The sequence below is a fragment of the Parasteatoda tepidariorum genome, chromosome X1 (assembly GCF_043381705.1).
Source record: "Parasteatoda tepidariorum isolate YZ-2023 chromosome X1, CAS_Ptep_4.0, whole genome shotgun sequence".
In the NCBI taxonomy this organism is placed as follows: Eukaryota; Metazoa; Arthropoda; class Arachnida; order Araneae; family Theridiidae; genus Parasteatoda; species Parasteatoda tepidariorum.
Window position 1 is genome coordinate 49557180 of NC_092214.1, and position 72089 is coordinate 49629268.

Here is a 72089-nt window from a genome sequence, read left to right on the forward strand (position 1 = left end):
TCCGATATATTTTAATTATAANATTTCAAATTTGGATTTCTACTGGACGTAGAAAATTTATTAAACAAGGATAATGCTGATAACGACCTTGAAAAAAATTTTTAAAAATTTGGGTGAATTTTATAATACAGATTTCAATGTAATAGAACTTTTTATCAAAATATGTGTCAGCAAAATGTTACTCCTTAGTAGAAAAGAAATTGAACCCAAAACTCCATTAGAATTTCTAACTTTTATAATCAATCTCGAATGGAAAAGATGTTCTTCCAAATCTGAGAGCGGCATTTCAAATACTCCTGACTATCTCAGTATCAATAGCTAGCTGCGAACGTTCATTCGGCAAGTTAAAAATAATTTTGACAGATCGCCTAAGTGACCTAGCATTTTTAAGTGTAGAAAGAGAACATTTTTAAATGATCAATTTTGATGATATTATTGATATATTTGCTTCATCAAAAGCATGGAAAATTTAGACATAGTAATTAGTTTTATTAATGTATTATAATCATATGATTATTAAATATATGTATCTCCTTAGAGATAATAAATATTTACTTTTTTATTGTTCCAAAACTGCATGTTTTTAAAACATTTCTTTATAAATATGTAAATTAAATAATAGGTATCTTTTGAACTAATTCTAGATGATCATATACATTTCAAAATCTAGTCTTGTTCTCTCAACTACATTTTTTGTCTCAAATTTAAAGCCCAGCTTGAGTCTATGACTTTATTTGTTTTACTTTATTTATTTATTAATTTGCGAGTATCTTTTACATATAATATTATATGGTTTTCGAATGGGGGGGGGGGCGNCTCAACAGCAACACTACCACATGCACAAAAGCCTGGTCATTCTAGAAAGAAAAAAGATCCTAAGTACAACCAATATATCAATGAATCTGCCTCTTCTGCTTTGAAGACGATGGGCATTGGCTATGAGTTGATTTTGCATCATTCCGTTGAAGATGAAGAATACATACTTCACTGCCCAACTACTGATAACGTTCCAATGCAATCATCTCCGTCTACTTCATAATGTTCCTCTATTTTATTTCATAGAACTGTCGTGGGTTACGAACTAAACTATCAAATTTAAAATATATTATTTCTAAATATCAACCTGCATGTGTTGCTTTGCAGGAAACCCATTTAAAATCATCTGCTGCTTTAAAATTACGAAATTATTCCTGCTCCTGACATGACTTTGATGATGGAAATCATCCTCATGACGGTGTTGCAATTTTAATTCGTCACACATTCGCCCATTTCATACTCGCATGCGCTCACTTATTTGTGCGCTCGCACATTCGATATTTGTGAATTACCTTTGCAATCAGTGGATCACTTTCTCATACCACCATGAACCATTTCACCATATCAATTTATTTACCTTTTCAATTCATACAATCAAACCAACGCTGCACCCTGCATTTTTCATAAACTTTTCACTGCACATCATCACCAATATTCTCAATATGTACCGATTTTTACAGACGGTTCAAAATCTGCCGGATATGTATGCTGCGGTGTCGTCATCGCTGATGATACATTTAGCTATAAAATCCCAGATATTTGTTCCGTCTTCACTGCTGAAGCTGTTGCTATTTTTATGGCAGTATGACCAATTTCCTCGCGCTCTACTCTGAAGTATTGCCTATACTCCGATAGTATGAGCGTTTTGAGCAAACTAGAAAAGTTTTACTATGATACTCATCCAATTTCATGTTTTATTATTCATTTGTCAATGACTCTTCAAAAGAATGGCTTTGAGATTTTATTCTGCTGGGTACCGAGTCATGTTGGTATTCCAGAGAATGAACTAGCTGACACAGCTGCACGATCTGCCTTAACATTGTCTATACCTTTCTCTGACATGAAACTACATGTTCGTAAATTTGTAATATTATTATGGCAACAATAATGGGACCTCTAAGTTTTTAATAAATTGCATAGCATTAAATCAGATTTAGACAATTTGCCAGTGCTGCGCTTGCGTAGTGCTGACGTAAAGCTAACCCGCGTCCGAATCGGTCACACCCGGTTATCACTCCTCCATTTACTGTTTGGGGAGCCTCCTCCTTAATGCAGTACTTGTAGCATTCCTCTCACAATTCATCATATTTTAATAACGTGTCCATGTTTTAACCAACATCGTTTAACGTCTTTTGGGAGTTTTATATTATGAATTTAAGATTTGTTGGATGACGTTCATCCTCCTAACACTTTTGCGTATTTACGTGTCATTGGTATTTTTAACCGTATATAAATGTTGTAACAAATCTACAACTTTATACACTTTTATAGACATCCTATCACCTTCGTACTATTTTACTTCGTGAGTTTTATAACTGTACTCATACTTTTAATCTGGTTTTATTCACTTACTATATAGCAATGCTTTATCAGTTATAACTGTGCCACAATAAAAATTTTGCATGCACTTAGGCTTTGAGCTGTTTTGCCGTATTGTTTGCAGCAGCATGTCCTCAATTGGACCTTGTGCCACTAAACCCCACACTCAATGAATCATAAAGCAGGCATCCATAACTTACTATTGGTCTTAAAATCACATTGTAAATGAGAAGTTTCTTTTTGACACTTAATTTTGATTCTTTTTTTTAAAAAAAGATATAAAACTGTCCTTTGATGGCTTTAAATTTTTTAGTTATGTTTAAAATATGTTTTTTTCTCAAAGTGTTGTCAAAGGAAGAATTTTGCTAATAAGCACCATCTATTGGCCAAGTCGATTGCAAATATCATTAGACATGAAAAGTCAGAACTGTTTCAACAACGCACGTTAAGAAAACAAATATTTGTTAGGATGCACTACTGCACCCGAAAAAAAAAATAAATAAAAAATATTGAAAAAGAACGTATGTGTAAAAAGGCCTTTATTGTATTACCCCACCTCTTTTATTAATTGATTTCAGATACATTGACTTGCCTATTAATTAAAATTTCTTGGGGGATATTTTAAATAGATTTTTAAAGTTTTAACCTCAGAAATTTTTTTTCAAACAAAAAATTGTCATAATGTGTTAAACTTTCAAAAAAATAACCATATTTCTCCTCGGGAGTATATTGGGCCTAAATCACATTTTTTATCTCTTTTAGCGAAATCAGTTAATGACTTTGAAAGTTGTGCTAAATTTCAGTTTCTTGCAACGTTAAGATCACGCCAAAGGTAGAGGGTGGAAAAAAATAATAAAAATTAATAAATAAACTGACCTCCCTGAATAACTAATGATCGGATCTTCATGTTCTAGAACTTAATCTTAATGATTCGAAGGGTGACCTCAAATATCATTAATTAGAGCAGACAATACTTTGATTTACGAAATCATACACAAAAACGCACTTTCTCTGAACAAACATAACTTTTTTTTCAACTGATTCGAATTTCTTACCTCCAAAATATAGAGGTTAGCCGCAATCTGGGAAATATGGTCCCAATAGTTCGGTCAGGAGAGCGGTCACAAGTTTGGACCCCTTAATGTAAATTTTATTTTTTGCGTATTTCGAAATATCTTAAGAATTTCTTTTTAAGCGAATTGAAAAAATTTTCACACAATTATAAAATTCATTTATGCAAAGATAATTGTTTGCTAAAAATAAATTTTATTAAATATTTATTACTTTAATTAATAGTCGAAATTTTTTTTTAATTGTCAGGTATACAATTTTTTTCATCATTTTAAAGAATGTAATTTTACATGACAAATTGAGCGAAATCAGTCAGTTACTGAGAAACCGAAATTCTCAGAAAGGCGTGTTTTTGAAATTTGATTAATTTTTATTAATATTTTTATAAACTAATTTATAAAATTTTATTATATTGATGTATTTGATTAAGAAAATTATGGTATAGGCGGTGGTGAGAGATCTTAGTGATTATCCAAAGAGATAAAAACAGACAATATAAATCATACATTTTTGATTATTTTTTTGTACCATGTAATTGTTATGATATGATGAATACAAGAAGGAACAAATGTTAACAATAAAATCAAATAACATTTGATTTTTATTATTTGTATCCATTTTTCGATATTCCTTAAAAAAAATAATAATTTAGTTTTTATTTAATTCAGCATTTGAACCATATACTTTCTTTAAATAATAATGAAAACAAGTTCATTACCTGTCTCACAAGCAACCAGTGGCCTGTGAGGTGAACCACTGCAGTAAGTAAAGTCATATAATATTTGCAAATGAGATTGTTAATAAGTAAATAAAGAGAGCTGCAATGTAACAATAGAAAAATTTATTAACAACAAAATTTTTCACAATACAAAAAGACTTCAAGAACACAAACCCCAAGTACATTATAAAAATTTAGAGATTCAAAATATTTATGACTTATTATCAAGTTGATTTAACAAAACTAGTTCAAAAATTTTAACATTTTACAAATTTGTCCTCACCTTTTCGATGGGATTTGTAAAGTAATATTTGGCCATATTCTAATTGTGCGCTGACTTGAAATAAATTTCAAGTTTAGGAGACTTTCAAACTTCTAGTGTTTACATCATTAAATATAATAAACCTCATTTAACAACAATATATGACTGAAGTGCAGGCTTAATGATACTTTTTTTAACAGATTCTATAAATATAACCGAAAAACTTTTGAATTTTATTATAAGACTTTTTTTCTAAATATAACAGAAATGAAAAATTCAGAATATAATATAGGTCATCTTAAAAAAAATTATAATCAATGGCTTCAAAAACAATTTATGAAATTAATTAATTGAACTGTATTATGTGTTAGCATTTTGTAAGGAAAAATTTAAAAAAAAAACACAGAAAAAAGTTTATTGTTAGGATGAAATTGTTAAATAAGACTAACTATAACTTCAAAATGCACTTCAGCTTACTAAAATAGTCATATGAATCATAATTTGACAAACTTACAGTAGAAAACTGAACATTTATAAAATGTCTTTCACCTGAATAAAAAATAATGCATAGGTTGTAAAACAAATTTCAATAAATTTTTATTTTTTTAATTAGTCTATAATTGAATAAATACTATATAATTAATGCTGTAATCAAAAGGTTATTCAGCAGTTCAGTTAGTAACCTAGCTATTATAAAACCATTACTGAAATAAATTTCACTACTACAGTCAAACCTTAAAAACTCAAACATTAATGTTACTAATTGCATGATGTCAAAGAACCTTTCATTCTTTCTAATCTATCAAGAAAAAGAAAATTTATTAACTTCTTATCGCTAAAACTTTTAATATTTTCTCGTCTTATCTCAATATAATTTTTAATTGCAGTTTTATTTGCTATCTTTTATCCCCAATTAATTGTCATAAAGATATAAAAAAAAAAATTAAATGTTACAACTTGCTGATAAATTTAAACTTCTATTGCATAATTCCCAACCCCTCAACCCATTTCAACTGTTTTCTTACTATTTCACCTCATGTAGTAATAAAATATAATTCAAAAACTGTATATATAATCATTGGAAATACAAGATACCATAGAAAGAGAATGATACTGTCATGCACAGATTTTTTGACAATAAATTGATTGAATTATGCAAAACATACCAGATGAGAAAATTAGAGCTACATATTTTCATTGAGAAATCAGATTTTAGAATTGGAAAAATAAAAAACTTTTTCTTTAAAATTTTAACGTTTCTCTTTCCTATTGCACAAAATTCAATGAATAACTCCAATTACATAGTAAATCAAAACCTCCCAGCTCCTTTCAAGTTTGAGATATCAAGGTTTGACTGCAAGTATTTTAAAAAAATTCATTGATTCTAATGAATAAAATTTCATTTACTACTTTTATAAATTATTTTTTGAAAGGTTTCTTAATTATTTTAGCACATGTCAAAATGAAGCATTACTGCTGCAATCTTTACACAATTTAAAATTCATTAGTTTTCTAAAAGAGAGTCTTAAATGAAGCTGATATCAAAATACTTTAAAATTATATTTAATTTCTTTCTATGGCAATTTCATAAAAGAGCTTTCCTACTAAAGAGGGTTTGAAAAAAAGAATTTATTAAAACCAGTAAATAAACATATTTCTTATGGTTTTTTTTTTTTTTTGATTAGTCATATTATATTGGAATTTTATCAAGAGAAAACTACAGTAAAAATATTTCACACATAATTAACAATATTTAATATAATAAGGATATTTATATGTAACCAAAAAATATTACTCTCAAAATAAAAATTTTGTAATCACAATAATTTACAATAACACTGAAATAAGTGTTACCAGCTCTGACAACATTTAGATATTCAACATTAAAATCTTCTAAACTACTTGAGACAAAACATACAGAAGCAATAAGCACATTTTAGAGAAAAAAAGTTATAACAAAACATCTAAAACAAAAATTTGAATCTCTGCTTTAAAAGCAAAGCTAAAGATGATAAATAAAAATAGAATTTCTAAATTAAATATTATAAGTGTCTTACATTCAATGACACAGTGAATAAAATTTGAAAAATATTATAAATACAAGTTTTACATAGTAAAACTTTAGAAAACAGTTATAATTATTGATATAAACAAATTGTGAAAAGATATTTTATTAAATCCATTACTCAAATCCATAATATCAATTTTCATATGATGATGTATAAAAACCAAGAATTGACACACAATCACATTAAGATCATTATTTAAAAATCTTTGACAAATTATTTTATCAGAGAAAAGAATTCAGAATTAAATAAATGTTTAACAAAATAACAACTTGTTTAGCAAGAAACTTAAATAAAATGTATTTTCTAAAAAAGAATGTGCATCTGAAATAATGTAAAACATAACCAACCTAGAAAAACTACAGAAAGAAATTTTTCAGATAAAATAGTGACAGTTATCAAAATAATTTCTGAGTATTAAACAATAGAAATTTTTCTACAAAAGTAAATATATGTTTAATAAGCTGCTTTCCCACTATAAAAAATTCCTTTTCATAAAAATCATTTTATGTACAAATTTAATTCCTAATGAAGTTTTAATTTTCCAGTTATATTTAAGATCTCTTACATGTTTGGAGAAGTCAGAAAACGGTAGGTATGCACATAATGCTTAAAAAAAAGTATAATTTTTTTAAGATTAAAAATGTCAACACTTAGAATTTAAATTTAAAGGAAGTTTTTAAAAGTTTCAATGAAATTAAAGAGCATCTTCTAAAATTTCTGAAGAGTAAAATGCAATTTGAAACCATTTTGCATGTTATTTAATTTAAAGAATGACATTTGTTTAATTTGCTACAGTCAAAACATAGAAATAAAGTTACTGTATTGGCATTTTTCCATTGCAGAATTGAGAGGAACACGAATTTATTACAACTATTTAGTCACAATGATTATAAAATGAAGAATATTTGACACACATCCTGATGTTTTCTACAGTTAATAATTCATTTGTAAGGATATTTTAATTCAATGAAACATTATAGAAAAATAAACCTGTAAACATTCTTGAAATATTTGAAAATGAATTTAACTATCAATACATGAAAAAAAGCCATTATATGACCATTAAATAGCACCAACAAATACAAAGATTAATAGAAAGCAACAGTTTCATGGCACACATTAAAAAGTCAAGAAACTCTTCCAAGAATGAAATAACTTTCTAGTGACTAGACAAATTTTACACATTTTGTACCACAGATAAATGTAAAATTGAGACTAAAAAGTTGTAATAATTAAAATTTTAAGTAAAAAAATAGGCTTATTAATACTTTAAAAGTTACACCTGGAACAGATGACCTAAACATATTATAAAAGCTTCATCTAAACACTTATCTATCATTCAATTAGTCCACAAATTTTATCAGTTGTTAATAAGCTCAAACTTTTCTATCACAATCCAAACGATTTTCATTTACCAACGCATTTACTTTTTTTTATACGAACAATTCATACATTGTTCACTTATCTCACAGTTTAATTCATTCAAATTGAGTTCAGAAACATCAGTTAAAAGAATTAGTTCATAGGAATAAAAAAAAACTTTAAAACAAATCTGAAAAATTATACAAAAATTTATCTGAGCATTTTTTTCCTCTTTGACTCAAATAAATAACTAAAATTTATATTAAAATAGCAAATTTCATATTACAATAAGTGCTTTTGAACAGAAAAGTAAATAAGTGCCTTGATAGTTTAAAATAAAAATAACTAATTGCAAGTCGTATTCCAAATTTGGAAAACATTTTACAATTAGGCTTATACTTCATAGGTACTTCAATTATAACATGAAATGCTTAAAGTTAAAATTTTTTATAATTCAAATTAATTAAACAGACTCTCCCTTAAGAGACGTTTTTGGCAAAACTGCAATTCAAGAAATATTACTAGATTAATTGGAAGGTGATTTTTTAAAGGAAAAAAAAATTATGGCAATTTTTGAGAGCGTGTAAAAAAATATCAATCCCAAAATAAAATTTTCTAATGTTTACAGCAGTTTAAACATGAAAAATATAGTGAATTCACTCAAAATGTAATCCCAAAAACAAAACATTCAATAATGTGTGCTGTATTTGATGTAACACATAAATATTTAACATGAAAAAATTACCAGGTTTTATCTAAAGATCTTTTAACATTTTTTAACAATAATTACTTCAATTAAACTTAATTTCAACAAAGCATACGCATTACATTATTTTTCAACATTCAACAATGAAAATCTACTTATCTTAATGAAACCATACATATATCAATAAGCCATGCAAATCAAACATTGCTGTGAGGCATGATATACATAAGACGATACAAACGTCCTTAATGGAGTATGAAGATAAATTTTTTCACAATTCTCATCGGTTACAAAAGGTTGCATTTATATGAAGAAGACATCAGGAATGAACGCAGAAGTCACAGAAGATGCAACCCTCGAAAATGGTACACATCCATAGCTCAGTTCCATAGTAAATTACAGCTTTTGTTTTGTACCAGCACCTAAAATTTATGTAAATTATTTGTAACTTATTTCAAGAAAGGGAACTGGAATATAAAAAATTATGCAACAAAATCGCTAAAAAAATACATATTTGAAATGCATTAAGTTTTGATAATTTTAAGACAGATAATTAGTATTGCAGTCTAGATTTAATTAATCCTGAATGATATTATATCCACGTGATTGATGATTTAATTCAAGATAAATTCCTCTTAGAAAAAACAAGATCATTCTAATAAATTACTTCCATGACTCAGGAAAAGATTATTATTTCCATAACTAAGAATGGATTATTTACAGCATTTATTTAATATTTGACTTGATGTCACAGCTATAGATTCAACTATTAAATTACTGTAACATTCAACAAACGCAAACTAAGAAAATTTGAGAAAAAAAAAATTCCATAAAGTAATTTAACATATTTACTATTTTTGAAACAGTAATAAGAATTTGATGCAGAACTAAAAACAATACGGGTTTAACAACAGAGCCTAAACTACATATACATTAACTACATATACATTTTTAAACATGAATGTCTATCATGTGATTCAAAAATAAATTAAGTTTAAGAACTCATTTTTGTACAGAAAAATGTTATTTTGCCATCAAAAGGAAAAATTTTGAACAGAAGATAGAATAGGTGCCAATTTTTAAAGGCCTTAAATCAAATTTGAAAATATTATATTAACTTCTCAGATGTGTAACTAAAAAAAGGTCAAATAAATTTGAAACATGATAAACATTTGCTTAACTATTAATAATGAATGCTATAGTGGTCATCCAAAAATTCATACCCTTAACTATCATTAAGTTCCCAGCCAAAAATATCTTCAAAATGGCCTTGATGACAAAAGTTCCCCAGTATTCAAACGTCTTCTAGGAAGTTCGCCAAACATTTCAGTTCCATCACGCACACTACAAGCCAATGCACGAATGCTAGCTGCTATGTCAATTGGGACTTTTGGTGGGGATTCCTACAATAAAGAGATGAATGAGACAAAGATAACTTATTAGCATAAACAAAAAATTTGGTATTTCTTAATCGGCAGCCTTATTGACGATAGATGGAGTAAAAATATCATCAGTTTGTAACATTAATAAACTTCATAAAAACCTATCAATGATTTAAAATCCGAATCAAAGTTGACCAATTTACTAAAATATCAAGTTTCAATATAAGCTGAAGAAGCTTGAGAACAAAGGTTTAATTACAAATACTGCCTGCGACAAGTATTTTTCCGTTGTAATTTCCAAAAAAACACTTTTTCATTTATATAAACTGGTAGAAAAATAGAAGATATTTTCAATAATTCTCCATGATTAAGGATAATAAAAAGAATAAATATTATCAATACATTTTAATTTTAAATTGACAGATCTTAAACACATAAAAAAAATTCTTCTCCAGGACAAATTTTATTAATCTTTATGATGCAAAAATTTTAAGAAATCGCACAAAATTTAACTTAACTCTGCACTTTTTCAATTTTTTTAAAACTATCAATTTAACAGCAACAATATTTATGATACATCACAACAAATATATAGTTCATAAGCTGAATTGTACATTAGGCAAAAATTAATACCTTTTCTTCCTCATCGTCTATAGGTGGGTGTCGTGTAAGTTTAGTAAATGCTGGAATAGACATGGGAAGAGAATTTCCATAAATGGATCGTTCTTCTCCTTTCTTTTGAAAATCAGATGTACTTTCACTTTCTGAATCTGCTATGGAAAAAAAAAAGCCTATGAGTTTTGAAGTTAATCAGATTAATTAATAACAACTTAAGTGAAGGAAAAATATATAAATTACTAATTTACAAACAAGCAAATTGATAAATCTTGATATATTTTAAAGCTATTTATTATTCAAGAATTAAGTGTTAAGAATTAAGTCTGATAAAAAATCAAAAATAGAGAATTTAAGTTTGGTTTTAAAAGCATTCACTCGAATGCATACGTATTGGGGTGAAATCTCGACGCATCCTGGAAAGCATATGTTCAAATAGAAATAGTAAATGAAAAATAAACATAAAAATTTCATATAAAATTAACTTAAGTGAAAACTACAATAAATGAAACAAGTTTTTCAAGGAGAAACAAATTTGACAGATTTCCTAAAATGACAAATTACTAGAAATACAAATTTTTTTAAATTCTAACATAGAAACAGATGACAAAATAATGTGAAGCATTGGCTACTAAAGAAATTAATGAAAAATAATATATTGATGTGCAATTTATGATTAATCTGTTAACTATCACAGAAACTTGAAATGCCACATTTAATAAAAGCGATACAATTTCATTTCTTCATTATATTTTAAAGTTAAAACTATTAATATAGACTTATTACAATAGTACTAAAGAAAGTTACAGCTAAAGAAAAAGACTAGAAACAAATTTAAAAGTAATAAAACATATAATCTGAATGGATAGCAACAGGTTCATGTTGCAATCAAATAAAAAAATATTTATTTAACCAAAATAATCTAGTTAATTGAAAATAAATTAAGTCTATCTCAACTTTGTACCAAGAGTTAAAATATGTGCCAAACTGAAGCATGTCACAGAAACATAATAAAGTTAAGTTACTAATAACATTAATATATTGATTACCTTCACTGTCTCCATCAGATACACCAGAAAATGATTCCTCCTTTGTTTCAAATTCTTCCATATCAAAAACACCTTTGTATTAAAAAAAAGAAAAGAAATCAAGTGAATCTTTTTTTATGTAAAAAATATAATGAAAAATAATTTTAATTGCAATAAAGGAAAAGCATACATAAAAAGAGCTTGTTGAAACTTTGAGAAATTTAGTCATACTAATATAGCATTAATATATATTAACAATAATATAATTTCGTCATAATAATAACAGTTAAAGCATAAGATTTCTCAGTGAAATTAAAAATCATATCTTTTAAGATATCTGAGAATAATTTAAATCTGAAATATGGTAACTTCAGCCTTTAGAATTTTTATTGAAGATATTTTTCAGTGCTATTAAACTAACTAAAGCATTAATTTTTTTAAGAAATTAAGAATTTTTTAAAATTTTTTATAGCATTTCAAGACATCACTAATCAATTGTCTGACTTCAACATGTTTAAATTGTTTATATGAAAAGTTGGTCAAAATTCTTTCAAATAATTATAATTTCAACAATCAGCTAAAATAAATAAGCATCAGTTTAAACTGATGAAATTGATCTTACATTCAACACATAAATGTTATTGCATATGGAAACATGAAGGCACAACAAAAATAAAAAATAAATTATTTTCATGAATTTTAAACAATAATTTAAACTTAAATTATAAGTTTAGAACAGTTTCATTAAATGATTACATTATCATTGACACTGATTTAATGAATAATGATATTGATTTTTATGTTTCAAAATTTACTCCTTGAAACCTTTATGTTATATCTAAAAAATTTTAAAAGCATAACATAAAAAGAAAAAATAAAGAACAAGATTTTAAAACACTTTATTCTCTACAGATACCCTATTTATTGCAACTATGCTTTATTATTTATAATTCCATGGTCTTCATATCATATTTCAAGTTCTTGCAATAAAAGGCAAATGACATTTTCATGTTAAAATAACAAGTAACAGGAAAATAACAAGTTGAATCTCCTGAATGCTTCCTTCAGTCACTCTGGTTTTATTCCCACATTTTTCAACCAAATAATAATCCTTGGTATAAATTAATAAACTTTGTAAATTATTGAATGTGTAAGTAAAATCAACTGATTTAACCCATATAACATTTTTTTCTAAAAAGTATTAGCTCAAGAGAAGAGAAAATTGATCACTAAAAAGTTTGAAGGATTTACTTAGCAATTATTAAATAAATCTAAAAAAGTAGTGTTTCTAATAAATAATTGTACATGAAAAATGAAAAAAAAATTTTTTTTTTAAACTTAAAATATGAACCAATGAAGAATGTTCACAGAAAAAATATATAACTAAGCAGTAACCTTACCACCAACATCAATACTAGCAGGAGCTCGTTTTAGCTCACGCTTTCCTTTTGTCCTTGAGCGAGATGGATTCTAAAAGAAAGGAAGAAAAACTTACATACTTTTCTAAGATCAAAATACATTTCTTTACATACAAACAAATATGTTCTATTAATTAATTGCAGAAAAACAAACAAATTAAAAAAAATTGAGTAGAAAATCATTCAATTATGAAAGAATATGCTTCATAAATTTTTACTTACAGATACAGTTCTCCTAAGAGATCGGACTCTCTGTTGTTTGACAATTTCCTCAGTAGGAATCTCAGATGTTTCACTTCTGTCAAATGCAGAATCTGTAGAAGCAGATGATTCATTGGCTAATATAAAAATTTAATAGAATTTAATAATATATATTGTTGATGAAATATTTATGATATTCAATATAACAATAACAATGGCAAGAAAAATAATCACCAGAATCTCTGTTTAAAGCAGATGAAGAACCCAATGAATTTTCACCTGAACCTTCGTCATGACTATTTCCACTCTCTTTACATTTAAGCATCAAGTACACCATAGCTTGCTTATGCTTTCTTACTTGTTGTAATAAGTTGTTGTATTTCAATTGTTGTTCATCATTATATTGACTAAAAGATTTCAAATAAAATTGTACTTTAATAATTACATAAGAATCTATAGGCTAAAACTACCATAGATCTAAAAACATAATATTCACCGTATACGAATTTCCATAGCTCTTTGTTCCTCTTTTAAATAATTGGAAACTTGACTCTGAACAACTTCTATGGAACTTCCAATGTTTCCATTATGGAATTCAACACCTGACAAAATGCAAATTAGTATTAAGATATTTTATTCCTTTTCCGCTTTATTTTATATACCGGATAATTGAAGTGATATGACAAAGAAAAACGAAAAAGAAAGAAGTGCTAACAACAGTAATATATAATCTACAATATATAATCTACAATATATAAAATTAACAGAGTAGGAAATTCAAAGGAGAAAGTGTACAAAATAAAAATTCAGGGCAAAAATACAAATTATGTTCATATTTTGAGAGTATAAGTGATGCATCTATAATATATTTTGCATCTATCAATAATTTGGAATAATTTATGCTTCGGTACATAAAAAAATTTAGTTTAAAAACTTTTTGTAAAACTTCTGTCACCACCTTTTGATTACAAATATCCAGGCAGAGTAACATGTCCATGCCCTTTCGCATTGTGAATAAGTCTAAATGCTTTTGTATTTTTCAATTTAGCTTGAGTCTTTCAACAAGTTTTAAAATTTAAGATAATTAAACTCATTTGCGTTGAAAACCAAATTTCAATTTTAAAATCTAAAAATACCACATTCTATATTTAATAATTTAACTAAACAATTAAATAATGACTTAAGTTCTCAAGTTAAAATTAAATTGTAGTAACATGATTTTTAAACACTTTGTGTTCACATTTTTTTTAGTACAGTCATTTTATAAATCTTATAGTTATTTTACACCTATATGAGTGATTTGTCTGGTACCTATAACGATATACCTTCCTAACGATAACTATCTTTAATACTGTAGATTCTAGCTTTCATTGGATATGAAAAGATAATGAGAAAATTCACAATTTTAAATAAGGACAACCTTGTTTAGTCTTGTTAAAACAATATATATATATATATATATATATTTGAAGAACCTACGACCTGAAAAAACATTTAATTTATTTACATAACATTTATTTAGTTCAGTAAATTGAACTTAAATATTTACAATGGTATGTACTATTCTTCAGAATAAAACAATTTTTTGCATTATGTCTTTCAATCATAACCTAAAATGATAACTTAGCATGCATATTTATAACACTTACAGCATATTTTTTAATTATAATTTAAAAAGGTAATCTAAAGAAAAGATCTTGCAGTTTTATAATTGACAAGGAGATAACTTCATAAGAATTAAAGAAAATTTGGAGACAATGGACAATGAAAGGTGGATAGTCTCATAACTTTTATTTTTCTAGAAAATATGTGCCTTGATTTTTGCTGATCTCCAAAGCAAAGAAAATGGCCTAATATGCTTTGTTACCTAAAAAGCTCTGCAAGTTGGTGTTGAAAAAAATATTTAAGATGTTAAGAGAATGCCCTTTCAAAACTCAAAGTGTCCTTTTTCAGAGAGGAAGCACACTGTTCTTATTTATTCCTAGGGAGAACTCTGCTATATTTAAAAAATTTTATAATTGCTACAAATTGATATCTTAATAAAGCTGGGTACAAGTTCAATAGATACAATTACTACTTTTGGTAGTATTTTATCCATTACATAGATTGGTAATAAAGATAAACTAAATGTAAAAATAAAATGCTTACCAATATTTTGAATGAAATTATCATTTATTTCTGGTAAAATCAGTTTGAATAATGAAGAATATTTCACAGACTCCATTAAGGATGATATATGAACAGGATCAGTCTACACAATAAGAATGAACAACAAGAACATAAATTGCTTGAAATTAAAATAACTTAAAAAAAAAAGCATGAGTACAAGTAAACATAGTTTAAATCTAAAAAGTAGCAAATAAATCAAACAGTCTATAAACTAAACAAAAGCTAATAAATATAAGTTATTTTTACCTACAAAAACATGACCAGGCTCAAAAAATAGCTTGGGTTTTTTGAAAGGAAATTTAAGAAATTAGAGGACAAATTAAGAAAATTTAACATAATCAATGCATAGTCATTTCCATACAGATAGGAAATTTATTTTCCTACATCAAATGCATGTTGAATTGCTGCTTTATGCCTCTGACAGTGTTTAACTATTAAATTTTTAGAGTAATAAAATTTTACAAAATTATTAGTTGTATATAAGGCAAACTAGGCTACATGGCAAAATAACCCATGTTATTTACTAGAGTTTTAAATAGAATTTCAAAGTTTATATAATCTTTTAGAATAATTTATTTTTAGTTGGAACTAAACATGCACTATTATATCTAAGTTTTGTGTATTTTTTTCTCAACCAGGTTAATTTGCATTACATTTCTTTTCCTATTAATATATTTTTTATATTGGCATTTTTTTTAACATTAACATATTTTTTTACTATTAATATATTTTTTTTAATATTAATATATTTTTTAAACATAAATCTTTAATATTATTCTATTTTAGTTAATAGTTCTGGTTTAAAGTGACTAGAAATAGAGAAAAATATATACTTTTAGAAGAACGAGAGTTAGACTGGGAGCCTTATGCAAAATTTGCATTTGACTCTAATAAAAACTAGACTTTAAATTTTTTGGTAAAATAGAACATTCAAAAATTCAAATGAAAACAAATACAAAAACAACTGTTTCTTTCAATGTTTTTGGTAAAAATATTTTATAAATTCACTTTACAATTACATAAAAAAAAAATTTATAGCATCATAATTAAACTTTTTAAATACATTTAAATTAACAAATCACACATAATAATAATCAAAACTACCAATAATATAATGCAATCATAATTAGAAATAGCACACTAACTTGTCTAAATGCAATAGATAAATTACACACAAAAGAAATAAATCCCTTAGAAAATATGACAAAGAAAAGTTTGAGTGAAATTAAACAAATTATTTTCTAAAAAAACTGTTTATCTGTCATCTTTGATTTGCTTCAGAAATACAAAGACTCTTGAAACAATAAGTATAAATTAACAAAAAAAAAAAACCCAAGTAATGAAATTCACATAAAAGATAGGATCCTTTATTGAGACACAAATAGTGTAACAGGAAAAAGACTCTTGAAACAATAAGTATAAATTAACAAAAAAAAAAAAAACCCAAGTAATGAAATTCACATAAAAGATAGGATCCTTTATTGAGACACAAATAGTGTAACAGGAAAAATAAGAACATAAACACAGTAAACAAGACTTAAATTTAAAAGTGAGAATGCTTAACACACCTCACTCACATACTGAGAAATAAGAAATTAAGAAGATAACAGTTGGTTATATTGTATTTTAAAGAATGTATAAAATTTTAAAATGTGCATCAAAATATAGATACAATACCTGAGCTTGCATGCTGACATATACTTTATCATTATCATATGCATGCTTGGCAAATACATCCATCATACAACAAACACATGTGGTTATAGACCAATCATCCACAAGCCTTTCCTTGCACAATCGCTGTTGAGACTGAAATCATAAAAGAAAAAAGTTAATTGAAACTCATTTAATTTGTTTAAAAAATGTACCTAGTTTTAATCAAAATACTTTTCATGATTTTTGAGAATCGTGGTATATCTTTAAGGACAAGGGTTTTTGTTCTTTAATAAAACAAAGGTCAACCTCTCGAGACCTCAGCTTTGAATAATCACAGAAAATTTGATTTTTACTAAGTAATATGTAGCTTAGAAGAAATGAAATTCATAAATAAAATAAATATATATTTTTTTTTAAAAAAATTATCAATTTTAAAATTTTACTACTTTTTTTAATTATTTGATTCACTTTTTATTTAAGCATTTTTTGTACATGTTGTAGGATACTTTTATAGTGCATTTCTTCAAATTTTGATCTAGCTAGTAGATCAAAAATTTTCATCTATTAGCTAGACTCAAATAGTGAGATATTTATCTAGCCTAAAACTGTCTTGAAGGTAAATCAAACTTCTCACCTAGGGGTCCAAAACCTTTTTAAGTGAAGGGTACAACAGTTTGACAAATGCCCACGTAATTAGACACGTTGACTGCAATTGTGATAATTTATGCATAAACTTCATTGTTTTGAATACCAAATTCTTTTTATCGGTCTACTTCCTAATATATAAACAAAAAATAAATGCTTTTGAATATTAAAATTCATTCAAACCTAAAGAACATAAAAGTGATACTTTTTCAAAAATAAAAAAAAATTACTTGGAGTCAAATTGAAAAGATATAAAGATGAGGAAAAAGTAATTTTTTTTATTTTATCACATCACACGATGTAAAGGCTTATTTAAAAATAAACTGTGATGTCTGTAGAATAAAAGTAAAACAAATAAATATTTTATTGAGCAATGTTAATGCAAATTAAATATTTTAATTTAAGAAATTTTAGGGTTGTCTAAAATAATTTAAAATAAAACATATTAAGCTCAAAATAAGTTGGGAACAGTTTTAACTTCAAGATATTTATATTTAGTGAATTATTAGAGATATTATGAAAATTAAAACTTCAGTTTTTTAAGCCACAAAAAAATTAGAAAAAATGATAAAGAAACAGTAAAGTTTTTTCCCCCATGTTCAAATTTTATGTGTTGCAATAATATTGTATTAAAAATTATTTAATTATTTTTAATTATTGCAAAAAAAATGATAAATTCTTTACTTAAGCTTTTTTTAAATATTGTAGGATATGATTATAGTGTATTCCATAAAACTGAACAAAGTTCAATCAAACTTCTAACCTTTCTTATAATTTTTCAGAGTAATTAACTAAAAATTCTAACCAACAAAAATAAAATCAATCACTTTGTCAATCAATTATTGCACTAAGAAGAAAAAATTTTTATGTTTTAACTTGCTGAATAAAATTAAATAATTTTTCCAAAATATTATAAATCCTTTAAAAAGTATTTTAGTAAATATAAAAAACTATTTCTTCTTACATATAATTCGATAATTAAACAGGGATGTAACATGCATTTCGCCGAGCCGATGTTTCCTTACTATATTTTAATATTCTTTCTCGCATACTGGTTGGGGTATAAACTTAGAAAAAAAAATTAACGTCTTTTGGAACAACATAAAAATTTAAGGTGCAAAAGAAAGAGAGAAAAGATTCGATACATAACTTAAATTTAATTTTAAGAATCACTCTAACCAAATCAAATGATAAATTAATTAATTTCACAATTTGATTTCTAAAAATATTCATTGTAAATTTTTTTAGAAAGATGGCTTTATTCTTATTTTCATGGACACAGGTGGTAATTTACATTTATAATAAAAGATACAACGAAAATTAATAATAAAAACTCGGTGATTTTTATATCAAAGCCAACTCAATTCAATTTTTAATTTATGTAAAGCCAAAATGTTTTAGATAAAGATAGTTAAAAAATTGTAGCTGGTTTTACTTAAACCTTGACTTTAAAAAAAATACCCATATACTTAGAGCAGAATAATAAATTTGTTAACAGATATTACTAATAACTTATGCAAGATAAAATCTGGTAACAAAATAATGCCTGGTACTTGTGAAGCCTTAATAAAACAAAAACAAAGAAAAATATTGAAACCAGATGATAAAAAAAAGAAGATTCTGAATTTGTTTTATTAGAAAAAAAATTATAAATTAGCTAAGAAAGTTTATTTCCAAGGGGAAAAAAACATAAAAGTACAGTAATTAGAACAGAAATGTAACTAATTAGATAAGTATACATGCAAAAGTTTATTATATTTACCATGGTAACTCCAGCTAAGTCCAAAGTACAGACATAAATCTTTGATGAGAAGAATGAATCAGTTTGAACATTTTTCGGAACACCGGCATCTGAGGGATCTTGTAAATTTAAAGCACTCCCTCTAGTATGCACACGAACATTCAAACAAGAGCAAGTTAACATAATCATGATCACAGATAATCCTAGAAAAGAAGTTCATAATTAAAACAGCTATTTTAAGTTATTGATTAACTCTCTGAGAGTTGAGCCCCTAGATCAGTGTGCAGGGGTATGTTCAGACATTTCGTGAAAGGTCCGGTTTCTGTAAAATTGCGAAAAAATTACTCGCAACTTGTGAATATAAAATAAACGTCAAGTCACATTCTTTCAACCAGGGTCCTGCTTTTATGAATTCGTGCAAATAGGGTCCGGTTATTGCAAAAAAAATTTCAAGGAGTTTTTAAATTTTAAATAGATCATCATTATGCTCAGCACTGCAAAATTATAATTAAAAAAAATTAAATTTTCAAAAATGAACAGCAATTGCTGCTTTTAAATTAGAGATGCAAGATACAAATATTTGGTATTTAGTCTTTACTGCTGAACGCAGAATATTCATTTCAGACGAATAAGGGAAGAAGTGTCCTCCGAAGACAAAACTCAATTTGTTTACATCCATCTTTCTTATCCCCCCCCGGGAAGGGTTTATTCGATAAACAAGTCCGATTAAAAGAAAATTCATTATGTGAAGCGACCGTTTATAAGTTGAAATATATTATTAGGAATTAATACAGTTGAAATATATTATTATAAATATATTATTATAATTACAGTTGAATATATTATTATAAATATATTATTATTAATACAGTTGAAATATATTATTATAAATATATTATAGGGAAGAAGTGTCTGCCGAAGACAAAACTCAATTTGTTTACATCCATCTTTCTTATCCCCCCTCCCCCACGGGAAGGGTTAATTCGATTAACAAAACAATAATGAAGATAAACAAATTTGTGAAGGGTCCGATTAAAAGAAAAATCATTTTGTGAAGTGACCATTTATAAGTTGAAATATATTGTGAAGGGCCCGTTTTTATGAAAAGATATTTTGTGAAAGGTCCGATTTCTTCTAAACAGACCCCTGGTGTGTATTTCATTTTCTCAATAATACACTATTTTCATATATGAAAAATATGTTGCAGTAGAGTGGCCAGCTGAATTGGGGAAAGATTGTGGATCAAACACTCACTGAGTAAACAGAAGAATACCATATTGCAGTAAAACAAAATAATGATTAAATGATCCACTCTTAAAATTTAAAGTAAAACATAACTTAATGACTAATTAATTGAATAGAATATTTTGTAAAACACCTTTGAATGATTTTAATTTTCAAAAATTCACTAGAGGTAACTTAACATTTTATTCCCCAAATGTTAAGTGTGGAACAAAAATGACACTTAACACTTAAATTTTTTTTTAACTGGCATGCTCTAGAATTGTATACAAATTATAGTAAACTGTGACACTGCTTGGAGGGTTAATCAGAGAAATAAAAAATAAAACTCAATTTCAAAACAGAGTCATCCTATTATGTATTTAAAAAAGCTGATTTAAATAAAAAATAAATTGTATACTTTGGAAGGCAATTTAAAGTTCTGATTTTTAAAAAAAGGAACACCTCAATTACACTTTCATTACTTAATTGCTAATATTAATAATAGTACTTTTACTACTTAATAGTAGCAATTTTAAAATGGACATCCTGGAAATTTTAAAAAAAATATATCTTGATTTATAGAAAACTTGAATAGATTTAACAAACAGACCTTTTGGATTCATTGAAGAAATTGTATGCAAAAAATTAGTTTGATTAGAAAATTCTCAAAAACTACCAAATTTAGAATAAAGAAAAATTCATGTGACCTTGTAAAGTATTGTTTGCCACATTTTTTATGGCATTTTTCATGTCACCAATTTAATTTTAACAAAAACATATATTGATATTTTAGAATTATTCCCTCAACCAGCAAAGCTTGTGAAAATGCACAAATCCCTCAGCGCCATCAAAATGAAAAGCAATTTCCAAAATAAACATTCTAAACACATTAAAATTATCAAATAATCATAATAATAAACAGGGTAATTGTGAGCCTAAGTAAAAAATCCTGAAAATTTCTTGAGTAAAATCATTAATGACGCATTTCAAAAATTTAATGTTTTTATAAATTTAAATCATTTATATTTTCAAAACATGAAATTCTAAATAAATTATATGCAACATAATTTAAATAAATAATTATGTATGAGTTTACTTCCATCTTTCACACTTATTATTCAACTAGAAAAAATATTTAAAAATGAAAGAGATGCCAAGTATAAATTCTAGTTCTAATATTTTTAAATAAAATATGCAAGAATTTTTATGATTTGTTTAAACTTCTGAACCTTGAATTTCCGGATCACAATTAGTGAAAAATCCGGAAATCAGGATTTTTTCCGCAGCACAATCCTCTCTGAATAAAATAATAATAACAAAGCAAATTTATATGTAAAAATACCTCATAATAAGTGTAATAAAAAGAATCAAAATAAAGTAAAAACCTCTATTATTTTCTATAATTGCACATTAAATTATTTTTGTATCTAACCATATATATTATTATAAATCATTTCGGCAACCAAATATCCTTGATAGCTTTTAAAGTGCAAACAAGTTCTTATGATTGTGCAAAGTAAAAAAACAAACAGACTATTTCAACATGCTATAGAAAACTAACTCGAATAGTTAAGGATTACACAGTAAACATTGGCACAGAGGCTACCTTTTTGCGATAATATCGGGTTAAACAGGTCAACGGAATAATCCAAGAGTACTGATTTTTTTTATTTCATATTTGCATTATTTATTGTGTGATTCATTTGATTCAACATTTTTTTTATTGCTTTAACTATTGTAAACTAGTTTTTCTCATGAAATTAATCTATCCTAATAATAATAAATGTAATGAAATAAATGAATCTAAATGTATTATCTTAAAATACATAGGTTGGTTTTGAATTTTTGAAAAACATGTTTGTTACCCTGAATGAAAGCACCATCATATTCTCATTAAATCAGTTAAGAAATAAAATAAAATGTACCTTAATTTTGAGCTTTAATTAATTACCCCAACTTTGTTGGTAAGGCATTTCAAAACGCTTTGTCAAATATATTTCTAGTTAGTAAATGATATTGAGTTTAGAACTTATGTACTTATAACTGTTTACTTTCTTTTCATAAAACTTAGAAAAGAATAAGATTTCCATATCAAATATAATATTTGTAACATATATTATTTCAACAGGGGATTCTGGATAAAATAAGTAAAGGTATTATAGACTTAAAAATTTTAAACTGGAATCACTTAGCAGGAAAATTTGAGGATTAAAACTAGGATTATTATTATACATGTAAAACCGTAATATACAGCAAAATCGAATATTTTAATTACATTCATCAAAAAATAGGTTTCATTTTCTTTTAGTAAATATAAACCTTGCATTATACAGTGAATTATTAACTGGCTGGAAATTTTATATATTAAAAACAAAATAAAATTTAGATATGATAGCTCTGCTGAACTTACATCTGATTTCCATCATCACCAATTTTACTCTTCATTCTGAATTATTTAACAATATGTTACTTTTATCTAATGTCATTCATTCGAACAAAATATGCAATTGATCGCCAAGTTATTTTTTAATGAGAGACAAATAAAGCAGCAATAACAATCAGTGATGCAAAAAGCCTGTTTCCTTTGTTTACAAAAAACCCTAATCAATTGGGTTCCTAATTTTACTGGGTATTTAAAGGGTTTTTTCTCTTCTAAACTCTTAGAGTAAGTCTTGCTGCATTAACAAATACCAGTAATTTAATTAATAGCTTAATACATAAGTAAGCCTTTAAAATTATTATACAATTCATTATCAATGTTATTTACATAACAATATAATATATACATGTTATTTACATAACATTATGTAAAATACATTGATAGTTAGAACACTATTTTACAGTTATGAAAAATTACTGAATTTTCAAATGCTCAAATTAAGTAATAATTCATTTTAATTCAAATTAAAGACATCAACTTCAAAGTCAATTTTCAATCTAAGATAAATTTTGTTTTAAAAAGCAAATAAATTAGAAAAAATTCAGATAGCTATAAAAAATTAAAATGTTACAGATCAGTAAAAACAAGCTTATGCAATTACTAATTTAATAATTACAATCAAGAAATTTATGCATAAAAGTATCCTTTAAAAAATAATTATACATGTTTATTATACAGAAACAGTTTTGGAAATATTTAATAAATTAAAATAATTATTTACATATTTATTACATTGAGTAGTGCAACAGTCTATGTTGTATCTTAAAATAGTACAATGTTGTACCTTGTTATAACAGCAAATCAATTGTATTGCGAATCAGTATCTTAAAATAATTTGGAGAGAATTACATAAATGGCATTTTTTAGTTAAAAAGAACCTCAAAAGAATCTTTTTCTGTATAAAGAATGAAAAAGACTTTAATAATGACTATAAATGGGATTTTAGAAGGACTTCATAAAAAAACAAATGTAATGACATTCTTACAAAAATTCATCAACTTAAATATAACTATGTTGATCAAGGAGCAAAAATTAACAAAATCAAATTGCATTTAGAATTTTCCGTAAATTATCCACAATAAAAACAAAAATTTATAAACAAGTTTGATCACATCACATCAGACGGCAAAGTAAACTTTTAAGAAGCAGTTATGTTATTATATTCAGATCTATTATAGGATAAAAATTTGATTAAATCAGTTTGAAAAACAAAAAATACTTACAGAACAATAATTCACTCAAAAAGCTAATGAAGTGTATCAAAGCAGATTGAATGATTGATTATTTAACTAGTAAAATACTAAACTTGACTAGGCAACCTCGAACTTCACGTGTTGCTACAGTATTAGAGACACAATAACATGTATAAGCACAATCATCTCATCTCTGACACTCAAAGCAATGATTTTTGGTCACTGAGATGCAGCTCACTGATTGGAGCGAACCTAGACCAAAGACTGACTGAGAGCTTCTGTGACAATCTAATCATGCCAATTCTGCATGGAAATCGCCAAATAATCGCCAATGTTTTCCTTTGTTTTATTAATTGAAAAGACATTTAGAATCGCCGCGATACAACAGATAAAATTATCTTTCCTTAAATTTTACGAAATTTAAGAAGTATTTTTTTGTTTAATTAATAAACGAAATAAATATGAGGGAAAACAAGCTCGAAACTATTAATTAATTTTTTTNACAAATATTTCTTGTTTTTAATATAAATACCTATAAATATTGTCTAATGAAATAGTTTAATAATTATATACTTTAAATTTCTTTAAAAAAATTAACAAAATATTTAACTAATTTAAAATTAATTTTAAACTAAACTAATTTTAACAGTTACCTGCATTAAAAAAAAGGTAAACAAAGGGGTGTGGTCAAAACTGAAATGGTCATAACTTCATCAATTTTGCTTTTATTCCAGAATTTTTTTTTTTTAAATGTTCAGTTAAATGCCAAGACTTCAGAAATATAAAATGTAAAATATCGATTTTTTGACAAATTTTTGCTTCTTTGAAAGTCCCTTGTCACCTTAATTGAAAAGACATTTAGAATCGCCGCGATACAACATATAAAATTATCTTTCCTTAAATTTTACGAAATTTAAGAAGTATTTTTTTATTTAATTAATAAACGAAACAAATATGAGGGAAAACAAGCTCGAAACTATTAATAATTTTTTTTATTTAAAAAATATATATTTTAAACTTCTGCGCAGAGATTGAAGATATTCTTTCTTATTCCTCTATGACAATTTTTGAGACAACAGTTTTCTGATTTCATACACTTTTGAAATAGCCAGACGGTTTTCGTTTCTTCCCCCCTCCCAAACTTTAACATTTGCTTCAGTTTTTATTCTGAAATGTTACTGAGCGGTTGCTTTTTAAAAATAATTTTATTTCCTATTCACATGGTTTCTATATTTTATCGTTTTATTTATTTATTTTGAATTTTTCATTTTCCTAAAAATTCATCAATGATTCTAGAATATTTTTTTCCCCTTAATTTTTCTCCGGTTTGGTTATTTGTCTCAGCAAGCTTTAAAAATTAATGAATTATAACTGTTTTTAAATGACATTTAAATAATTTATTTATTTTGATTAACAGTTCATAACATTAAAATGAAATACATTATTTTAAAATTAATATTAAATTACGAAAAGGATTAAATTACGTCTGCTCAAATTAATTAGCATATCCCCAGGGTTTAGTCCCTTGAACTATTAAAATATCTTAAGTGAAAATGAGATTAAATGTTGTTACAATTTTCCGATTTCTATTTTGAACACTGTTCATGCAATCGATCAGTTATATCAAATGTCTGGAAAATTTTCTAAACATCAACATGATTTAAGTCATAAGTTAACTCATAAAAAATAACACAATTTCACACCTAATGAGACAATTAAAATTTAAAAAAAATTCAGTTTCAAGACATAAAAAAAAAAAAAACATTTTTTTTCAAAATAAATATCATTTCTCAAACTAAAAGTAGAAAAAAAACGGAGACAATTTGCATAGTTCATTTTTTTACATTAAAAACAAGTATTTACTGTCAGATCACTAATCAAAATTATTTAATTGTATTCAACTTCTGCAAGTTAGTATTAATTTTATTCACCGATTGTCAAAATATACTGATTTAACGGAAGCAACATTGAAACCTTTATGACTTGACTGCAAACTTTCAGAAATTCTTGATTATTTTGGTTTTTTCTTCTTTTTTTTATTAGTTTAAATTAGTCCAGTCCATTTTTCTTTACGGTTCGGTAAATGTAATTACTAACTTCCACGAATTAAACTGCTTAACTTCAACGAACTAATTGTTTGAGTGTAGCGTTATTTGCAGAGGTTGTTAACCATATTAATAAAAGGACATTTTTGATTCCGGTTATGTAATTCCAATGAGTAAAACGATTCTTCTAAGTATGTGAGGCGACCACCATACATAAATCTTCCTAATTCACCCTGGACTGTGGTGTATGTCCTTTTCTATCATGGTTAGCTCATCTGACTACCACCTCAGAGGTTCTTTGTTTGATTCCTGCTGACAGCTAACAAACATTTATTTACACATGCAACGGTCAACTCATGTTACCAATTGCGCTCAGTCAGATCCTAATATTATTATATGGACGAACCTGTGGCGTAATTTATTTTCATGCATTAAATACTCTTGGCTTGACTCCTGAAACTTTTATTTTAGTATCGCTTTTAGTTTTTGTGCTGTTTTTTAAATACTGTCCAGAAAAAATAACAAATAGCAAGTAAATATTAGCTTTTTCTTATAAAAAAAAGGTTATATACTAATGGGTTAAATGCCTTTTAGGAAAGAATTGACTGAGTTAAAAGTAACATAAAAGGTGGCAGAAAAAAAACTCATTCGAAGAATTATCTTATTTTACAAAAAAAAAAATAATTAAAAAATATATTTTTGATTTTGAGGTGCCTAAGTGAGCTTACTTTTTTATTTGCTTAATAGTTCTTTTCCCTTTAATTTTTTTTTTATCTGTCTTAGTTTCTAACGCCATTTGCTTTTGTTATCTTGATTATGCATTTTATTTTTATTTTATAACCGTCGTTGAACAGCCGACCCAATTTCGTGGGTTTACGACTACTTACGTTCAACTCCGTAGCCTTGTAATTTTGAACCAATCCAGAAGACAAGGAAACTCCTGGATCAGTACCCCCAGAGGTTTTGATTTGTTGTGGGAACATGGAGGACTTTGAGACTCGACAGATTTAACGTGCATCAGTCACCATTTACTACACGGGGAGTCTTCGGCCGGCGAGGATCGAACCCACGACCTCTTGGATTTGGGCCCAGCGCCCTACCGACCAGGCTATCCCTGCCCTCTTGATTATGTATTATCAAAAATTTTTATTTTGTGCCTAGCTTAACATAGTCACACCTGGTGGAGATTTCGTCATTAAACTATTCAATTTCTAGCTTACGCAAGCCACACATAAGAACGTGTTAAAACATTTTTCGCCAATTCTGTAAGCATATAGTTTTAATGTCACCATGTTCTTTCACCTATAAATGTTGACAGGTGCAACTCGAACACACCCGTAGCAATTTTAAAGAAAGTAATCATAATTAAAAAGATTTTGAATTGACTATTTTAATATTGTTCATCTTCTTTTAGTTCATTTTTGTAAAGCAGATAAAAGAATATGGAATTCAGAATACTCTAGAATATGAGTAATATATCAAATAAGAATATTAATGGTAAAATATAATATTCGTTAAGAATATAAATAGAAAATAATATTCCATAAGAATAAAAATAATAGAATAGAATAGCCACCGCATTTTTTATTATGTAATCTTATATTATGCAAACGTTCTCTCCTGGAAATCAAGAAAAAGAGTAACCAGTTCAGGCACTGACCATATTGCTAGACTAAAAAGAAGAGAACTTTTGCTGTGACAGGTGACAGCCTTATGAATGTCAGATCTTTTATCAGTTTCAAGAACGACGGGGTATAATTAATTACAAATACCTCAACAATATAAGTTTCATTAGCTCGCATTAGATATTCTAGTCAAAAAAACAAAAAAAAAAAATTCATAAAATGGTTGTTTTACTTAAATTTAACGGAATATTTTTCATTAAATTAATGAAGTATACATTTTTTTGATATGTTTAATAAGATACGTAGTGCCAGTGTCTGATTTATCATAAGACCCGGGAATTTTGAATGTTACTTTTTTTTTTCCTTTAGAATTATCAGCAAACAAAAATTGAAATTAATACATTTTCAATTTATCAAAGTATCAGAATTTAGTTATGTTACAAATCCTTTAAAAGCATTTTGTATATAAACAACAGATAAATTTGATTTAAAGTTACAATGGATAGGGAACTAAATAAGAGTATTTAATTAACTGTCTGATGAGATGTTGCAAGCCCTAAAGCGGATTTCATATAATTAAATCAAGGAGGTTTAATGTATAAACTATACACGTATTACTTAAATTTAATGTTTTTCAATCCAATATTTATTCTTCCGACTTACTTTCCACAGAGTAAAACCGAAAATTTTCTCTCTATAATATTGGTTTGTTGCTTAAAGATTTCTTTCTCCGTATTTATTCTTTATCCACTTGAAAAATAAACAAAACAATGTTGCATTTGGTATTATAGAATGCTTTGCTAAATTGCCAAATATGGGAGCCACTTCACAAAACAACAGCTTGTCTCGCCATCTAGTGAGGAGATCATTCGCCCTTGAGGAAAAGTCTTCTCACTTTTATACAGCGGTATTTAAAAAGGCTTTCCAATCGCAAATAGTCAGGGCCATTTTAAAGACAGGAATTGAATTTGCTTCAATTTTTCGTCTTAGAATTCTAGCCACTTCCACTTGAGTAAGAGAAGAGAATGGTAAATAGCAGTATAAGAGGTCCGGGGTTTTATCATTGCCACTCTGTCTCTGAAGATTGTTCAATAAAAGAGCGTTAGGAGTTAGAACAACGAAAATTATCATAACGGTGCTTAAACGTTTAAAGTAGTTAGAATTGTATTTTTGGTTGAAACATATTTTTATGATGTTATTATATAATAATGACAAGGCTCATTGTTTGGTAACTATTAATGAAGACTCTTTTAATTCATTTTGTTAAAAAAATTCGGTATAACTAGTTTAGTAATAGTGTTAAGTGTACTAACACCAACGGTTTTCCTCTTTTTTAAAAAAAAAAAAAAAAANATATATATATATATATATATATATATATATATATATATATATATATATATATATATATATATATATATATATATATATATATATATATATATATATATATATATATATATATATATATATATATATATATATATATATATATATATATGTAGAGATATATATATATATATATATATATATATATATATATATATATATATATAGATAGATAGATAGATAGACAGATATTTTTTTTTTTAAATTCTTTAAGTTGCTTTTTGCCCAATGATATCATTTACTTAACTCCTTCATCCTCTCTCTAAATTAAACGTCTATTAGTGATCAATATCCAGTATAAGTTTTTTTGAACAATTTTTTCTCATAAAAATGTCTTTAATCCCGTTTAAATCTAAATTAATATTTTTAATTCTGATAAATTTCCTTGAGTTATTTGGTATTTTAGAGCAGCTTCTACAGAAAAGATTTTTATTTGTACTAATAGTTTCTCTTAGGAGCAGATGTTTTAAAATTTAGGACATATAAATTTATTCTTAACTTGAAGTTAAGTCACATGCTATACCACCTTAATTGTTTCTTCTCACAATATATTTTTCAAAAAATAAATTATGAATTATTATTTTTTTTTTTAAAGAAATATAAGATAATAGCGTTTTTTGACCTCAACTTTTTTCACTTAATGCTAAACATCATACTTTTCAGTGTAGAAAAATATCAGAGGGTGTTTTTTCATTTTAGGTTATAATGAAAAACTTTTCAAGATTTTTTTAGAGGGAAACAAAAAAGTATCCTGATCCAGTTTTTTTTTCACAAAATGGGAAAGAATATTCTTTTCAACTGGAAACAAAATCAAGAAGGCGTTTTCTGCTTTTGGTCATAAAACATAATTTCAGATAAAATAAGTTTTTTTTTTTTAAAGTGAAATAACTATGTCCCCCGAACTTCTTTCTCCCCCTCTATAATGTTAAATATACTTTTTTACATAAAATCATTAGGTACATTTTGTTTTGTTTTTGGTCATTAAAAAAATTAAAAGTGGTTTTCAGCTAAAATATTAAAATTATAACTTAGTTCATTAAAAATTTTAAAAAATTAAAATTTTCTTGACTTTATTTCACAGCAAAAAATTAAAAACTTTATCAGTTTCTTATTGTTTATTACATGAGAAAGATTTAATTATTCAGATTGCACATAATTATTGTTTTTGAAATTCTAGAAAATTTTGTTATGATTATTCGCGTGAAAATGAAAAAAAATTGTTTTTTCTTGTTTGGAATTTGATTAAATTTTTTAGTTTCGCTTTATGCGTATTTTATTTTTAAACACATTTTTAATGACTGAGTCTTATTTGACAACACAATACCTTTAAAAAAAGATGAAAAATAAAGGCTTTTCTTTATTAGAGTAGGAGACATAGCACTTAAAATTGATAAGTCCTGTAGATTTGTCTCATAAAAAGAAAGATTCATGAGGCGTATGCAACGCAACTATCATCAAAATATGATTTGATGAAACTAGTTTGCCTTATAAAAAGTTAAAAAAAAAAAAAAAAAAACAGTTTGCAGAATTGCGGTTTTTAGTATTTTGGGAAATATCAAATATGAACTGCATAGTTATGGGAACTAAAATATTTACTAGATGTTGAGAATAATACTTTCACTTAATATGCCTACACTTCGTTAAATATATACTGAAAAGTAACATATTTCGCATAAGGTGAAAAAAATTTCAAATCCGGAAACATTTAATTTCACTCTAAAAACCATCTTGAGATATTTTGGCAAATTTTTTTAATTTTTTTTTAATGACTGAAAAATATCTTCTTGTTTTATATATATATATATATATATATTGANATATATATATATATAATGAAATAGGAAAAAAAATTGAGGTGAAGGTACTTTTTTATTGTGCTATAAAAAATCATATTTTCGCTATGAGCAAATTTTAATTTTTTGAATGACAAAAAAAAATAAAAAACTGTTATTATGTTAAAAAATACGGTATTTAAAATTGTGTGAAAAAATTTTACATTTTTAAGTACTTATGTATGCATTTCCAACATTTTAGTAGTTTAATTATTCCTTCCTTATGAAACCAAAATTAAGAAAATTTGGCTCATAAATAAAAAGGTATAAGAACACATGAGCCACCTTCTCTTGGTTACACAGTTTTGTTAAATTGAGTCAAATTTTAAAATGACACTTCATTCACAGTTTTAGTCCAAAAAATTTGGAAAAAAAACCCTATTATATTCCTTTTCTATCATGCACTTTTTACGGAAAAAAAAATCATCATAGTTTGTGACATGGCAGCAACGACGTTTTATTTATTTTGTTCCATTTCAAATGGAATGAGCCTACCTTGAACTCCAAAACAGAAAAAATTAGCAGTGATCTCGATACGGTCTTAAACTAAACCATGTTTCGGTTCAAGTTAACCCCTAGTATAGAGTAATTAGATTTAAGAAGAACGCTAATAATGTTCAACTAATAAACATGCTAAGATTGCTGTAAATTTGAACGATATTATTGTACAGTGTGCAAAATAAATTAATGATAGTAAATAAATAAACGAACCATCCTGAACAACTTTTGATCCAATAATCAAATCTTCAAGTTCTAGGACTTCATCTTATTATTGATAGTACGAGGGAACCTCAAATATGCTAATTAATTAGTGCAAACGATATTTTAAGTTACGAAATATGACACAAAATCCTACTCTCTCTGAATAAACCTGCATTTTTTTCGGTGGATTCGGATTTCTGACCCTAAAAATATAGGGGGTAATATGGTCTGGAATATAGTTTCAATAGTTTGGTCAGGAGTGCGATCCAAAAATTTGGACCCCTTAATATTGATTTTATTTTTTGCGTATTTCGCCATATCTGGAGAACTTTTAAGCGAATTGAAAAAATGTTGGCATACAATTATAAAATTCAGATAATTTCATGGGAAAAATAATTTTCAATAATTTATTATTATTTCTTTTAATAATAGTAGAACGAATTTTGAATTGTAAGGTATACAATTTAAGCATCATTTTAAATAACGTAATCTGAGTGAAATTGGTCAAATAGTTCCTGGAAAATCGAATTTTAAAATTACGTTTCATTTCAAATGCGATTTCTCAGGAAGTATTCGACCAATTCCGCTCAAATTTTGTATTATGATTAATCTATTTTGGCCATATAAAATTACATTCTTCAATATCATGAAAAAGTTGTATGCCTTACAAATCAAAAATTTTTTCGATTATAAAAATACTTATGACCGTTCTCCTAACCAAAATATTGGATCCATATTTCCTAAATTGCGGGTCAAATTTTGAGGGTCAAAAATTTAAATCAGCCAACAAAAAAAGAAGAAAAAAGCGGCATATTTATTTAGGTAAAACACATTTTTGTGTCTGATTTTGTAACCTTAAAATATCGTCTGCTCTTATTAATTAACATCTATGAGGTCTCCCCGTCAAACGATTGAGATAAATTCCTTGAACGGCAGCTACGATCTAGATCAAAATTTATTCGGGGTTATCGGTTTATTTTTTGCCCACTGTAATATTTTTAACAGTGTATATCAGACATAAGAGAAACATTACAATTTTGGTAGAACAATAACAGGAATAATAATAAAAATTTGATTACATACTGATGTCACACTAAATTCAAACAAAATACTGGAAATATTAATATAATTTTTATATTTAAGAGCATAACATTATTATGCAAGACACAACAACAGCCTTGATAAGACATCCAGCTAACAGCAGTATTAAAACAGCCTCGTGTGTTTTGCGTAACTTCAGTGAACTCGAGATAAGATTATTATTTAATAAAAAAATGTTATCTAATTCTTACAATCGAAGCTCTTTGAAGATTGTATTTCAACGATTTAAACTATATTTCTTTAAGATAGAAAGTAAATAAAACAGTTGATAAGATTAGCGTTCTAAAAACAAAATAATAAAATTTTAAAAAATGTAATTAACTTATTGTATTTTCAAAAAAATAAAAAAAATTAGTTATTAAAAAATTAGTTATTTTTCGAACTAATGCAATGAAAATATTTTGTGATTTTTAGAATAAACATATGTGTGTATAAAACCTAATAACGGTTACAAGTTTATAATTTTTTTTTAACAAAGTTGAGAAAACACTTTTTTTTAAAACTTTTTTTAATTTAAAATTAGTATAATTCACTATCTTTTATTTGACTAAAATTATTCCACATTACATTTTATTTTTTAAAAAAAAGTGCGCATGCGTTTTTCAGTTAAATTTTTTATTTTAATCGTCAAAATGAGTTAATGTTTATAATTTATTTTATGAATGTAATTAATTGTATTCAGATGTTTAAGATCAAGTGTGAAAATAAGTTAAGATCAAGGGAGAAAGTGTGAAATTAAGATTAGTAAAAACGTATTTTTTCAATTTTCCTTTTTAAAACCGAAAATATTTCTCTACAAATTTTTTTTTATCTACGTATTTAAGTGCAATCCAATAATTCTGATCGTACTACGATTAATTTCGTTTAAATATATTAATCGTATTACATAAAAAAAAAATTACCAAAACAAGAAAATTCCAAAGGGAACATTTTTTTTTCCATACGTATTCAATACGTAGTGCAAGGCTTTGGCACTCAAACTATTATATTAGATCTTGGTGCGTGAAATTATGATAATATCGAAGTCAGTTCAAGCTTTTATTACATGAAAATTACCCATAATGTATATAAAATTTTATGACTAATTTCAGTTTCAATAGAGTAGAAATTCTCAATTATAAAAACCAATTGTTATAAATGACGTGCGTTGATTTATGAGCTTTTTCCGTTTGAATATTAGTAATAAAAGAAGGAGGTAACCTCGTATTCGTTTAATTATTTCCACCAATGCAACGTCAATGATGAATTTAAGATATTTACTGTTTTATCATGTTCGAAACATTAGAAACTATTTAATATAGTGCTGTTTTTCTATATCCAGACTCTATATCGATCGACTCTATATATCTATATCGAGACTCCACTGCATTTCCAAGAAATAGCGGCTATACGAAATATAAAGAAATAAATGCAATAACTCGTTGCTTAAATAATACGGAAAAATGTATTTTGATGTTTATGAAAACATCTTCGGGAAAAGTATGATAATGTAATATATAATAAAGAGGAAAAGTAATATAACAGCTATTCAGGATATAAAAAAAGGAAGAAATATTAGAATGACCAGTAAATAGAGAAAATGTAACGGTTATATATGTTATTAATTAACATTAGTAATATCATATTTATAAACATTCATTTTAATTACTTGAAATCGAGCTTTTTTTTATAACAGTAATACGTTTTAATATTAGTGTAAGGAAACAATAAAGTTAATTTATTTTTTCTATTCAATAAAAAACAACAAGTGCTGAGTAAAAAGATAATTCAGAAAAGAACATGGCAAAAAAGTTTCCATAGGGGGTAGAAAAGTTACGAGTTCATTATATACAGATTAAAAAACATTTTGTGGTTTGATCTTAACACTTATGAACCAACTGTTAAACAAACATATTAATTTCCAACTTGGTCCGTTTTATAAAAAATTCGAAAAAATGCTGGTTTGCAAGGAAAAACTGTGAACATGAAACAAAATTGTTTCTATCTGTCAAACTATTCCGCAACAAACCTTTCTTTATTTTTAAAAAAATTATAGTAAAAAATAAACAATAAATTGGGCAGCGCTAAAAAAAAAAAACGAAAAACACACACCCTGTCTAACTTTTGTTTTAATGATGAGATTTTCACGAACTACGTGCCAATCTTAATGGTTCAAAAGAAATGGACTTCGAATACACCAATTAATTATACTCTGTTGAAAGTTAAGAAAAAACCATTATCTCTATGGAAAGAGCCTGTTTGCATCTAAGTGCCCACCAAATGGATGCCCAAGCTCCTAACGCGAAGAAATATCATCGACAACTTATGAAATGACGTTGCAATGCCTTTTTTTTTGTTTGTTTTCTTAAATCATGTGAAATGAGGAAAACAAAACTTATTATTGAATAATCATTTAACAAATAATAAGAATAAATAAAAATATCTAAAAATCATAACAAATATTACGCCTTTCTATCATATTTAAAGAAACTGATAAAAGAATAATAAATATTGTTTCTTGACGACGATTCTCTTCTACAGCCAAACAAAAGTTAAAATTCTTTATCTCGAATTTGATTTGTTAAGAGCATGAAAGCTTAAGACCCGCCATTTTTAGTGGTCCAATCAAATCCAATGCTCTTGCAGCCTCATATTGTTGTTTCTCTTTAAGAAAGAATGTTCTTATTTATCGAAATATGTTGCCAAATCTAGGATTCCAGCAAGACAACGAAACTATAACTTTTTTTTTCAATAATAATTATATGATATATATCGTGAAAGATAGCAAGAATTAAATTTCTGTCTGACATATTTAACTTTTAAAAGCTTTTATATTGTTTTGAAAGCGTATTTGTATAATTTGATAACGAAATGAAACGGAACTATATGCAATTGCGGATGATTACTTAAATACTATACCCTAATGGTCTTTTTAACTTGCAACGGAGTATAGTGCAGACGATATACTGAGTTTTGACAATAGACACATAAACTTAATTTTGACACATACTTAAATTAGACAAATAAAGATAATTAAACGTATTTTCTTATCATGCCTTTTTTTTGTTTTTAAGATCGATTTCGTAACTTGTTGTCTGCTTTAATTAATTAGCATAGTTGAGATAAATCATGGAAATCATTAAAAAATGGTCATTAAATCAGATGTATGAAACTAAAGTTGGTTCAGGAAGAGAGCTTTTTCCTCACGTACTTGTCTTTTATTTTGCAATAGCTGTGATTAAAAATATACAATTTTATCCCCTTCCCTTATTGAAAGTAGCACTAAAGAAAAAAACAAAAGAAAACATATATGAAAATAAAAATAAACATTTACACCTATTTCATTTTAATAAAAATTACTTGTTATATTTCTTAGCTCTCTAGCGGTTGGGTTATGACCTCTGTTCCACCCTTCCTTTGGCTGCAAGAAATATATTATTTTATTTAACACATTTTTGCACTCAGTATCAATTTCCTTTCTATTTTTTCATGTAATGAGTTTGAAAATAGAATCAAATTGCAATGTTGTTTCTGTTGGATTGAGAAAAATTGTGGAAATCTGTTAAAAGTCCAAGACAAGAGTGAATAAATAAAAATGGATATTTTTTTAAGTCTAATAATATCAACACTTAATTCTAAATTTTAAGCTATGTTAACATCATAAATTATCTATAAAATAATATTTCTGAAAACATAAGCTCTGCTAAAAAAAGTTTTGAGTAAAAATATTTTAAAAATGTTTACTTTTCAGCATTAGTAATGTAAACACAAAGCCATAGTTCCGTTTTCTGAGCAAAAACATTTTTACGAAAACAAACAAGTTAGTTAATAAATAATAAGTTGTGATTTTTTATTTAGATTAAATTTTAAATAAATAAATTCACTAATTACAATTATTTCAAAAATATATGAATTAGTGATTTTCAGTAATATAAAATAAATTGTTTTACCAACACTTTATTTTAACTTTGAAAAATTAATGAAAAATAATGTATATTTTTACCTAAATGTTGAGTCCAATGCACGGATCGATTTTCTAATTTATATGTTCTAAATTCTCAAATCATTGTTATTTTTTAAAATTATATTACGAACCATTATAACGTTTAGTTATAAAAAGAACAAAGTAATCGAAATATAACTATGAATTTTTATTAACAAACTTATTAATTTTAAACAAATGAAATTTATATAATTTACTAAAGGAAAAAAACGAAAATATTATCGATAAACTTCCTTACATTTTATAATGTGTACGGCCATCAAACTAAAAAAATTTCGGATTAAATTACGGTATAATGTACCGATAATTTACCGTAAATTTGTTCTGCCGTAAGATCAATTTTTAACGTAAAATATTATACCGTAATTTTTACCATGATATTTATGTAATTCGAGTGATTAACTGATTTTACAGTAATTATCACTGTAAAAATTACGGTATATCAGATATTTTGTTTCATAATTTGTTCCGATAAAATTGGATTTTACGGTAAAAAGTACCGGCATGCCAGTACTTTTTACCATAATTTGATCCTGAATTTTTCACAGCGTAACAAAAAATATCGTTCAATTTTAAATACAATAGTAAAACTTATAACTATTAAAAAAATTAAGTTAAAAGTTAAAAACTACTTATAGTCAGGAAAATAATGCGAGCGGGAAGGATAGAAAACAACTTTCCTACAAAATAATAATTAAATATTCGCGACCACAGCTTCTAAGATGAAATAAAAAATAAAAAAAACTTAACATTTAATTGCTTTTAGTATTCCTCATTTTTTAATACCTAAGTAAAAATGAATTTTCATAATGCAGCGATTTATATCTTTCTCATAAAAAGTGTTTACAAACTTATATTTTAATAATAATCTTTTATTTTATCGACAAACGTCCTCGTCAGTATGCTTCGATGAATAAAGAAAGAGAAGTTATATTTTTTCGAAGTCATAAAATATTTCGCTAATACAAAGTCTACGATTACACCTTTTTCTGATTTAATGTAAGAAAGAATCAAACGTCAACATGCAGTTCCACGCTTAGTTCAAGTTTTATTAGGGTTATAAATAGTTAGTCATCATTTCGTAATTTGATTCCCAGCTATAACAAAAGACTGTATTTTTAATTTTGCAAGATTATACCATGCAGGACTAGTGACTATTTGGTACGTAATTTCCCTGATCTTTAGCGGGTCATGGCTTGTACGTAACAATAGCTAATCATCTTTGTCGAAATGTATTACCGTTGTTAACAATATACGAAAAAAAACCGGGAAAGCGAGGTTGATGATGATAGGCATGTAATTTAATTCAGTTGTTATTAGAAAATAAAATTAATGAAAATAAGGTTTCTCAAAAAGTATGATGATTAAATTCTAAGAAATTGATATTTCTCATTGAAATAAATTTTAATTTAAAAACTGAGAGTTGCATAAAATTGGAAGGGTCCAAGTAATTGACGAAAAACGACATTAAATTGACAAAAAAGCTTAAGTCATCTAAAAAAAACTCGTATAAATAAAAAAAGAATGTGTGTTTTTTTTCCCGTCTTTAAGAAAGAACCTGGAAATAAAGTAGTTGTATCCAAAGAACGGTTAAAAGAAATTCCATTCAATGTTTTTCACGTTGTACAGTGCGCTAAAAATACAGATCACTTTGAATAACTTTTTATCAAATTATCGGATCTTTACTTTCTATGACCCAATCAGAATGGTTCAAGGAATTGACCTCAAATATGCTAATTAATTAATACAGACGAAATATTACGTTACAAAATCAGACACAAAAACGTACTTTAACCTAATAAACATATCTTTTTTGAACAGAAATGAAGGCGGAAAAAGTTAACATGTTTCTTGCGCTCAAAACAGACTATCATCAAAACCCATCAATCAATACATGAATTTATCGCTAGTGAGTCTTGACAATGGGTGTCTGTTTTGAGAGCTCGAAATATCTAAACTTTTTCTAGCTTAATTTTTGAAGCTAATGAAATTTTTCCATTGAAAAGCATATCTTTCAGCTTCAGTTTCTTGGGAATATTTACTTTATACTTCGTATACGTTTATTTTAATAAAAATTAAAATGAAAACTTATTTAATAGGATGCTTTTGTTTTAAAAATAATCTGCAAATAAAAAAAATGTAGTTAAAAAGATAAAAATGTATGTTTAATTTAATCAAATTCCAATTAAATATTTATTTATTTATTTATTATAACCATTTTAACTTAATATTTTGTTATGGTATCCTCACTTAATATTCTGATAAGGAAATAAATAAAACTAAGGAAGGAAATGCTGAGCTTTATTGTTATTGATAAAAGTCTGATATCGTTAATTAGTTACTTCTTAAACATTATACCATTCTTCATTTACATTTTAAAATATTAACAATTTTTCATTTTAAACAAACATTGTTACTAAAATTACATTAAACAAAATTCAATTTTTTAACAACAGTTTTAGTATGAAATTTTATCTACAGTAACATTTAAAAATAAAAAAATTTTCTAATAATTGCTCAACATTCTTTATTTACACTTGAAAAAAAAATTATGCTCATATTAAGAAAGCTACCGTTTTGGTGTAAGAAAATTACATTTTTAAATGTATTACAACTTTCAAAATAAAAGTTCAAATTAAATTATTATATCAAGTATTTGCAAATTTATGTTCTTAGTAAGTAAAATTGCTATTTATGCAAAGCAAAAAAATAAGTACATAAATAAATAAGATGTTCAAGTAAAATTGCTTCTAGTAAAGAAAATGTTGTTTTATTCATATGTAGTAAAAAATGTTTTCTATAAAAAATGTAACACCGTATATGTAGTAAAAAATGTTTCCTATAAAAAACGTAACACCGTATCAACCACTGAAATTTCTTTATTATTTTTTCTTCGAAATTAATATTTCTTTTTTTATTTTAAGACTTTTTTTCTGTCAGAAATATTTTTATTAGATTCATTTTAATTATTACACGCCATATTGTTTTTAAACATGACGTAACTATTGTAATTAAATACAATGATAACTTATCGCTGAGAATTAAAATGTTATTAAACTCTTAGTTTGAATAAAAAAAATTTCTTACAGTTTTTGCGCTTTTTTTTCTACGAGACTAAAGCTTGATTTAATCCATTTTGCCTGTAAGACAATGTTTTTCAAAAGGTTTTGGTTGTCGGCATATTAAAAACATCTAAAAAAGGTTAGTAGCAAATAAAAAAAACTAAAAAGTTGAATACTAATAGGATAAAAATTAAAAATTAAAACAATTTAATTAATGATGGGACAGGATTCTTGCGGCATATTTGACATAATCTCGTGAAAAACAAGAGGAGTCGTGTATAAATGACGTCATCCTGGGAGAAAACAGATTCTTAAAATGGTGAAAGTTTGAAACAAGGGGGAAGGGGATACCAAGAAGTGTGACATTATACATTTTATTTAAAACGAAAACATTTAAAATCAGCAGATAAATTATGTTTTTATAATTAGTTTTCATATACATTTTTTAAAAATATTTTTCATCGAAATAAGTACGCATATAACCATTGTTGTAGGGTCGCATATATCGTTAAAGCACTAAGTTCAAAAATAAAGTTTGAAATATGATCTATAACATGTGTTTCTATTCTGAAATGGTAGTAAGTGTTTAAATACAACGTGACTCATGACAAAGAGGAGTAAGGGATATTTGGAAACGTGACTTTGTGACAAAGAGAAAGAGGGGTTTAAAAATATTGAAATAAAGTTTGACATCATTAATGGACGACACCATACACTGTAAGAAATTCCAGATCAAATTGCGGTAAAAAGTACTGGCAGTCTGAGCTCCGGTACTTTTTACCGTGAAATCCATTTATACCTTAAAATTTTACATAAAAAATCTGAAATATCGTTATTTTTACTGAAATAGTTACTGTAAAATTACTGAATGACTTTAATCAAATAAGTGTTTCTGTAAAAATTATGGTATAAAAGTTTAAGATAAAATTTAATCTTACGGTGAAATGGGTTTTACCGGTACTGCACTCAGGGAAGCAGTACTTTCTATCGCAATTTTATCTGGAATTTTTTTACAGTATACCGCTTGACAGAAAAAAATTTCTAAATAGAAGGCCATCAGTGTGATCATAAAATTTGCAATATCATGTAAATCATTATGAAACAAGTCACATTATAAACAAAATATTATCGCTTATAGAGAAATAATGCATGACGAACTATAAATATTAAAAATAAATTAGTAGTATGAAATAATAAGAGGAAATGGGAAATTTTATAGAAATAAAACCTTTCGATTTTTACATGCAGAAAAACAAAGAAAGGAACAACAATCCAATCACTTATGAGAAACAAAAATAGATGTTTGTAAAAGGCAAGGTCATAACGATAAGATCAAATGAATATTAACACTCTCTACGCCTACTATAAGTTAGAACCTTAAATCCAGGTTGTCTCAAGATCGCCTTGTTGAGTAAAACTCTTTCTTTTAAAAACCAATATGGAATATACATTTAATTAAAAATATTGCTTTGTGTCAGCGCTTGAGTCACTTTTTATTATTATTTTTATTACCTAAAATTAAGCAACTGCGAGATTTTAAAACTCAGTGGTCGCAAACAATAGAAAATATCTAATTAAACTAAGCATATATCTCAGGCCATTTCTTTTCGTAAATTTTTTCTTTTTACATCACTACTTTTGTCGTGAGATTTTATTGAGTTTTCGCAGCAGCAGTTCACTTTGAGTTATTCATAATAAAAAATAGTGTTTTCTTTATTATAAATATAGATCATAAATATAATAGGCTATTTTTGTCTTATTGGAAGTAAAGAATAAAAGTTTAATCGACTTTTATCATTAGTTTAATAAATACATTGTAAAATCTCTGGTTCAAACTGCAGAAAAAAGTACCGGCATCTGAGTGCCGGTACTTTTTATTGTAAAATCCATTTTTATCGGAATATGTTACGGAACAAAAAATCTGATATACCGTAGTTTTAACAGTAATAACTACCGTAAAATTAATGTATCACTGTAATCAAATAAATATTACTGTAAAAAATACGGTGTAATATTTTATGGTAAAATGGAATTTACAAATGAGGCAACCAAAGTGCCAGTACTTTTTACCGTAATTTGATCCAGAATTGTTTATCTTGTAAAACTAGAAAGAAGTTCTACCACATTTCTTGCAATAATTTTTTTTAAAATTTTGGACAATTTTAATTGTTTCGCAAGCATTTCACACGAGACATTGTTGATTGATAATTGGAAACATAGGGAAATCCTACATTGATTTATTTTATATAGATGTCGATTGTAATATTAATTTTTTTTATTTATAAAGCATAATATTTTTGCGTATTCACATTTTATACGAAAAGGAAAAAATTTATCAAACACATTTAAATGCATCACAATTAGCAATAAACATGATGACGTTAGTCCAATGACCTCAAAACTAACTGATGATGAATTTATGACCTATCCTACAATCTTAAAAGCATGTAGCACATTAACACGCTATGACACTTTTTGATATAAGCGATGACAAATCTTTTATATCAATTAATGTTTCAGAAATCTATCTTTCATAAGACAAAATTTTTAATAATGAAACGAAAAAGTAAGTAATAAAAGTTATAAGAAATTGCTTGCTTCCAGAGAGTCCATGAGAAAAAAAAAACTTCTTAATTTGTGTAAAAAATAGTGAAATTTAAATAAAAAAAACGAACTAATTTAATGTTTGTTATTAATTAAAAAGGGGGAATTGATAGGTTTCATTTCTCAATAAAATAAAGAATAACAAATTTAGTGGGGTGAACCTGTTTAAATCTTTAAAGAAGATAATTTTAAACAATTATTTTCAAGTTTCAACAATTAGCAGTATTAAGTCTATGGTTTAATTTTATTGAGTTGTAAGAAATAAAATGCCATGTCTATATAGCATACTGCCGTGCAATTGCAAAATTAATGTATTTCACTAAACATTCCGAGAAAAGTGGCTTGAGAACTATTTTTTTCTGTTTTAATGCTATAAATGCTAAAATTGAATTTCAGAAAACTGATTAACAACATTTTTTTTCGAAAAATAAATTTTTTGCAGTAAATAACTTATCAGACAAAAATTAAAAGATAAAAATCTCACTAATGTAATTTTTGACACTTACTTCGATTTTCCTATTGCAAGACAGTATATATATTTCTTTTGCACCGATTGAAAGTTTAGATATCACTTTTCTATTTTTATTTCGTATTTTATAGCCCTAAAATTTACGAGTGTAATTCTTTGTGATCGTAATAAAATTCATTAAAAACAACGTTTCAATAATAAATAAGAACATATCTTGTGGCTATCATTCATTGTAAAAAGTGTAGTATAATACCTATCTCGAAAAATAAAAACTCGAAAAATTGTGAGAATTATTACTTTATTTCAAGTTTATGTCAAAACGAGTGTTCTCACATACTTTAAAGGGTGTGTAGTTAAATCTTAACAGCAACAATTGATAAAGCTTGCAATTGATAAAGCTTGCACCAATGTGAAGAATGTTAAATCTTACACCAATCTTCACTGTTGGTGATAAACGTTGCGTTTTTAGGAACTCCGTACACTTGGCGAATAATTATCGTATTTTTAAACTATTTAATTAAATTCGTGTGTGAAATGATGTTAGTTCACGTATTAAACGAATAACAAATGCTTTTGGACGATTATTAGAAGTTTACAGCCAATTAATTGGCAATTTCAAGAAATTGACAAAATGGAGGTTTGTTTGCATGAAATGTACTTCTTATCGTATTTAATTGACTAACTCGCCATAGCCCATTTAATATCAAGCAAGTTTCAATCATCTTTCCAGTTTGATACAAAATACTGATTGTGGTCAATTATTGTTAAGTCATTTCAATTTTCTTGACGGATTGATTTGACAATCTACGTATGTAAACTGTTATAAAATTCATGTATTATAAATGCAACTACATGCAAATCTCATAAGATTTGCATATATCTGCAAATAGCTTTATAATATTTACTATTCACTTTGGTTTTGTTCGAATTTATATTAATATTTTTCCTGTACTGTGAGTATACTTGATAAACAAATTAATTTTAATTAAAAGAAATATTATGTATATGCATCCTGAATTTATGATTTTTACTTTAGATTGTATCGTAAAAGTAACTTTACACATCATTATATGTATCATATCTTATTGTAATTAGGAATTTTAGAGTTACTGGATAACAAACATGGTTGCAACTACTATTCTAGGTCTATCACTACACCAGGAACTATCTTTGGTTTTGCGTAATGTAGTGTTTCCCAAAGTGTGGTACGCGTACCCCCAGGGGTACGAGAACAGTTTAGAGGGGGTACGCGTTCTTATGCGAAATATCTTGCAACAAACGAAAATTTAAAAAAATTTTATTCAAAGACAAAGCTAGCCATGAAAATTTACGATTACGTATTTTTCTATTGGCAATTTTTTTGCAGAGTTAACAGTTAATATTTAGTGGTGTCAACAGCCAGTTGTGATTTTTAACTTTTGCGCACTTTTTTTATAGTAAAAAATAAATTAATTTTTAATCAGTGGTACACAGCGTTACGAAAAAATTTAGAAGGGGTACACAAAAGTCATAAGTTTGGGAAACACTGTAGAACACTCAGTAAAACACCACTTTGGTGTAAAGTAGTTGCTTCCATTTTTGGTGTTCAGGTACACGAAATTTTTTTACAGTGTATGTGTGATACATCAATTCTCTATAAAACAAATAAATGTTTTAATCTTAATAAGAACGAACAAAAAATATTACGTCGTAAATAAACATTCTTTTATAACTAATATAAATTAAGGTAAGAAATTTTCTTCCGGTGAAGGGCTAGATAAAAAATGACTGAAATATGGGTTGAACGCGGAAGAAATAGAATGATTTAATATCTCAACTACATTTTTGTCACAATTTCTCAAGAAAAGATGCAGGGGTTATATAGATATATAGTTTACATATCAATTGATAAATATACAACGCATTCAAAATTCACAAAAAATAATTTAAAACTACCATAAATTGGATAAAAAAAATGAAATTTCATATAAATAAACATTAAAAAAAAACCATACAATAGCGAACTTCACCAACTTTTTGTTATATTTTTTCACTTCAATACATTTTTGAGATCTAATCTTATTAAATTTAGTGCATCGAATCCCCTTTTAGCGAAGGACTTTCCAGATGCTATAGATTGATATTATTAAGTTACAATGAATTTTAAGATAACGAATTGCTTGCAAATGTACATAATACTTGTACAGTATGTGTTTCATATAAAATTCCTGGAGTCTATAGAATACGTAGAAAATATATAGAGACTGCCTAAAAATGAATACATTAAGGACCATTCCACGTGACAGGTAAAGACAATTTTAAAAGCTTATGTTTATATTTTGAGTTAAATCAGTTAAAAAATGTTTGAAAAGTTATTTAATTATGTTTATCTCTACCTTTGCTTCAATAATTAAGCAGAAATATAACCTACAAGAGCTTTAAATTAAAAAAACAAACAAATGTTACAACTTTGTGACGCGTCTGACTCGTTTGGGACATGGGTTTTCACTTATTTGTATATTTTTAAAAATTTCTGTGAATATAGTTCCATTGTTCCATTGATTGAGTCTTTTTTTTTCAGTTAGAAGACATTAAAATAAAACATAATACTTAATTATTATGATGAATTTGGAATAATTTTACACGGAGAATTTTTTCCCCTCTGGGACGGGTATGACATTTTGCAAACTTTACAATTTGAGAAGCTATTTTGTGGTAAATTATTGATCTTGATAAATAATAAACTGGTCTGGATAATATTTAGATAATATACAAGCAAGTTTTATTGGAAATAGAACTTGCATATACAATTATTTTAAAATTTGTAGTGGCTTTACATTTAAAAAGAGATACTGGGGCAACTTTTTTGATAAAGAGAACAAAACTTTTGTTGTATATATGCAAATATTTGATTTTGCCTAATTCGGGTGTGGAGATTTCGAATCTGAAATTAGTTTTGCTCCTGAAGCTACAGATTTTTTAATGATATTTTTAGTCTATTTTTTGTCGAAATGTACAAGTTTAAAAACGTTATGAATAACAGCGAGTCGCATAAATGTCACAACTAACTTCGAAGGGAGTTAGAGCACATTAAAATCGCATAGAAACCCATGCCCTGAAATGTTATCATACGCTGCTAGGGGTGCTTCCCCTATTATGACTTGTTCAGAAGCACACGAAGAAACATATGAATTCTTTTTCTAATGTTAACGAATACTTATGTTCCGTATCACTAATCCAATACAAATTTTTGAATCGAAAAGAGTTTCATTTCTGCTTTGTTTCAACTAATTAATTTTAATTCTGTTTTATCATATTCTGGTAGTTTTGACCATACTTTTCTTCTTAGTGTCCTACTAAATAATTTAAAAAATGCGTCTCATTTTTAAATCGAAGAAACAACTATTAGATAATAAAAATATCTTACAAAGCCGGTTTCAGGCAACATGAAATGCCATTCCAGTAAAAAGTTCCAAATCAAAAAGAGTTTTGTTATATTTTTGCTCTTAGTTTTAAAAAGTTATTTTGAATTCTGTTCACAAAATCATGCCTTTGCGTTCATTTTTAAATAATACTTATTTTTTTATGCTTTCTGTAATTCTTATATATTAAATTCCAATCTATAACACTCATCAGAAAGGGTTTAATATTAGTCCAACATGGATTAAAAAAAAGTTTGGTCAAATTGCGGTAATGGTAATGGTATGTATGGTATTGCTATTGTATATTTATTTAATTCTGGTAAAAAAAAACTATTATTCTGGTTAACAAAACCAAAATATACGATATTGAAATCAATATTTTTTAATTTTTCTTTTCATATGGTAACGGTTTACTCAAAATTCTGGTTTTCATAATTACGGTTCTTATTATCACACATTCAGTAAAAAATACAAAACTGAAAAACAAATGTAAACAAATAAATGGTTTTTATGCCATGTTAAAGTATCATAATAAAATTACCAAATTTTACCACACATATTTAATATCGCATTTATAGAACCATATTTTATTTTTAATTTTACCAAAACCATTACCAAAGCGCTGATCGAGATTTTTGGTGTTCTTGTAGAGCCAGGAACACGGTAAATTTTACCATATTCTGGTAGTTTTGTCGATATAAAAAATTACTTATAATAAAATTTTTTCTCAGTGTACTAATAAATATTTTAAAAAAAAACACGTATCATTTTTAAAGCGAGAAACAAATAACATTAGATAACAAGAATATCTTGTTTACGTACAACTTGTAGATAAGATCAGCTACGGAAGAGTGCTCATTAAAAACAACATATGCGTATCTCAGAAGCAAGGACTTATAAGTTAAGAATAAAAATAGATTATTGAATGTATTCAAGCTGTTATATGAAAATATTCATTAATCTTTTGTTAGAAAAAGTTAAGTTTATTAATGTATTTGTTTGTTCGTCTTATTATAAGATGATAAAAAAAACATCTTTATAAACATAACTTCTTTCCTTACAAGCAAGAAAAGAAATTTAGGTAAATTAAGATTTCTAAATGTAAACAAAAACTAGTTGTATATAGGATTATTATGATGAGTCATTTACTAGTACAAACCGTTTTCCAAGCATGTAATTCAGGATTGGTGAATTTTAAAATGTAAGAAAATTTTTCTTCTAGGTAATATAAATTGCAGTATATTTTTTCTAGGAAATATAAATTGCATTAAATTTAATATATATAATATGTGTATACACTATACTCGTTTGCAAAATTTAACTTCATATTTTCATCAAACGCCGAATAAAGGTTAAAAAAAATCTATTTGTTTCAACCAAATAATATGAATTTTGTTGTCAAAAACGCGCCCCCATATTTCTTTTTCGGTATTATTTTATATTTCCTACGTTTTCTGTACACCTATGTAACTTCCCCGCCAGGAAATAACACAGATCAGGAAGTGCTCCAAGGGTATAAATGTCATTTCTAATTTCAAATAATCTTCAAAAATGATTACGTTTATTTTTTAAAACGAAGAAATAAATAACATAAGATAATAAGAATATCTTGTTTACGTTTAACCTGATGATAAGAACAGCTACAGAAGAGTTTTCATTAAAAACAACATATGCGTATCTAAAGATCCAAAGACTTAAAAGTTCAAAATAAACAAAATAGATTATTGGAAGAATTCAAATTGTTATAGTATAATGTTCTTCTTCTAATTTCGTTAATCACTTGTTGGAAGAAAAAAAGAAAGTTTATAAACTTATTCGTTTGATCTTCTTATTATAAGATGATGAAAGACGTCTTATGTCTTTTTCATGACAAGCAAGAAGAAAGACTTACATAAATATAGATTTTAAGACGTAAATAAACAACTTGTTGCTGATAGAATTATGAGGAAGAGCCATTAACTCGTTCGAAACGTTAGAAAAGAATGTAATTTAGAACTGGTGAAGTTTTAAGTATAAGTTAAAATTTGATGACTTACTGTAAGTCACAAAAAATAAAAAAATAATAAATAAATAAATAAATGGATAACAAGTTTGAGATAAGGTGTAGTATGTAGTTCTCATTTCAGCAAACGCTTCAATTTTAAATTTTATACCAGAGACGATCTTAATTGTTTTGCATCTGCATTTGTTTACGAATCAGGAAATGTTTCCACCATTTTTGGTTTCACTGTGGTAACAGAAAAAAGGACTTATCACTGTTTCACAATATAAATCCTTCATTTGTTGTATTAGCCTTTATAAGTTCATTATACTAAAGAAATACACTAATTGTTCTAATCAATTGCTAAAAAATACAAACTATTATAAAAAAAGTATAAAAAATTAGAACAATTTGTAAGTCGAAACGTGACTTATGTACCTTGAATTTTTTTTCTCTTAAATAAAAAACAATATTATTAGGCCTTAATAATAATGTATAAAAGTGAAATTTAAAATCATGTAAAAGAAACTTAGTAATATTAATTACAAATACATTATAATTACATACAATTTTAATTATCATTAATTATTATTATATTTTATTTATCATTATATTTTATTTATAATTAATTTACATCTAATCTCATAACCGCATTATAATTACATCTTAAAACTAATAAAAAAGAAATTATTTTAAAAAAATAGATAAAACTTTTTTGAATAAATTATAACAAAAAAAAAACCTTTTATAAAACTTTAACTTTTTCTGACAAAGATGCAATGTAATATGCCTTAATGATAAAAACGTTATATAAAAATAGAAATTTTAACTATGTAAGTAAGGTTGAACTCCGACCCACCCCAGGGGGGTATACGGAGATAAAAGTAAAATTATTACAATAAAATTTCTCCAAAAACTAAAGTTACAGTAAAATTTCGCCAAATGACAGTGGTGGTGATCAGTTAAAAGTGGATTAACAATAAAGTTTGACAATTAAAAACATGTGTTAAAGGCAATGAAACCCAATAGCGCCGGTGTAAATGTCGAGAATTAAATGATTATAATAATAAGGAAACAAGAGATAAAAAATCTCAAAACTAAAATCAATGAAAGCTAAAAGTCCAAATAGTAAATGTCTAAAAGTAAAAGTCTGACTAGAAGTCTATGAAGTCTAAAATCAAAAGTAGATAAAAATTCAAAATGTAAGGCTAAAAGTTGATTAGTAAAAATTAACGATGACATGCTCTATTGTTGGTTCATGACTGGGGCTAGTTGATCTGGGGCTAGAATGTCCTCGAGGGTTTGTTTAATAATTTGAGTCACAATTTTCCTGCAGGTCAATATAGCGAAGAATTGATGTTCCTCTTCGCAATTATTCAGATTACTATGTAAATGAGACTTCATAATTTTTATAAGAGTTACAGATAAAAACGTTATAATGATAAAAGCGTTACATAAAAATAGAAATTTTAACTATGTAAATGAAACTTCATAATCTTTATTAGAGTTACTGAAAAGTCAATTAATAGCCAAATCTACATAATAAAAATTAAGGTAGAAATTTTAATTATGCATACTTAGAATATAAAATTATTTAATTTTATAATTATTAAAAATAGTCCACATCCCTTTTAACTGATCTCAGTATTTATAAGAGTTAATAATTCTTACATTACATATTTCTACCGTCACCTTTTTCACTATCTTCAGGACTGTATCAAGTTGCAAAGGGGCCTGGGGCCCAAACCATTACAAACTAGACGAAATTAATATATATTTAGTTACAAATGACATTTTTTAATACATTCTAATTTCAATTATAAGAGTGTTTTACTAAAAAATTGAAAAATAAACGAACACACTATTTTTTTTTTGTTTATTTTTTGAATAAATCTTAATTTTTTTTTATTTAAAAATTTGTAAGGAAATGTATTTTAAAATTTTAAATGTATTGTACATTAAAATATACTCACTGTTCGGAAATCTGAAGAAAAGGATAATAATTCATAACATTAGAAAACTGGGAGGAGGCAGCAATGAAACTTTACTTAACACCTCCACGCTGAGAAACGATTAAATTAAATATGACCAAAATATAGATTGCAATTTTTTTATTTTATTTTATAGCCGGCATTGAACAGCAGGCCCAATTATGAGTTTGCAATTATCAATGTTCAACACCGTAGCCTTATAATTTTGTACCCAACCCAGAAGACAACGGAACTCCTGGTCCAAGCATTGGACAAACTAGCTTTCGTGGAGGACTTTTTGATGGAACTAACGCGTATTTGGGTTAAATGGTGATTAATACATCCAAGGGTCTGTCCAGACATTTTGTGAAAGGTCCGTTTTTCGCGAAATTGTGAAAAAATTACTCACATTCTTTCAACCAGGGTTCGCTTTTATGAATTTGTGCAAATAGGGTCCGTTATTGCAAAAAAAAAAAACTTTTTTAAGGAGTTTTTAAATTGTAAAGACATACAAGATTATGCTCAACACTTTACAATTATAATGAAAAATATTAAATTTTAGAAAATAAACAACAATTGCTGCTTCTAAATTAGAGATGCAACATACAAATATTTGGTATTTAGCCTATACTGCTGAACGCAGAATATTAATTTCGGACGAATAATGGAAGAATCGTCTGCCGAAGACAAAACTTAATTCGTTTACATCCATCTTTCTTGTTTTCTGCCCTGGGAAGGGTTTAGTCGATTAACAAAACAGTAATGAAGATAAACAAATTTGTGAAGGGTCCGATTAAAAGAAAAATCATTTTGTGAAAGGTCCGTTTTTAAGTTAAAATATTTTGTGAAGGGTCCGTTTTTAAGAAAAGATATTTTGTGAAGGGTCCGTTAATGGACCCAAATTTCTTCTAAACAGACCCCTGAATACATCCCACGGTTAGCTCGATGGCAAGGAGATTCTAACTCATGATCTGTTTACCACTGAAGCTATCGGTGCGAGATGGGAGCAGAATTCGTGCCAACCAGCTACCACTGGGATTCGAAACTGGGTTACCTCATAAGGAGACAAACTCTCAATCCCCTGAGCCACCGCGGTTCAGAATGTAATATTATAATGCCTAAAAATAAATTTTCAAAAATACAGTTTTATTTCTTTGAATTTTGGGGAGCCCTAGGAGGCCCAAATAAATTTCGAGGGCCAAGGGCAGCAGCATCCTGCCTCCCTCTTAATCATGTACTTAATGTCTTTCCTATTTCTGTTAGTCGAAATTTGAAGGAAACGCTGCTTTTGATCGCATTTCATACATTTTTATCATAATGTCATCATTTGTTACTAAGGTTCATGATCATATTTAATGCAATAAAATAAAAAGTTGCTGGTAGCCGAAAATAATGAAAGTGTTTAAATATTAATTTAACTTAAACGATTGTTCATTTTAGACGATTTCAATTAGCAAAGAACAAGCAATCATTTTTAATACAAAGAAAAATATATGGTTGTTATTTTGTTTTTGAAAGAATTACATGCTTAAATAGAAAAGTGAAGATTTTCTTTTAGGAATGAAAGAATTTCCTAGTCTTAAATATCGTTTTCTAAAGTTATCGTGGAGGATTTGAAAATTCCTTGTGCCTCAATAAGGCGCAGCAAATTTTTAACGATAACACGCGAAGACTAGCTCAAGAACTTCTTTTTTAACAAAAAAATAAATGGAAAAATAATAATTTTGCTACCAGGAATATGGTCAAACTGAAGTAAAAACCTTAACACTTGAATTATACTAAATTTTGTAAACTTTTACAAGCAATTTTTAACTATTTGGTTTTCAGATATTAATATTTTTTCGATAATTGTGAATAAATGTTGTATAAAATGAACATAATAAAATCAAAATATCGTTCAATATTGACTGACGTGCACCTAAAATACCTAATTTTGTTAGCATTTTCAAAAACTTTTCTTAAAAGATGAATTATAACTATTTAAAAAAAAAAAAACAGAATTTTGAAATACGCTTTAATTACTGTTGTTATAATTATTCATGTCATTATATTTATTTAAAAAAGTTGATGTAAAGCGACTAGGAACCGGTTCAATAATTGATTCACTGTAAGTTCCCTACTAGACAGATTTGGAAGATTTAGGTTCACCCAATGAGCAGATTAGACAGATTTATTCATACGGAGTTTTTTTAAATTTTTTTTATTAATAATTAAATGCTTGCAGCAAACAAATATGAAATATTAAAATAAAAAAATAATAATAAAGAAATAATAATAAAGAAAGCTACACTTAAAAATTATAAGGATCGAAATGCGAATGACATTATTTTCCCAGAATTATACATATTTAAAAAGGCATTTAAAAAATTTATGAAGACTTAAAAAAGCCTAACTTAACTACATTTCTAAAAAACATCTTAAATTTATGAGGTATTAAAACTTAACTGCAAAAAAATAATCAAGTACAACTCATTCTCTTATTACCATTCCAATAAGAGTAGACAAAACACAAAAATAAATAATCAATTTATAAGGAGCAATTCTTAACGTTTCTAACAATTCATATTTTTAAGTTTCCATCATTATTGATTAATATCTATAAATAGATATTCCAATACAAATATAAAGGTATTTAGGAAAAAATATATATTTATGTTTCTTCATCACAATTAAGGTAAACAGACAAAACGTATAAAAACTTTACTTACTGGAGCTCCCTGGTATTAGTAATATAGACGAGAATAAAGAAAAGTTTCAGTTTTTTCACCAGGTCGGGCAGATGTTTATCTCGCTCTTAGAGCAACACGCAAATTTTACCTTCAGTGTTGTTGTTAGTGGTTTATCCTAACAGCGGAGGAGAGATCTTGGCGAATTTTCTTTGCGCCAAGGGATTTTATAGTAAATTTTCAATGCGGGATTTCAAAAGAACTAGCTGTGTGTTGTACGATTGATGCTTGGCTTTATATAAAGATTTTTCTTCTATGGGAACCGGTTTCAATGAAATTATAGAAATATTATTCGAAAGTGTATAATTTTGCCGGCTAGATAAATTAGAATTTTTTTTTCTTTCCTTGAGTGTTGGTTTCTTAGTACAATGATGAATCATCTTGAAAATGGGAGCTGAGGGTTTATTAAATTAATGCATTTTTCACATTTCTTCATTTTATAATTGTTTTTTGTCCAAATAAAATTTAATTAAAATATAGTCGGGATTCTTCTCAGGAAATCGATCAAATTATATATTTTACTTACCATCACTCATCATTTCTATAAATTCTCAACACTAACACTTTCAGTTAACTATTCATTGCATTTTTTACGTTAAAAATGATATTCATTAAAATTAATTAAAAGTGAAATTTAATAAATTCGTAAAAAACATTTTCAGTTCATTTATTTAATTACAATTTATTAATTTATAATTTTGATTCGCTCTTGGGTGGCCAGTTTTTTTAAGTATTTTTCTTAAAATTAATTTCAGATATCATATGAAGTGAAGTTAATATCTTAAAATATATTTATATTAATATTTTAACCATTGCTTACGTACTCCGCAAAAATTTTCAAATTTGTGTGAAATTTATTCAACTTAGTAATCGCATATCATTGTTTTTTTTCCCTTTAGCCTAGAAAATCAGGTAGGACCTATAGAATTTCTAACCCAATAGATAGAACAAGAGCAAATGTTTTGTTTTGTAGAGATTATATAGCAATTTTTATTTTTTATTCAGTTAATATATTTATTATTTTCATTAAAAATATTAAAATTACTGATGTTACTACATCTTTTATCTTGTTTTAGTACTGTTGAAAATTCTTAATATTTCTTTATGTTCTTCAATTTTTGAAATATTGCATAGGATATAAAATCTCAAATAATTTTTCACCGAGCACATTTGCATCTTTTTTTATTTTTTAATTGTTTGCCTTAATTTAAAACACGAAATTCTTTTCTTCATGTCATTGAAACAAAAATTGGACCAATTTGCTTCTTGTAAACTAATGTAGTCTAGAACATGAGCTTGAGAATTAGTCAAAAAATAACTAATACTTACTGTCAAAATTGTAATAAAATTAAAATTGTAACTGAGGCTCAAATAAGATACAGAAAATGTATAATCGAAAAAAAAAAGAGATTGCAATTGCAAAAAAAAATAAATAAATAAAAAATAAAAAGATATTGCAAGACTTTTCAATAAAGGTTTTTATAAGCTTAAAAATATACAGAAAAAGAAAATTCAATGACAAGTAGTGATAATAGGGAATTGAAGGCGATTTTTACATTAAAATTTGATCCAAAGTGTTTATAAGAAACAAAAAATTCTACCACAGCACATTTATTCATAATCAAGTAGAAATGTAAAATCCATTTCAATGGTTTACTTTCTCACTTTCGAATTCCGTTAATGCTAAAAGAAACATAATCGAGATTTCAAGTAATTATTTATTTATTTGTCGGCTAATATATATTAATATTTTGTCAATCACAAAATTGCAACCACCGATAAACAATGTTTCTCCTTTTTTTTAGCAGTCGAAAACTTTAAATATTTCCTTCACTTAGCTGAAATATTGAATTTAAGTTCTAAAAGCAATGTCAATTTTCCAATAAAGAGGAATAATGAAACGCCTTACATCCTTTTTATTTTTATTATTCTTGATAATTTTATTCACGAGATTGAAAAAATACTTCCTCACTCGCACATAAATTTTTAAAATAGTCTATAACTTTATTGAAGTGAAACTCTCTTTCTCTTAACATTAAAAGAAAGTTACTGTCGCTATCCCTGTTATTGCAGAAAATTTTCCCTGAGCCTGTTACTCAGCCATAATTTAAAAACTGCAAAATGGAACAATACGAAACTTTGCAGATATCTAAAGAAATGTTTAAACAACACTCAAATACCATTTTTTTTGTGCAGTTATTAGGGTTTGAGTTACTTTATATTTAAGTTGCATTTTTTTTCTAGTTTCGTTATTCAGTTAAAAGCAAACCATTAACAAGAAAATTAAGGCTTTTTATAAAGAGTCACGTTTTCATATGCTTGAAAATGTGTAACGCGTCTCACTTTGTATTGAGTCAATTAATTAACAAATTTAATATTTACGGTATTTTGGTTTCTTCAATGTAAAGGGATAACTAATTGAAATGAAATTACAATTTTTTGTTCCCACGTACTCTTTTGACTGATGGTTTAAAAGTCTTAGAACTTTTTAAAAATTTCGAATTAGTTTAGGAGTCATTAAATTTTAAAATTATAATAAAAAATGAGAAATTTTAAAATTAAATTTTAAAATTATAATGAAATTGGAATAAAATTTATTCCAATTTCAGTTTTATAATTGAAATATAATAATACATTAGAAAAAAAAAGAATTCGGAATGATGATTTTTCTGTGAATTTATATTTTTGATCTCGAAACACATGTATGAAATCACAATTTCATTTTAAATTTTTTTAAGCTTTGTAAGCTAATTTAATTTCAGGACTGAATAAATAAGCGAGAAAAGCGATTAGAAAAAAAAATAAAAGATTGTACAAGCAGTTTTGCGGCTTGGCGAGCGATAGTAAGCAGGGTGTGTAGCTTCAAATATAATTTTAACAAGAGAACACTAAGTTTCAGTTTATTTTACGTCAAAGGAGAAGATTTTTTCTTCTTTGTGCTGCGTAATTTGGTTTAGCAAAAATTATTAGCAATAGAATTATAATTATTTGCAGCCACGTACTGTTACGACTAAAGATGATCAATACGCCTTAAATTGCTTAAATTTCTAATTAGATTTAAAGCAATTAAGTTGTCAAGTCGATTCTTTTAATTAGCCATTATCAATCCATTTTAATATTTTGATTATTTGCTACTTTATCCGTAATCAACCTCGCATTGAAAATCGATCTGAAAAAAACTGTTCAAGCAGTATCGAGAAGTGGTAAGCGATAGCGAGCACGAGGCGTCCATGCTAACATAATAAACATAAAATTTAAAAGATTATTCTAGAATAAAATTTAACGTATTATACAAGAAAGAGGGAGTGAAGCAATATGAAATAAACTGCGTAAATATTTTGGGGGTTGGTGGGCGATACCGAGCTGGGAAAGAAGCCCCCTTGGTTTTTAAAGAATAAACTCATATTTTAATTTATTTTATAAAAATCAATTATTTTAAATAACTTTATTTACTTTATTTGATTATTATTATTATAACTTTATTTGGTTACTTATGTTATTGAAAATAAATTAAATATGTATCATATAACTAATCATATTTCCATCGCTAATTTATTGTTCATTTATATTTTCATAAGCTAATATTATATTTTCATAAGCTATATTTTCATAGCTTTATTTACTTTATTTGGTTCTTATTATAACTTTATTTGGTTACTTATGCTATTGAAAATAAATTAAATATGTATCATATAACTAACCATATTTCCATCGCTAATTTATTGTTCATTTATATTTTCATAAGCTAATAAATTAATTTTTATGATGTTATTCTAAATAAATAAATATTATTTTTGCTATACATACGAAAGTCACAAGGGGAAGGGTTCCACAGAAGTGTGAAAAGCGAGCTACGAGAGTTCATCGCGATTTGAAAGGAATTGCGTAATTATTTCAGGGGTTGCCGATGTACAGTGAGTAGCCGGCAGTCCCCCAATTGGTAAAAAAATAACTATGAACTTGAAATTGTAATTTAGTCTCAAATAAAATAAAGAAAATGTAAAATCAAGGGGAAAGAAAGAAAATGTAAAATCTCAAAGAAAATGTAAAATCAAGGGGAAAATGGATTGCAGTTTGTAACTTCTTAATTATTGAAGCGCGAAAAGATTTTTTAAAAAAATTATTAAACATTTTTCCAGGGGAAATATGGGAGTTTGGGAATAAATGGAAAAACTATTTTATGTAAAAATATTATTCAAAGAATTCAAGGGAAAAATCCGAAGTATGAAGTAATACCAAGGAATATCTTTATCTCCATTCAGAATACACAGTAAAAATTAATTAAAAAATTTAACTTAAAGCAATAATATAGTAAATATGGTCCTCGAAGCACACAGTTATTAAAAAACACTAAAATAGTTCTATTTTAGTACAACTGTTTAGTCCTTTATTTTTTACTGAATAGAGTGCTTCCAGTCTTTTATTACAGTCTATTAGACCATGATGAGTCTTCAAGTCACATTGTTTGCAGAAAAAAGGTAAACAAACGTTAGAGTTCATGTGTATTTAACAGGAAATGCTGACAATTACAGACAAGATCCTTGAAAAACTTTTAAAGCTCAGTTCAGTTTATTTTAATAGCAATATTTCTTTTAATAAAGGTTTAATTTAAAACTGTATTTATTATCAAAGAAAATAAACTTTTTTTCAATTTAAATGTTTAGTCTTAATACGGTCATCACTCTTGACATTAAAAACATTCATAACATAAATGTTAACAGTGCTTAACAGGGTTTAATTTTTTTCTGTTTCAATGACTTATATCAAACTTATAAAACATCTATTCACTTAATAAACAATAACATGCCACATTTATAAAAATTGACATTATATAGAGCCTTTAGAAAAAAATTTCGACCTAATAAATCAACATTAAAGAAAATGATTTTTTCGCCCTGAAATGAATGTAAAGATAATTATAATTTTTGTAGAAAAATTTTGGATCAGAAGATTATTTGTTCTGTAAATTTGCGTAATTAACACTTTATAAACAATATCATGGCACATTTATAAAAATTGACATTATATGGAACCTTAATAAACAATAATCTATTCACTTAATAAACAATAACATGGCACATTTACAAAAATTGACATTATATGGAGCCTTAGGAAAAAAAAATTTCGGCCTATTAAATCAACATTAAAGAAAATGGTTTTTTTGCCCTGAAATGAATGTAAAGATAATTATAATTTTTGTAGAAAAATTTTGAATCAGAAGACGCCGTTTATTTGTTCTGTAAATTTGCGTAATGATTATTTCCTTTAACAAACATTTAATTCAGAGAATTGTTTTAAATTTAAAATGTAAATTATGGATTTTATATCAGTGACAGAATTATTTTTGTTTTCTTTTTATGATAGAACTGTTTTATGATATACAGCTGACTCTTTTCTATTATCTAGTACAAACAGGTTTAGCGATATCTTTTGTCGGTTTTATTCAGATTAAACACGATAACAAGAAATAAAACTTGGAAAGAAAATAACCTTGGACCGTCTTAAGCAGTCTAACAGTTGCAATTTTTATGCCTGGCTTATATCATCCTATTTTAGTTAGATTTTAAAAGGGAGGGAAATGCATATGGAATTTTATTTAGAAAAAATTAGTGAATAGAATTTGTAAACAAATATACTTCATGATGTATGATAATTGTAATAACTTCAAGTAAGAAACACAATTTATGCCTTAAATAGTTATATCACTTTACATAAATAAACAGTTGCTTCAAATCCCGAAAAAGGTGGACAAAAATGGAATTTTATTAACACACTTTTTTTGTTATCTCTTAATATGAATTAAGTTCAATTATGAAATGCAATATATATTAAAGATACAAAAATAAAATATTTGCTTAAAATAGGTTTTTCCCTCTTGTTAGTTTAATTTGCATTTGGGCTTCTGTTAAATAAAATTATTGAACTTTTCAGCCTTTTTTTTAATAATGCTTCAAATATTTTTCGACTTATTGAGATTTTAGTATATTTATAAGAAAATCTGCACCAAAAATTTTTTCCTTCATTGAGTTTTCAATGTATTTTCAAACATACATATGATTATATACAAATAAATAAATCTAATTATAATTACTAATAATTCAATATTTTTCTTCCAAAAGATTAAACTAAAAAAAATTGCGAAAAAGAATTAGGAATATGTTTTTTTTAGTTGACTTTTCATCTGTCGAGTCTGAAATATATGCAGTAACTGAAGACAAAAAATAAGTAATAGTAAATAAAAATCACAAATAAATAATTTTAATACATTATTAGAAATGATTCTAAAACTATACATCAAAAGTGGTACATATTTAATTAATGCATATTTTCAAAACATATATACATCAAGAGTGTGTATATCTTATCTGTATATACTACATATCTTACGTTTTCGAAATTTAATATTTAAATTTATTATTTATAAACTTGTAATTATACTAAATTCAACATTTATTAATTATATTATTTTGATCTTACCTTTCTCTATTAAACTTGTTCAATTTGAAAGTTTGAACACAAAATTACTAAACAAAGGAAACAGAACATGGTCGATAATTTTGACAGATAAGAAATTGGAAAGACATGGACAGAGATAACAATTTGCTCCGGACATCTGATGAATATCTTAAAGTGGTTGTTCTTTAATGTACGATTCTCGGTTTAGTAAATTCGATTTTTATACGGTTTTTATTCCCCTCTACTTCTAAATTATTCAAATGCTTATTTAATACACCACTTTGTTACAGTAAAGTCGTGTTGAGCCTTTTAAAAGTTTACCGAAAATCAGTAAATTTTAGTTTGTAGTTCTCTACTGTTTCTTAATATATTTTGTCGAATTCGGAGCTGTTTGCATCTCTGGCATTGAGGAGTAGAAAATCCAATGCATTTTGAGTCCATTAAACTATCATATAGAAAATTATATATATANTTACCATGTGCGAATCCAATTCGGGCAATTCCGTGGTTAAAAATCTGTGTAAAACGGGCAAACCATGTTTCTCTCTCTCTCTCTGTTTTTAAAATGATTTGTAACTTTCTAAAATCATTAATACTGTGCGATTAAATATCAACCTTATGATTTATAAACTTTTAATTAGCCAGTATAATTTTATTACCTTGCACACATCCATTTTCAGGTCAATCCAAGGTAACTAACAAATCACACTAGCTTCAGTACTTCAGTAAGAACGCGTAATAAAAGATCCCTCTATTTACGCTTCTAACTCTATTTACGCTTCTAACTCCATTTGCGCTTCTATTTTCATATTTAGTAATCAAGCAATCTTATTACGAAGATAATTTAAATCATTCTTGAAAGTTTTCAGTACGTGTAAGTTCATTTGATTTCGCTACTCTCTTTTTATATTTAATTTTGTGTTTTGTTCCTTTTTTTCCGTTTTTAGTTTGATATGTTTTATTATATATATATACAAAATGAAGATAAAACAAAGGAAAATTATAGACACATAAAAAAAAGGGGGGGGGAGAAATAATAATGAAAAAAAAAATAACCAACAACTGATTTAAAAAAAAAAAGGATTAAATTTTTAAAAAAAACCGGAAAATAAAAGATATAATCTTTTCATCAGCCCACACGATTATATCCGCAAAAAAGAGTGCTTTCTGATATTGCATCAATATAGCCAAAGCAAAATATATTAATACAATAGTGTGAGGAGAACTCGAAAATTTTTTTTAACAAAAAACAGCAAATAAAATAGAACAGAATAAGTAAAAATAACACGTAAAAACAAAAAATAAAATTAAATAAAAAGAAAAAACAGTATAAAACAAAATCTATAAAGCGAGTAGCGAAATATTTTTATTTGTTTTATTTCTTAAAATTTGAACACATTTTTTACCAGGCGCTAAATTGTTATAATTGTTTAAATCCAAAGAAATAGGCTCATAGAGCAACATAGAGCATATATATATATATATATATATATATATATATATATACATATGTATGTATGTAAAACTTGCCCTAATATTGACAAAAAATGTATAATTCAATATAACAATAGCTCCAAATATGTTTGTAAAATTATAAATGTTATTCATATGTTAACCTGTGGTTTCTGTAATATAAAATATGTTGGACAAACCAGCAACTCTCTTAGTATTAGAATAAATCAACATCGTTCAGTTATAAACAGCAATAGAATTATCAATAACCTAGAATTTAAATATTTTAGAATAAATAATTTCAGCAGTGTTAAAAATAATATTTTATGTATAGTAGAAGATATCGAGATATCGATTTAAAACTGCAGAAAAAGAAATATATATATACTATATGCTTTTATACAAAACAATTTTGCCGTATGGGTTAAGCGATACCTTCCAATATATACAGATTAACTTTAATAACTCCTTAACTTACTCACATTTTCACATTTATGATAAGCATGCATATTGAGGTAAATGGGGATCAGAAATTGCTGAAAACTCGCTTAATAGTGACGAATTAAATACAAATTTTATTTCTAATGCGGAAAATGATTTTAATAAACATTATAATAATAAACCAATTAAAGATTATGTTTTCTCCCTTAAGAATAATGATGCTTATAGGCTTCAACATCTTATTATTAACTTTTCTTTTATTAATTTACACTTCAAAATTCTTTGTTTCAATCTTGTAAAAGCTAAAAAGAGTAAAATTTCTCTAGATAAAAAGAAAAATTTAGATAATTTATATTTCGTTATTAAGTTTCATAATCCTATTTCCTATAAAATTAAATTTTATAGTATTTTTGAAAATTTAAAAAATTTGCTTCCATTAAAAGATTTTAACATAATTAAAAGCTTTAAATATAGTATATTTCTTGGTAGAACTATTTTTAATTATTATGATATTTGCAAATATATAGGGAAAATTAATATATCCGATTAAGAATGTCATTGTGAAGAAGAGAAATATTTTGAATTTGTTGATAAACATCATAAACATAATATTACTGGTAGTTTAAATATTATAGAAAAACTAGAAGTGAGGAATTTAAGGATAAAAGGCACAAAATTTAGACCCATTTATCTTATATCAATTAATAAAATTCTAAAATACTTTCTTAATGATTTCAATTATTTTTATTCAAAGACATCATATAGATTCTCTTTCATTTTTACGTATGATAACAGAATAGAAATTGGCTGTTTATAACTACTCTAAGAACTTTGTTTTCAATAATAAGAAAAATTTGAAAAACAGTAACAATTCAAAAAATTTTTCTGAAATTGATGTATCAATTAAGCAACTACAAAAGTTTTTTTTTTTGTAATTACCTCCATAAATAAAGCGAACAATGATTCTGTAATCTTTTGTTAAAAATTCTATGGTTAAAGAGTTTAAAAATAGTACAAATTTTAAGCTTAGTAATTTAAATAATAATATCAAAATTTTTTAGCTTTGTATAAGATGTTAAAAATTAAAATTAGCAATATACTATTTCCTTACTTAATTATAAGTACAAAATTTCATAAAATGTGGGTTTAATACTTACCTAACTAAACCTGGCACCATTTTCTCCAACTACTTAAATAAAATTATTAACAATATTAAAGAAAATTTTCTTTTAATAATCAACCGATTTCAGAATTTATTAAACAAAATAAAATTAATTCTATTGCGACTTTCGATTTCCATGATCTTTTCAATAGCATTCCCTTTTCTAAACAAAAAGATGTTCTTTTGAGTAATTACTGTGACTTTAAAAATATCCTTATTTGCGATTTTGATTATTGGGAAATTCTAATTAATTTTTGTCTTTTTAACAATTATCTTTACTATGGAAAACATATTTTTATTCAAATTGATGGAATACCAGAAGTATTTAATTTTTCATCTCTCTAGCTAACTTATTTTTACACTTTTATGAAAGAAATTATAATCTTAATATTAAATTTGTTTTTAGATTTATTGATGATTTAATTATCTTTAATTTTCAAGATTATACAATTTTGTTAAATGATATTTTCCCAAAGAATTAATCTTGCTTCCTAAGCATGATGATAATATTAATTTTAATTTTTTGGACTTGGCCATGATAGAAGAAAATATCTGCTTAGTTAATTTATACGATAAAAGAAATGATTTTAATTTTATTACAAATAAACTAATTTCTTGGAATTCTAATGTTTATAAAAACATTTATTTAAATACCATTTTTAATCAAATTAATAGAATAAAAAGAATATGTGGTAATGGTTATTTATACAAAAAACAAATAGACAAGCTCTTTAAAAATTTGATAAAAAAAATGGATACCCAACTAATGTAATTGATGTAATTAAGATCTATATAAAATCCTTGAGTGAATTGCATGTTATTATTAATAAATTTACTAAGAACTTCTTTGTTAATTTATATTTCTACCATGTGCGAATCCAATTCGGGCAATTCCGTGGTTAAAAATCTGTGTAAAACGGGCAAACCATGTTTCTCTCTCTCTCTCTGTTTTTAAAATGATTTGTAACTTTCTAAAATCATTAATACTGTGCGATTAAATATCAACCTTATGATTTATAAACTTTTAATTAGCCAGTATAATTTTATTACCTTGCACACATCCATTTTCAGGTCAATCCAAGGTAACTAACAAATCACACTAGCTTCAGTACTTCAGTAAGAACGCGTAATAAAAGATCCCTCTATTTACGCTTCTAACTCTATTTACGCTTCTAACTCCATTTGCGCTTCTATTTTCATATTTAGTAATCAAGCAATCTTATTACGAAGATAATTTAAATCATTCTTGAAAGTTTTCAGTACGTGTAAGTTCATTTGATTTCGCTACTCTCTTTTTATATTTAATTTTGTGTTTTGTTCCTTTTTTTCCGTTTTTAGTTTGATATGTTTTATTTCGTATATATTTTTGCTTTATGTGTTCTATTTTTGTTTCAGATTTTGGAGTACTCTCACTATTGTATAGATATATTTTGCGTTATCTATATTGATACAATATTAGAAAGCACTCCTTTTTGAGGATGTAATTGTGTGAGCTGATGAAGAAAATATATCTTTTCATTATTTTGTTTTCCAGCTCTTTAATTTGTTTTAAAATATTAAATCAAATATTTTATTTTAATAAATTTTCTTTTTCTCTTTTCCTTAATCTTAATTATTTTACACGTTTTTCATATATATATATGTATAGTAAACTTATTTTTCTTAAATTTTTAAGATTTTACTTTACATAAGAAAATAAAGATTAGAAGATACGTTTTGAGCTAATGCTAAACTATATTTAATTCAATATAGTTAAAAAAACGGCAATACATAATCAAAGTTGAAAAGTTTATTTCTGTCTGTAATGCAAAGTAAGAACAATGACAGATGAACCTTACATTAAAATGTCATTTGAGATTTTCCAGACTGTTTGGGACAGATAGTTCATCGACATTAGACTTTGAATAAGGATAATGTATCTGCAGACATGAATAGAAAGAAGATAACTTACCATTATAATCATTTTGGTGACGTACTTTGATCGTAGGTTCTATGATTTCGTGAGCTTTAAATACTTAGTAACGTTTAAACGTGAAATTTATCGATTGCTTTGTTTTATGCACTTTTTTTTATATTGGTTGGAGTTTGATCACTAAATTGTTTTATTTATTAATTATTTTAGTAAAAGTTCATTTCATATAAATAGATATACTATCTTTCGCTTACAATGTTATGGTGAAAAAATTAGCAAATATTTTTGTTACATGTGTGTAACTGACATTACAAGCAGATGCTTTGGAGCAAATTGATAATATTTATTGATAATTCATTTTTTAGATACCAGGTTTTACTTAACGAACTTGTACTTACTATGCTACTTTACTCCTAATTTACTTAATAGTTACTTATAAGATTCTGTCTCAGACTATGATTTTAAAGCATCAGTTCTTGTTTCTTGAAAACGTAGCGCTGTCCAGTATGTAATTTGCAATGTAATACGTAACAATTTATACAGTCAATACAGTATGCAAAAGCAGCGTAGTTTTTTTTTTAAACCCATTCAGGACCGTGATCACGGGATTCTCCATCCACGGTCCGCAGTATCATTTATGAGACGAGGTATTCTAATTCTAGCTTCCCTTGATAACTCCGATGTGATCTCAATTTGGCACTCTCGTGTTACAGTATGTATTTACACATGTTGTAACACGTTTTACTCTTGGAGCCTGAGGAAGCGTTATTTTCTCCTTTCGTCGGTCCAGAATGGGTTGAAAGAGAAAAGCAAGTTGCAGAAACAGGAAAAATAATATATATATATATATATATATATAATTTATTTATTTTCAAATAAATGCTGTCTCATCTTAATCTTTGTAATAGAAACGCAGTATTNTGTATGTGTGTGTATATATATATGTATATATATATATGAAAAAATTGTATCCAAACAGATATAAGTTTCAACAAGTATGAGAAATATTACGTGACATAAACGCAATGGCAACATTAAAAAATATATACCTAATAATGAGTGGGAATTGTTTTAAATAAATATTTTTATTCAAATATACAAAAGATACACAAGAAAATTTTGAGTGCGGCATTTTTCTAAGTATATAATGCAAGTTTAAAATCGCACTCATAAGTAAATACGATTCTTTTCAAACTTTTACTTTTAAGAAATGATGAAAAACTGCCCATTAGAAGCAGAACTGCCTTTTTTTAAAATTATGATGAATGGAAGTGTTTTGCTTTAGATGTTTGATAATGACCTAAAGGTTCAATTATCATGGCTTCATAAATACTAAACTCAGCGGCGCGACAGCCCATAGAGGGCCAAGGCCTACTCTGCCCATATCAGTTTTCGTGACCCTGGGCTCTGGGGTGCAGGAGCAGATGTTACGGTCAGGTGGTCAGTCAAACGCGGAACCCCCAGTGTTTAGTTCCTAAGCATGCTTGGTACTCATTTATCGACCCACTGAAGGGATGAAAGGCTGAGTCAACCTTGCCCGGCCCGAGGATCGAACCAGGGACTTGTGGCACGACAGCCACCAGGCTACCGCTCAGCCACCAGGCTTCATAAATACTTTTCTTATTTAATTAAAAATTTGATTGCATTTAAAAAAATAGTTAGAAAAATTACCTCTTAAATTGTTAATGGATAGAACCAAAAAGGACGATATTAAAAAGCTTCTACAGGAAATATTTCAAAAATATTTCAGAAGAAAGGAAATTTATTTCAGAATAATGTATTTCAAATAATATATTCAAAAGTGCTAAATTTATCAAATAATATTTAAGAAAAAAAGATTTATTCCTGGAAAATTTTCGTCATCAAATTTTATATTTTTTATTGAAAATACTGAGCATAGATTACATTTTTTCCCTTTTCTGACGAATACTATTACAAACTTGCTTCAGAGCAATGTATATTCATACCAAATTTAAGAATAATAATTCCTTTGGAGGTCTCGAAATCGATCACAAACGTCCTTTAGCAGAATCCTAAATGTAACAGAACCTTTTTACAATGTATTCCAGTTTCGAACAATCAGAATATGATAGGGGCAGCTGCCATTACATAGCGCGGTATAAAATTCATTATTCGAAATTGTTTTCCGAGATTTTTTTTAACAGTTGTTTATTTATTTTTGTTATATAATTGAATAACGATCGAAAAATATTTTTTATTGTAAGACATAAAAAGACTTTTCACTTATTAAATACAGCTATTCAAAAATATTTTGATTCAAATGACAAATTGTTTCGATTTTGAGATAAATGAAATATTTATGTTTATGTAATAGAAAAGACATGCTATTCCTTTCTTTCTTATCTTGTTTTTTACAATTAAAATTTAAACTTACGTTTCTTTTCGTCAAAAAATAATATACATAGCTTGTTTACCCATAAAAGAAGGACACTTTGCTGATCGTCAGATGTTATTCCTGATGACTTCGCTTTTTTCATTGAAAGAAAGCAATGACCTGCTTAATTATTAAAATAGCCGATTATTGCAAATAATAATAAATTGACAATAACAGATTTAAATTAGGAATATTATAACAGTAAAACTATTTTTAAGGTTATAAAACTTATTTTACTCAAATGGAAAACTTTCATATCACTATCCTCTTACATCCAATTGTTATTATTATTTTACAATTGTCTACTTGTGAACACCTAAAAACTAATGACGTTTTAACGGATAGACAAAGGGAGTTGAATTATACATTGGATAACCAATTTTTATCAGTAAGAAATGCATTTAAAGAATTTTTAATTTTAAAGAGCAAAATTGAAAACTTCGCTAATGTTATCACTGGAAAGAAGCAATGACCTACTTGATTATGAAAATAGTTGATATTTTTTAAAATAATAATAAATTAACAAATCAAAATAATGAATTTTATAACATTAAAGCTATTTGTAAGTGTATAAAATTTATTTTACTCAGCTTGAAAAATTTCATATCACTTTCCCTTTATATCCAATGTTTTTTCAACTGTCGTTTCGTTAAGTAACGCCAAGAATAAGACGTTTTACTGAATAGAAAAAGATAATCGAATTGCACATCAGATAAACAATTATAACCAGTTCGAAGTGGATTCAAAGAATTTTTAACGAGGAAAATATAGAACTTCACTAATGTTATCACTGCTAACTTGACTTTCTCCATTGAAAGATGCAATGACCTGCTTCATTATTAAAATAGCCGAGTTTTTTTAAAAAAAAAATTATTAACATTAACACATTGAAACAATGAATCTTAAAACAATAAAACTATATTTAAGGTTATAAAATTTATTTCACTCATCATCGAGAGTTTCATACCACTTACCCCTCTTATCCCATTTNTATATATATATATATATATATATATATGTGTGTGTGCATAATCATTGTTTTGTTTAGTAGCATTTTAGGTGCTTTAACGAATAGAAAGAGGATTGAATTACAATCAGATCAACAAGTAGGAAGAGTATTCAAAGAATTTTTAAAGAAGCAAAATTTCAAGAATTAGATTATTATTATTTTGATTATAAAATGAACTATTGATTGTCGAGCGCATCATTGACTTCTCAATGGAGTTAGTGAAAGCGCAGAATCGTTACTTTTAGAACAAAATCGATAAAGCTTTAACCAAATGATTCCTCCAATTTCTCTACTCCTAGGATTTTGTCTTTGAATGAACGAAATCAGCGATAAATGTAAAGAAGAAAGCCCAATTACATTATGAAAAAAGGTGAAACTTTGGGTATAAAATATGTCATGGTCAATTAAAAGCATATTACTTATTTTTTCTACCAGGTGATTAAATAAGATAACTTAAATGAGAAAATGTGTTTAGTTAGAGTATTGTTGCTTTATTTTCTGAGCAGATGTTCTTAAATGCACTAAAATGTCACTTAGAACCATTTTCCACTAATTTTTTAAATTGTAAATATAAGAGAAGTTAAGAATGGGTTGTTGAAAATGGATTTCGTTCTCCGACATTCCGAAATGTATTTTTTATTTTAGCCTTCTTTTAAGATTGTGATTAAAGTTACTAATAGCTGTTTATTGTAAAATTTTAAAAAATAAAAAAGTAAACACGAAATTTTGCCCATTAATGGTGTAATCATGCATTTGGGAGCATCCATAAATTATGTCATACGTCGTTGGGAGGGAATGGGTTAGTAAAATTATGACAGTTATGACAAGGGAGAAATCCCAAGCTTCTATTATCATACAATTTGATGTAAATTAAAGCAACCAGCTGAATAAATATTTTTACATAGCTCGTTTCAACAATTTTTTAAAAAGTATTTTCCATCAAAATAAGTACACTGTTAACCATTATTATTTTCATACTCACAAATGTCGATGAAATACATAAAGTTTTAAAAATGAAATTTGAAATATCATCTATTATATGCGTTTTATTTCTGCTCTGCTAGTATATGTAATATGTGAATGCAATATAGCGTTAAATGTGACAAGGGGGTTGGGGGTAAGGTTTAGTGTGCCACATAGTGACAACTCTGAGGAGGTGGTCAATGATTGTTACATCCTTTAAGTACAACCCAGCACGCATTAAGAGTCTTTGGGCTGTTAAAACGGAACCCATATACAAATTCATTAATATTTTGTTGTTCTTGTTTATAGATTGCTAAAAAGCTTTGAATTTGAAGAAAAGAAATTAGAACTAAAATGCAAAGTTTTAGAAAAAAAGAAGCAGTTTTTAAGCTTGAATTGAATCTCACTAATGGATAAAATGTATTTAATACAATATTTTGAATCGAAAAGCATACTAAAATATTTCATATTTTAAGCTTATTTTGTGTTTACAATAATATTTCGAGTTTTGAATGATTTTTCTTGCACAATTTTTGGAAATAGTCATTGAAATTTCAATTACAACTCAAAATAATTTTTTTTTATATATATATTTACGTTTTCCTTAACTTTAAAAATATGTTTTAAGTTGAAAACAAATCCACTGATTCATGATTTAAAAAATTTTTTGCAGCAAATAATGTGTACTAACATATTATTTAATTACATGCACTTCAATATTTTGGAAAAGCTGCAAATGATGCAATGAAAACAAGTTTGAAAAATAACAGCATTTTTTAAAAGAATATAATAAAACATATTGCTTGTTTAAAATTGTCGAAAAACTAATTCGAGAATAATACCCATAAGTAAATAAAAAAGGTCTCTATAAAATGCAATAAAACGAAAATAAGTAATAAAATAGCTCAAATATCTCATGGATGACAGTTGAATGTAAATATAAAGACGATGCACTGCCAAATGAAAAGATTATTTAGCACGTTTCGCGCCAAATGTGTTTACTTAAGTGAGATTACGTCAAGGCCTTAAAACAGCATGTGGTTAAGATATCCAACATGCTTCTTAATAGAAACACACCAATGAAAACGTAAACAACATTTAAGTGGATACAGCTAGCATCCTTTTATTCAAAACAAATTCAATTTCCTGTTTATAAATTAACGTATTCCCAGCATAGATCAATAAAAACGAGAAAAAAAAATATCTAAGGCAATAACAAAAGCTTAACAAAGAAAGATAAATAGCGAAATAAACTTGCGGTACAAATGCTTTTGTTTTTGTTAAAAATAAGGAAACAAACATCCCTTATGGATATTTCTGCTTTAATTTTTCACTCATAAATCTTATTTTTGTGTATTTATTTGTAAGAAGATATAATAATTTTTTTAAGTGGGATATATTTATTACAATGCTGCAAGCAATAAAAAGAAGATAACAAATGCTTCTAGCTCACTTATTATAGAAATTCCGCAAAATTTAGTAAAATATTGAGATTGTGACTACATTTATTGCTTATAACTTTTGCTATTTCGACACCATATATTCAATTATATTTAATCTAAAACAAAAATCTATTGTGCTTTTTCTCTGAAGCACAAACTATTAGCGATTAAAAATAAATATGTCGTTAATTGAGAATATAATAAAAATCTCAAATTCGCGAAAATTTCTGTTGAATATATTCTGTAGCATAAAATACGATATACTTTTTTCTATGAAATTGCTAGGAATTCTGCTAAATATCTGTGAATGAGCTATGCTTTGTAATGAATATCAAATAACTTAAATTTGCACTTTCTAGAATGTTTTTATAACACACTAAACACTAGACTAAATTAATTACCCAACATACATTGAAGATTACATAGAAATTTTATAAAACAAACGAAAGTATCGTTCAAAATAATACAGATGGATATTAAACTAAACGTTATGATAATTTTTGTGTTGTTCGGAAACTTTGCACTTTATTAGAACTAAAACAATAAGATGTTGAAATAATTAGAAACTTATTACTCTCCATATGACTTTTATTGAAAAGGAACACCTTATCAAATTTTGATTTTAATAAGGCCTAAGGAATTACCGATTTTCATCATAAATTATGCAAAAATTTACACGAGGTACAAATTCTATTGCTGTAAAGATCAAGAGACTAGAATATAATGAAATATAATACAGAAAATAATTTTTAACTATGATTGCGTTTATGATTTTTTTAATTACAAAATCTTTAACTTTTTGGTTGACAGAGGCTCCTAAATAATATGGATAATTTATTTTTATTTGTTCATTTTTATAATTTATTTATTTGCTATTTACACTCATAAAACTGCAATATAGAATATCTTAATTATTTTTCACTCGTTTTCTACATTACGTAGCTAAATTAGAAAAACTAATTATTATTTTTAACTGTTTGAACACTTTTTAAATTAAATAAAATGAAACAATGTCAAATTTGATAAAGATCCATCAATTTCTAAGTGAACTCTACGAAACAGACTACTGCAACTAATACTGATACCAAATAAAATCCGCAATTTTAATTCAAATTTTAAGTTTAAGAATAGTTCTTTTTACTCTACAACGGCCATGACTGATAAAACAAAATCTATTTTGATCTGGTTAGCAGTTGTGAACAGTTTGAATCTCTTTAATAAATTAAGAAAAATTGCAATTTTTTAATATTTAACCAATTTGAATTATAAAAGAATAGTTAACACATCTTTTTCTTAAAAATAAAGATTATAAAAGGCTTGAAACATTTGTTAAGTATGTAATATTGATACAGCAAGCTTTTATTAAAGAATAGATCTAATGAATTTTTCAAAAAACTCAGATTATTTTATTTTGATGATTTTTGTTACATAACTAAAATAAAAATTATCATGCTCGGTATAAATTTGAAATTATGCCTATAATAAGATGGTTGTTAGCATGCAGATGCAAGGACTAGTTTAAAGTATTAAACAGGATAGTAATATAAACTGTAATAAAAGTAATGTGATAGTTAAATTATAAATTAACCGTCAGAAAAAATTAGAGTGGATGAGAATGGGGAAATAAAAACGAATTTACCTGTATATGATTTATAAAAAAGTTTGTATCACTTTTACTTTTACAAATGTTTAATAATAGTGCATATAGAGGTC

General features: G+C 26.3%; 1 protein-coding gene across 4 annotated transcripts; it reads right to left on the reverse strand.

Moving 5' to 3' along the window:
* Positions 1–6595: 6595 nt before the first annotated feature.
* LOC107444734 (uncharacterized) lies at positions 6596–53398 on the reverse strand. 4 transcript variants are annotated; one of them, XM_016058949.3, is made up of 12 exons: positions 53127–53398; positions 19420–19601; positions 17034–17165; positions 15336–15438; positions 13684–13789; positions 13422–13594; positions 13209–13324; positions 12969–13038; positions 11590–11661; positions 10559–10698; positions 9767–9946; positions 6596–8965 (listed from the first exon to the last, which is right to left on the reverse strand). In XM_016058949.3, the coding sequence occupies exons 2-11, from the start codon at positions 19585–19587 to the stop codon at positions 9803–9805; spliced, it is 1224 nt and encodes a 407-aa protein (XP_015914435.1). In that variant the 5' UTR covers positions 19588–19601; positions 53127–53398; the 3' UTR covers positions 6596–8965; positions 9767–9802. The 4 variants fall into 4 exon arrangements, with proteins under 4 accessions (XP_015914435.1, XP_071044043.1, XP_015914437.1 ...); XM_071187942.1 differs by having other exon boundaries at positions 10559–10695; positions 53127–53354; XM_016058951.3 differs by lacking the exon at positions 53127–53398 and adding an exon at positions 24286–24537 and having other exon boundaries at positions 10559–10695.
* Between the last annotated feature and the right edge of the window lie 18691 nt (positions 53399–72089).

Excerpts from the sequence above, each read along its gene's own strand:
- LOC107444734 (XM_016058949.3), bottom strand. The coding sequence starts at position 19,587 with ATGATTATGTTAACTTGCTCTTGTTTGAATGTTCGTGTGCATACTAGA. Across the intron at positions 13,325-13,421 it reads TGCTTTAAACAGAGATTCTG|CCAATGAATCATCTGCTTCT; the intron begins GTGATTATTTTT and ends TTTTTATATTAG. Across the intron at positions 13,039-13,208 it reads CTCTTAGGAGAACTGTATCT|AATCCATCTCGCTCAAGGAC; the intron begins GTAAGTAAAAAT and ends CCTTTCTTTTAG.